We start from the raw sequence: 72,089 nt of genomic DNA, 5'->3' as shown, positions 1-72,089 counted from the left end.
AGAGTGAAATTGCTAGCCTTAGTCTTAAATTATTCTTGAAAGCAGGTAAGGAAATCAGGGTCATATCTTAAATTTTCAGCCTGATTTTATTTGGATTTGCTTACTCTTATTACTGCTGTTGTGGTCCAATTACTAATTTATACCCTGATAGACTATGCTGGTTATTCTAATTTAAACAAAGACAGAAAGATTTAAGGATTAAATCTTTAATCCAGAAAATGGAGCTAAATGGCTTTATTCATATATATTTACAAAAAATATTCATTGAAAGTTTACCATGGGCCAGGCATTGTTTGGGAGATTTGGGATATATCAGGGAACAAAACAGGTGAAACTTTCCTCCCTCTTGGAAATTAGCTATCAACTTTTTAGAACAGTAACAGCCTGATTGAACAAATATATACCTACAGGCTCAAATACTTCAAACCCGATTGATTCCCTTTTCCTCATTCAGTTCCATTCTGCTCTCAATTTTCTTTCTCCCCCAGATTTCCTGACCTTAATTTTCCATACCGTGGAACAGAAATGCAATAGGTGAGTCGAATATGGCTTTCTGTATGTAACTCCCAATCTTTTTCTGTCAGTTGCAGACTCTCAAAATGAAAGAGTCATCCTGTCTTGATCGAAAGACATGTTTGCTCCTGGGTTAAGAGCCTGATCATTATAGTATAGGCTCCAGAGTGCATGAATCTCTGTGACTCTCACAGTCATAGTTTTGAGGATTATAAATACTGGTGAACCGTCCCCCCTTCCCACCTGTGCCCATATGGGTGAGCCAGCCCTTGGTTTGTTTCCTATCCAAACTCTCTCTGCTCCAGCTACACTTTGGCCACATAAGAAAGTTTTAACAGAGCAAAAGATGAGACTTGTTAATGGGCCAAACTCCGAGGATAAGATTCCAGACATCTTGGCACATTGATCTCCAAGGAGTAGCATATATTCTTGTGGAGAATAGTTCAAGCTTTTGGATCAAAACTTGTCCACTTGTCTGTAGGCTGGGTATTCAATGTAAGTGAGAAGTCGATAAAAAAGATAATTATGAAACAGGCCTTAGACTGGAGTGTCATTACTAGACTTTCTGTCTGTGAGAACGATTCCTGTGGATCCATCATTGGTGTGTCAAGCAGTAACGGGCTGCATTTCAAAAGAAACTTAAAGGGAGGAGAAGTATTTGGACTCCAGGTTTAGGGATGGGAAGAAATGAGAGATGAAATCGGTGTTTGATTTTATGTTGAGTCCCAGTTTCTGCGCTTTTTACTTTGGCATTTATTTTCATGCTATTTACATACCACAGTCTTGAACGTACTATGGATAGAAACTTCCCTTTTAAAACTCATATAGAACACAAATTTAAAAGGTACTAATGAAGTTTTTCACTCCACATTGCCCTGACATACCAAACACAGTTCCCCTTTCAAAAGGGCTGTTAGCTGACTTGGAAAGATTTGTAAATAATACTGAGTACATAGATTTGTCAGAATCACTTTCTCTGGGACATCTTCATCTTTTTCATGTTCTCTAAGTCAGTTTAAAAACATTATTTGATCTTACAGTCTTAGCATCTAATAATTAACCATATGTGGTCATTCAAACAGCCATTGAAGTTGGTCCATGAATGTGCAATACTTGGGATTATCTCCTTCACACTTTAATTAAGGGAAAACAAGTTTAGACAGTCTGTATAGGAGGGAAAAGTGTATTTTTCTGAGCTTTTTTCTTTCTGTGACTCATTGCTTCTTCCTTCTCCTAAATCTTTTCGAAGTCAGGCTTTACTTAGCTCTTTGCTGCAAAGTAGAATCGTTCAGGCAGAGCTTACACAAGATGATAGGCCATTGTGAGTAAGAAGGGTATAAGGGGTTGTGTCCCCTGTGGGGAGAGGGCAAATCAGATTTTCCAGCTAAACAGAAATTTGCTGCAGTAATTACTCTTTATCATTAACGACAGGCAATTGCCATAGCAACTGGCTGCCACCTGTCTCTTACACACCAGCTCTGTACATTCTGAAACAGAATAAGAGACATTGCAAAGGCAGTTGTGGAGCCACAAGTCGGAAGCAGGAATGAAACTCTATGCTGATATTCAGAATTTAAAAGCTGGTGGCATGCGTGGTTCATCTTGTTCCTGAAAGCATTAGATAACAATAAAACTTAGGAGAATTTGATTTTTAAAAAACGAATGAACAGTGCTGACCTAGGACAGGGTAATGGTTAAGGGCACAGCTCTGGATTTGGAGGAAACTGGGGTTTTATCCAAGCTTCTCCACTTACCGGCTGAGTGACCCTGGGCAATGGCTTAACCTCCCTAAGCATAATAGGGTTAAACCCAGAGTTGAAAGGATTAAACTGGATAATGTTTGTAAAGCACTTAGCACAAGGTGAGCTCTCCATCAGTGGTGGCTGCAAATGACAGCTTCCTGGCAGCAGGTGAATTGAGCACATAGCAAGGGCACAATACAAGACTCTTGCTGACTTTGCAAATTAGATCACTGGTGGACCACTGCTCAGGGAATCCAGGTCTCCCAATTACATGCTCTACAATCTCTCTCTCCACTTTACTTTGTATGTGTGGAGGCATATGCACAGAGGCATGCAGACACAGCCTTTGAGTGAACATAATTTTGATCTCTGCATTTTAGAAATGTCTTCTCAATACCAGAGAGTTCAGCAGGTCACTTATTCTTTCTAATGACACTCCATATAGACAAATCTCTGTGACAACTGAAATTAGTTTTTCTTTTTAATCTCCTTGATTACATTTCTAACCTCTTTAGCACTCCTCTCACCCCGAGTCTTGGCACTGTTCTGAGGCCAGTTAGAGATGCTAACCACTCTGTACCTACAGCGGAGGGATTTTTAAAACATCATCGGGTGGTGAGGACATGCCAGATTTTCTTTTTCTTTGACCTATGTGCCAAAGAAAACTATTCAACAGCTAGAACCAGTCTTATAAGGTGTGTATACCTCTTTCTCTGCTATATATCATAGAGTGTTAAGATAAATTAGGATTTGTCTAATCCTAAACTATGTTGCAGTGCACAACCTACAAATCACAAACATTTCCCCCTGAACTACTAACTGTCTGAGTGCTGTTCTAGATATCAGTCACCTAAAGCAGAACTCAGGGTCATTCTTGGCATCGATATTTCCATCACCCAGCATAATTTAAATTCGATGGTTTGTCCCCTCCTATACAGTCTTCATCTCTCTGTTTTCTGTCAAAACTCACTGCTTTTTCTTGGTTCCGGCCTCACCATCTCCGTCCTGAATTGCTGTGACAGTCTACGAGCTGGTCTCCTTCTCTCCTATTCATTTTCCATGCTTCAGTCAGCATGATTTTATAAAATGCTAATGTAATCATGTTACTCTCCTTAAAAAAGAACTTTTAGTGGGTTTCCATAACCTCCGTGATAAAGATCCTTAGCCACCTGCTTCTGTTCACCTCTCTAGTCACATCTTCCATTTTTCTCCAGGGATACCCACTTACACCTGGCCATTCCATGCTTCTTGCCTTGGCCCAGGCTTTCTTCTATATAAAACACCCTTCATCCTTATTCATTTTTCAAAGTCCTGCACAGATGTCACCTCTTCTTTGAGGATTTTTCCATTTACTTTTCCCCGAAAGACTATAACTCCCTCTTTAGTTATAGTTCTCTATATTGACTACAATCTTATTATGTAAAAATACTTTATTCTTTCTTACTAGACTTTTTTTTTTTTCCCCTCACAGGTAAGGTCTGGATCTCATCCATTTTTGATACCCTTAGGGTCTGGTAATATAGTAAGTCCTTAATAAAATGTATTTGATGTAAACACATATTAGATATTTCTATGGATAGCATGGTCTTTTAAAAAACTCTGCTAATGAAAGAACTTTATTGGAATCATGTTTTTACATGATTCCTGGATCCTCAGATAGAATTTACAAAATTATAGGCTTGTAGTATCCTACTCCCAAAGTAGCTCTCTCCTTTTCATAATTAAAATAATTTTTATACTCGATGACATATAAAAAAATGCTCACAGAGTGTTAAAAAATTACGATATAAAACTATATTTGAAATATCAAAATTTGGTAAAAAACTATCAACAAAAATACATAATCCTGGAAGAAAAGTAATACAGTATCAATGGTGTTTACTGGTGGGTGAAAGGAGTATGGATAATTTTTTTCTTTTGTTATTCCAAATTCTTTACAAAGACCATGTATTCCATAATCAAAAAAAAAAAAAAAAGATAGTAATTGACATGGATGTCAAGTGATTTTCCCTCAGAAGGATTACCTAAACTTGCTTATTTACTCTTGTTACTTAGGACAGAAAGTGGTAGGTAAATGTCTTCAATTGTTTATCTGTGTTTTTGGTCCTAAACAATTCCATTTTGCTATAGGATTTGAACTATCTCAGTACTGTAGGCTTCAAATCACTATTTCCACTAGATGTCACCAAACTACTGACAAAAGTAGCTCAAATGCTCTGCACATATTGAAACAGCTTTTAAAAACATTTAAAACCCCATTATTCAGTATTCCTTGGTATAATACAAAGCATTCAGAATGTGAAGAATTAGTAAGAAAATGCATATTACATAAGGTTCTGGCCGCTTACATAACAAGTGAGGGCTTATATGGATCCTTTGGCTTTATTTAATCTATATTTTATTAGCTTCTTAATATAAACGTGAGGAGAAAATTGATCTCAGGAACCCTGTTAAAATTTTTTTGTTATTATTTCCAGGTGATTTCAAGCTCTCTTTTTATATAGTACATGGAGCAGAAGAAGGTCAGAATTCTGAAACTCCTTTCTGAACAATGCGTTTTAACCTAACACAGCTTCCATCACAGAATGACTAGCTCCTTGGTTAATGAACAGAAATACTGTTATCTTTTCCTATTGGGATGATTTTCATGACATCTTAATTTATTATAAAGCTGTTTATAGCTCACTTTATGTTTCAGAAAACAAAGTAGATAACTTTTCCTTGAGGAATGAAATAAGGCATGTCTTCTCTAATCCAACAAAGGGCAGCTAGAAAGCCATGTTTCTTTAAATGTATGAGCCTATTTACTTTTTAGGTTCAAAACTGGTCTTTTTTTTGATTGGCTCAGTTAACAACTAAAGTGGGGGGTTGGAGGAAGCTCTTTCCCAATCATTTTGGCCTGGGAATGAAAACGATTGGCCAAGCAAAAGACATTTAAATTAGACAGGGGGCTCTTGGAAAGAAATCCATGTACTGTCTCCTACATTATTGCTCTCTACTGTGGTGTTTGGTTTTTTAAGATGTGATACATTCTTTTTCTTATGCTTCACCATGGGACGACAAGGCATAACACAACAGTTTGTAAACAAAAGTCTGACTAAATTTCTCAGGTTCCTTCTTTCTCCAAATTTTTTTTCAGTTGTTACCCTTTTGAAATGGAACATGCTAATCTCTTTTCACAGTCTTAAGGATTTCTATTATTGTCTATTTTAAATTTCCTCTGTCCCTTTTATGACAATTGTAGCATATTTTCGGTGTAAAAATTTTAAAATAACAAAGAGAGCATTACTGATGATAACCATGGGTTTACTAATAGCAAAACAACTACTCTTGATTTCAAAAGGATAGAAACCAAACCAAACCACAACCTCCCATCATTGGCCGCATATTTCAGACCATTTCTGAAACATTTTTTTTTAACATCTTTATTGGAATATAATTGTTTTACAATGGTGTGTTAGTTTCTGCTGTATCACAAAGTGAATCAGCTATACATATACATATATCCCCATATCCCCTCCCTCTTGCGTCTCCCTCCCACCCTACCTATCCCACCCCTCTAGGTGGTCACAGAGCACCTAGCTGATCTCCCTGTGCTATGCAGCTGCTTCCCACTAGCTATCTATTTTACACTTGGTAGTGTATATATGTCCATGTCTGAAACATTTTTAAAGAAAAAAAGGATAAGTGACATTGATCATCACATTTCAAATGTTATCAACCCAAAGTAAATAAAGCTGCATTTCATCAGGGATCTTAGCTTCCACTACTGAGAATATTATGGTTAGCACAGCAAATTTTTTTTAGCAGGTTTTTTATTAGTTATCTATTTTATACATATTAGTGTATATATGCCAATCCCAAAGCACAGCAAATTTTATTTTACTTTGTTTTGTGTAAAAACTATGAATTGGACTTCCCTGGCGGTCCAGTGGTTAAGACCCGCGCTTCCACTGCAGGGGGCACAGGTTTGACCCCTGGTCAGGGAATTAAGATCCTGCATGCCGCATGATGCGGCCAAAATCTTAAAAAAATAAAAACTATGAATTATACACACTATGGATATAAATGTCATGGCAGGCAGGATAACCTCAGTGTTATGGGATTCTAGTTTCTGCAAGTGTTCATCAGTTATGACCTGAAACTTCCATGGTTTGCACCCTTAACACCGTTTTGCTGATACACATGTACGGTTTCATCATACAAAGAAGTCAGATCTGTGTTAGATCTTCCTGCAATATTGTAGCATGTAATTGCAATTTAGTTTTGCTGCCTTAGGCATTTCCTTCAAAATATTCTACATGTACCTTTCACATGAAATATTCATCTGAGTCCTTCTGATATGGTGGCAAGCCTCAGCTGTAAAGTGGAGAAGCTGTTTTTGGACGTCCCTCTCCAGATATCTGGATTTGCTTCTCTACAGCACTTGAAAAAATAGTTTCCATCAGCGATATACAAGGCCTGATAAGCTCACGCCCTTGACACGTTTTAAAATATTATTATTCAATGCCTTTCTTTTCTGTGGCCACCCAAACTCCTCTATTTCAGCTCCAAAGCATAGTGCATTTACTCTAATTATGTTATTTTTCATATACACTGTCTCCTTGCTGCAAATGATTACTGAAATGCAGGCAGAGATAGGAATTTGCTGGTGGGCTCGCATCCATGAAATTACTCTGGTTTCTCAGAGTCTGGGACTGCAACTTCACATCTTTTGAAATAGAAGTTCATTTTACGGTGGGTCAACTTCTTTATAAATATTTGTGGTAATTTGCTTCAGTTCTTTAACTTCCTATGTTTTAATGAATGCTCCAGGACAAACTTGCTCCAAGGGAGTCAGTTTTAAGCAATGCAAGGCACTGGTATCCACACAGTTTGGTGAAAAAGAAGTCCGGCACTAAATTTTTTATTGGCGTTTGCTTTGGGAGTCAGCCATGAAAATGTGCTCAGCTCATTACTGAAGGATACTGAAACACATTTCTTGCCGACATGGCGTCATCTGTGGTGTGGATGGAACCTTCATGCTGACAAATACTGCATAAATGGCTGTTACAGCCAGTAGGCACTCCTGATGATTAACTATAAAAATGTTTTTGACTCTGGTTGCTGACAAGAATGACAATGCTTTGGCCAGACTGGCCTCCTTCTGGACACCAAAGGATGTTCCAGTCTTGGTTTTACCATCTGGTTTCAATATAAGCCAGGAACGATGAAGAGAAGAGAGTCTTTTAAAGAGGCAGTGATCAGCTAATACTTCTGGCTGTATAATCTTTCTTTGAAAAATGAAAAAATGCACTTAGGCCCAGAGAAAAAAGCAACAGCTTCTGAAATTCTATTTTCTAGGATAGATAAAGGCGTTTTGAACATCCTCATAAGGCAAAGGGATCTGACTGTGTGAGTCACGCATATAAGCTTTATGCAGAAAAGACAGTTAAATGTGTGAGCTTGTCCTGTAGAGCTGAAGTTTAGTATGTGTGAAGAAAGGCCAAGCATATATTTAACAGGAATAATTTCCTTCTAAGTAAACTTAAATTTATTAATCTGATGTAGGAACATTGACTTATTCAAATGGTAATAAAAGGAGCAACAGCAATAATGTTTCTGTAATGCTTTATAATTTGCAAAAGGCATTCAAGGAGATTGTTTCCTTTGATCCTCACAAATACCCTGTACTACAAGTATTATTTTTATACCTTCAATTTACACACAGGGAAACCAACTCAGAGAGACTAAAAATTCATCCAAGGTCACATAGCAAGTGGCAGGGGTGGGGGAAGCGGAGGAATTCTAACTCTGGTGACCTGTTGTCAAAACCAGTCCGCTTTCCACTACCTCACGCTGCCTCATATCCTCCCAGCAAAAGTCCTATGGTCCAAGAAAAGTCAGGTTAATTCCATGACCATAACTTGAAGAATAAAATGTTGCCTTATTCCTCCTGTAACTCGCCATGATTTTGCATAGAATGCTTCTTAGACTCTAATGTCATGGACTATTTTGCTTTATCAATTAATGATGAGAACTTGAATTGTGTGGGTGGTGTGGTATAGACTATAATTGTCTTGGGTGGGAAAGCATGGTGAAAGCCTCATATGTTGCGCTCAAAAGGGCTTATTTGTAGAGTGAAGTTGCTTAAATAATGCATCAAACAAATCCCCACATGTCTTTTATCTCAGAGTTTCTTCTATCCCATTCTTGTCTCTTAGACGTTACAACTGTATGTCCTTGTCTCTGTGCAAACTGAATGGCACTTTCATAAAGAGGAAGGCAGTAATGATAAGGATAAAAGTAATTTATTATACTAAATACTATCTCTATTCAGTATAATAACTGACATATAGTAATATATAAAAGTTTTTATTTCAGAGCCAAAATGAAACCCTTGAGGCCTTCTCTGGAAATTCAGACCCATACATTCCTTTTTTCTCTGAATTGCTATAGTACTTACAGCTGATCCAGCAGATATATTTTAATAGACTAAATTTTAATTAATTAAATAATATATTGAATTACTTAATAAATAAAATTTTTAGTGTTCCCTAGTTGTTACATGTGTGTTAGTTTTCTTTTTCCTATCAGGCTATAAATTCATTGAGGTTATGAATTATGATTTATATTTCTTCGTAAACTCCATAATAAATATGCTGGTAGGTAATTATGTTTTCAACAAATTCTTGTTGGTTATGTAAAAGGTAATACATAGAAATATGTGAACTAGTAGTCCTATTCAGATATAGAAAGATTGATATTGGGAGTAAGGAAGGGGTGAGGGTACACAGAGAGGAAAAGAGAAGGAAAATGAAGGACCTTTGTACTATGCAACAGGTATTCTGCTAAGTCATCTAATGTAATCTTCCTAATAACCCTATCATTATTTTACATAAGAAGAAAAAAGTGATGTAAGATAGCATTTGTTTTCTTACCTGAAGCTTGGGTAGCTGGGTAATTGGGAACCATTCTGAGAAGAGTTGGATGTAGGTGTGCCAAGAACTACACAAGCCAAAACTATATCGACTGGCAATCAAGCTTAAGAGTGGCTCTTTACATTTAAGGGGTTAATACCAAAAATATACAAACAGCTCAGACAACTCAATATTTTAAAAAACCCAAACAACCCGATTAACAAATGGGCAGAAGACCTGAATAGACATTTTTCCAAAGAAGACATACAGCTGGCCTATAGGCACATGAAAAGATGATCAATATTGCTAATCATCAGAGAAATGCAAATCAAAACCACAGTGAGGTATCACCTCACACCTGTCAGAATGGCCATCATCAAAAAGTTTACAAACAACAAATGTTGGAGATGATGTGGAGAAAAGAGAATCCTAGTACACTGCTGGTGGGAACGTAAATTGGTGCATCCACTGTAGAAAACAGTATTGAGGTTCCTCAAAAAACTAAAAATAGAGCTTCCATACAATCCAGCTATTCCACTCCCATATATTAGAAGAAAACGAAAACACTAATTCAAAAAGATACATGCCCCCAATGTTCATAGTAGAATTATTTACAATAACCAAGATATGGAAGCAACTTAAGTGTCCATCAATAGATGAATAGATAAAGAAGATTGTGTGTGTATATATATATACACACACAATAGGATATTACTCATTCATAAAAAAGAATGAAATTCTGCCACTTGCAACAATGTGGATGGACCTAGAGGGTATTATGCTTAGTGAAATAAGTCAGACAGAGAAAGACAAATACTCTATATTTTCACTTATATGTGGAATCTAAAAAGTAAAATAAATGAATGAATATGACAAAACAGAAACAGGCTCATAGGTATAGAACAAACTAATAGTTACCAGTGGGGACAGGGAAGCGGGGAGGGGCAAGATAGGGGTAGGGGATTAAGAAAAAGAAACTACTATTTATAAACAAGCAACAAGGATATATTGTACAGCACAGGGAAATACAGCCATTATTTTGTAATAACTTTAAGTGGGCTGTAATGTGTAAAGATACTGAATCACTATGTTGTACACCTGAAATGAATATCATATTGTAAATCAGTTATACTTCAATAAAAAAAAAGAGTGGCTCTTCACTAGTATCATTTGTCTTTTCACTTTGCATGCCCCTTTCTCAGAAGCAATGGCATCCAGGTCTCAGTTGCTAAGTTTGCAGTGACCCTTGAGGTTTCCCTGCTGATCTTGAAGAACTTTCTGAGGGCCACCTTCTTCACCTCTACCTGGGTCTGTTGGTTTTGGGCTGACCATTAAGGAACAGCAAGAGATAGGGAAGCTGCTTGGCTTTGCCTTCACAGGCTTTGATGTTGGCCCCCTCTGTAGAGGCCACTCCCAGCCCATCTGTAGGTATTCTGGATCAAAAAGAATGAGACTGAGTGATAACATTGTTTTTACTTTTTGTCAAAATCAAGCCCACCAACTCAGTTCCTACCATGCTGTGAATAGATACCTGGATGAAACTTGGCTTTTTTTGGGCAAGTACCAGGATGAACTTTTTATCCTTGTTTCACCTGTTCTTCCTCCAAATCAATAGAAAGCCTGGCTAGTTGAGCAACAATGCATCTTCTACTGATCATCAAATATTATGGAATAATTATAAGGGGTCTGAGTTTGTTCTGACTGGTTATTATTTTTTTTTTTAATGCATTATAGAGTCACAGGGTTGGAAAGAACCTAAAGAGTTCTGGTATTATAAGGCAAAGACTCCAGAGACCAGTGCCTACCACAACGGAATGTATATACTATCTGTGTCGGAAAAGATGGTGGTTAGAAGTGATAGATAAAAATTCAAATTCCTGGGCTCCTACTGAAACTTCCTGAATCTACTCTGCAAGTGGAACACAGGAATCTGCATTTTAAAATATGATCCCCAGGTGAGAGCTACTGCCATTAACTGTGCAACCCACTTGATTCTATTTACCAACAGTGGCCTCCAGAATTCATGAGAAGCTGGTCTTTTGCTGAAACTCTGAAAAGGTGGTTTTGTTTAAAAAAACAGATGTGCTTATTCATGTCAGAAGGAAAGATATAGATATTTACTAAATAAACACTGATTATGCATGTGTTACAGCTCTGTCCCTGTGGTAGGCACCCAGAGAACAGAGATGAAATAAGACCTAGAACTCCGCTTGAGGACTCGCAGGTTAGTTCTAGATACAAACCAATGCACACCTAATTACAATATAATGTGATAGTGCCACTGGGAATTGTGTAATTTAAGGGCATTTAGGCAGTATGTATCAAGAACCTTAAGAACGTGCACAGACAAAATAATTCCACGTCTGTAAACTTATCTTAAGGAAATAAGTGTAACTAGCTCACCAAGAGCAAACTAACATTTATTTACTATGAACTTACATGTACTTTCTCACTGGTCCATGAAATCCCTAGGAATTAGGTGAAATTATCTTCCTTTTACAGATGAAGGAACTAAAGCTTTGAGATGTTAAGAGATTTATCCAAGATCACAACCACTAGAAAGTGACAGGACCCAAACCTCAGTCTGATGGGGACAAAAGATTATGCTGTTAACCACTGAGCTTTACTTCTCAAGAGTACCGCTGCATGAACAGTCATGGAAGAGCTGCATATTATTGTAAAAATGGGAAATATCCTAATATCCAGCATTGGGGACTTGGTTAAACAAATTATGCTATAGCTATATGATGGGATAATACATTCAGATACTGAAAATTATACTAGAGATAATATGATGCGGCAGGAATTTAAACATAAGGTACTTTCAAATGGTCTATTATATCTTATGTGTCTGTTTCAATGTAGTCATATTAAGTTACAACCACAAAATTGGAAATCTGATTATTTGGCTGGAATTAACCAAATCCTCCTAGTCTCCCACAATGTAGAACCTCTTGATCACTTGAATTCCAACTGTTTCCATTGGAGGCCCAGAACAGCATGGTGGCACAGAGAGGTTATCATAAAGAACTGGGTTCTTGTCTAACCTAACTAGATTCCCAACATTCTCCAAGGGCCTCATTTAACAGGATGACTCTGACTTTGAACCCCTGTTTGACTATATGAAGAATGGGGGAGGGTATCCCCAAAGCCCAGGACAAATCAGTGGTCACTCTGACCATTAGAGTTCGAGCTATTTCTGACTACCTGAGACAAGAGCTGACTGGGTAATGGAGTGTCAGGTTACCATACCCCAGGCCTTGCTGTCTTACTTTACATATGATTTTGACATAAATGTTGGGAATACGCCGTAATAAGTTCTCCAGTGGACCAGGAAAAAGATATTAACATTTAAAAACACAAAATACTACACTTGTAAAATATAAAATTAAATGTAAAGCTGAGATACTTATAGTATATTCTCAACCTGCTGGAGTTTACTTAAGAGTCCGCTATTAATTGGGGTGTGTGTGTGTGTGTGTGTGTGTGTGTGTGTGTGTGTGTACCTGTGGGCACTCTCACCAATATTATGAGAAAGAAGTGATTGACAATCAGTAAACTTGTGTCAGAACTATAAATTTTTTTAATAGGAAGACTAAGGCATATTCCAAGTTCAGTTTATTTTTACCAAGGATGGAAATTATTCTATACATTTAGTTGAATTACTCATATTTTTAATTTCATGGGTTAAAACAAAGTATATACTGGTTAATGCGTAATTAATCAGACTTTTAAATAAACTAGGACATTTCAATTCTGTAACTGTTCTAGATACTAGAAGTTTTATTATCCTAGACAAATTAATTGCCCCACCCACATCTGTTTTTAAGAAATAAAAGAGGGGGCTTTCCTGGTGGCGCAGTGGTTGAGAATCCGCCTGCCAATGCAGGGGACATGGGTTCGAACCCTCGTCCGGGAAGATCCCACATGCCTTGGAGCAACTAAGCCCGTGCAGTACAACTACTGAGCCTGCACTCTAGAGCCTGTGAGCCACGATTACTGAAGCCCGTGTGCCTAAAGCCCGTGCTCCACAAGAAGAGAAGCCGCCGCAGTGAGATGCCCGCACACCACAAGGAAGAGTAGCCCCCGCTCACTGCAACTAAAGCCCATGCACAGCAACGAAGACCCAATGCAGCCCAAAATAAATAAATTTATTAAAAGAAAAAAAAGAAATAAAAGAGGGATATTAGGGATTTATGTCCCAGGTATTATCAACTCCCACTAACTCTACCAGGTAATGTCTCAGCCTTTTACTTTCTTTTGCCTGTGAAGACTATATATACACATATGTGTGTATACATAAATAACACGCATATCCTTGTTTTCCAGAGATAAACATCTTTAAATAAGGACATACAGAGTTTTCCCTCTAATTGTAAACTGTAACAGCACTGAACTTTCTGTGACTTAAGATGAAGTATCAATACTTCATTATCCAAGTCACATTATCATCTGGGAAGAGCTGGCTGTGTTTAAACTGCTCTTAACTGTATTTAAATGAAATACAACATATTTACCTTTTCTCCCCTAGTTTATTATAAAGTTTACACTTAAAAATTTTTAAATAGAAAATGTTTCCCAGAACTAGGATTTGTATGTGTTCCTTTGACTTAGCTGCAGGAATCAATCAGATCATGCTAAGGTGCACAATAGGCTCTTCTTGAAGACTGTTATTAAATATACATAAGAATAGACACTTTTTTGTGTTCAGAAATAAAGAGAAAGAAAGTGTTCCATGTTTTTGAAGATTGAAATCCTTCAAAGCTCTTTTCGTTTGCAAGAAAACAAAAGGCTATTATAAACTGAAGCGCTGAAACAGCCACAGCAGCAAAGTAATTAATTGCTCATTCATGAAAGAAAAAGTGTGAGAGGCCAAAGTTAACCCCTCAAAATAAAGTGTATGGCTAACAAACCAGCTATCGGCTTCTCTGTTTTTAAACATGATGGTTCTTTTTGTGCCGTTGGTTGTTTTGTTTTGAGGACTGGTGGCAACAGTTGATGTTGCCGCACCTATCTTGGAAAAAAGACACAAACTGCTTGTAAAGATTTAATATTTTTTCTCAGAGGAAGAGCCTGCTGCTTATGGTACTATAATGTGAAAGCCAAGCTGAGGAATATTCTATAACTAGTGTTTAGCACTTTTAATGTAGCATATTTATGATTATCTCTGTGATTAGGTTATCTAATTAAAATATACATAAATATATATACACACATATATGGCAGAAGTGATTATTAAGCTTCCAGGGAGTTTGAACAAATACTAGATATTGAAAACTTATGTAGGATTTTCCCTAAAACAGTCAAATTAAGTGATCAATCCTACCTAGAATGGTTTTTCAATATATTTCATATCCCAGGGAATCTTACTCTAACCAAGAGCTATGGCTGGTAGCCACTCTTGTCTACATTAGCAACAGCTTGAGCTATGCCATCTCACAGGGTTTAGGGAAATTGCTACCAGCATAAAGCAAATAATTTCCTCCCTCCGGTCCTCAAGAATTGCAGGAAACTGTGATTTCTCATTATCAAACCTTCTGCTCTGTACCATCCTGCTGTACCTTTGAACTGTAAGCCTTATTCACAATCACCTTTCTGTCTTAAGCACAGGTGTATATGTATTTTGATGTGACAAAATCACACCTGGTTGTCAGCAGTATAACATCTTCCTAAGGTGATGGGGAGAAATCTGAAGCAGATTGAAGGGTGGCTAAAAAGTTCTCATCATTTTAATATTAAAACCTTGGCTGACTTCACCTTAGAAAGAAAGGCTCACACATTTAAGTCAGTTGGAAAATGAAGCATCCATTTGGGTTTCACCCAAAATATTTGTTCACTTTACCCAAAAGAACCTAAGGCACAGCTTCCCAAATTTCATCTCTAAAAGTTAATTTAACTGGAGGGATCTTTCCTGGATTGAATTGATTTAATCTCTTGAGCTACTGATAGCAACAAAACAAAGACCAGAGTTTAGGATTAATAATTAAAATAAAAACAATGATAACTTTCTATTAAAGGTTAAATGCAGTTCCCAATATACAAATAGCTAGTTCTACAATTAATTTCATTTGTAAATTCATGTTTAAAACTCAGAAGCCATTTTTCCCATGAAAACATTGTAATAAATTGTTATTGAGTTTCTTGGTTCACCTGTGAAATGTATTTGAAATGCAGAAAGTAATTGTTATTTAAAATATTATTTCTATGGGAAAATGTATTCAGAGTGCCCTAGAATGTCAGGGAAGGTCATTCCCCAGATCCCAAGTAGGGGCAGGAACATGTGACCAAAGGATTTGAAGTGCTGAGGATTGAAAGCACCAGTGGTGGCTCCTGTGGCTGGAGAAGAATTTTCAGCAGGACAGGGGGATGAATGAGCACAGCTGAGGGACTGGAACGGGAGGCATGGAACTGAGATGCTCAGGGACAGAGGGATGGAAGGGGATGGTGAAGGAGATAATGATCCCCAGGGGCCTAAAGTTCTGACTTCAATCTGACCAAGTCCCTGCCGTGGCAGGAAGGAGGAGGCAGCAGCAGTGGTTTTCTCCCTCTTGAAGGTTAAGGACGTCGTGGTAAAGGAAGCAGCAGAGGGACGGAGAATTCCTATCTTAGTTCAGATGAGGTGTTATCCGCACGTATGGGATACAAGTAAGTTGGGAGCCTGTTTGTGCTGAGTATTCTCTTTTTGGGATCTTCTGAATTCTGCCTGCAAATTATCAGCAATGCTTAAGAGAGAAGTTCTTGCTAAAAAATAAAGATCATGTAAACATTTGTTTATTGAGGGCTTACTTTGTATAAGGCACTAGCTATCCTAAATTCTTTTAGGAGCTAGTTGGGTACAAAGCAATGCAGTAGAAAATGTAAATTACAAAGTGTATTCTAGTAGTTATTTTTCTTGACTTCAGGAGCTTCCAGCAGTGGAGAAGATAGTATTCTCCACCTTATTTTATGGGGATTCTTGTAACTGTGAGGGTGTGGAAAGAGTATAGTAAGCCTTCAGAGGAGGGAGAGATCACTTCCAGACAGAGAAGTTGGAGAAGACATCATGGAGAGAGTGGTGTTTTAAACTGAAGGTACTGAAGGATGGCTGAGACACATGGATATAGGGTAGGATATTCCAGTCAAGCTGTTGTGAGCACTTGAATTAGGCTGTTTTCCGTAGGAATAGAGAATAGGGCATAGGAGTGAGAGAGATGAATGCAGAATCAATAGGTGATTAGCAAGTGATTTGATAAAAAGAGTAAGAAAGTGTTATGATTTCTGAGCTGGAGTAATTGTGAAGATACTGAGCTCATTATGGATAGAGAAAAATCTGTATGTTTAGTTTAGGTCACGGTGAGACTGAGCAGGCTTTTTGTCTGTTCAGGTGGACAGGTGCAGCCCGCAGTAAGAAATGAGGGACTGGAGCTGTGGAAAGGTGCTGGGGCGAAGAGTCCAAGTCCTATAGAAGTCATGGGCTGGCTAAGATCATCAAGGTCTTCAGAAGATAAAATGGTCAAGAATACATCTTTAGGGGGATATCTCTCACTTAGGATGCAAGAGGAGGAAAAAAGGTGTTCAGAGAGGTGGGGAGCAGAGAGAATTGCAAGAAAAAGGTGGTTATCGTTATCACAAAATAAAAAGATTTACTTTCTTGAGCACAAATAAGCATCCACCTGCTAGATTAGTAGCCAAGAACTTTTTGGTAACTTTAAGAGAAGAATTTTAATAATGTGATGAAGCTGGATGCCAGATGGCAAGGCCCAGGGAGCAAGACAGGGTAAAACCAAGTGGAGGTTGTGTAGAGAAAGAAGGAGAAAACAATTTCACTGTGAGAAATGCTGTTGCAGATCAAGGGACAAGAGAAAGCAAAGGGAGAGATCAAAATGCAAAGCTGAACAGGTCATTCTCTTACTCAGAAATATGTGGTAGCTCTTAGGGCCTAGAAGATACAGCTCATATTTCTTTTTTCTTCTTATTGATGTATAACTTATATACCATAAAATTCTCCATTTTAAAATGTACAATTCAGTAGTTATTAGTATATTCTCAGAGTTGTGCAACCATCAACACCATCTAATTCCAGAACATTTTCATCACCCCCCCACAAAAAAAACTCATACCTGTGAACAGTCATTCTCCATTCACCCCACCTCCCAGCCCCTAGCAACCACTAATCTATCTTCTGCATCTACGGATTTGCCTATTCTGGACATTTTGAATACAAATGGAATAATAAAATATATGTGCCTTTTGTGTTATGTCTTCTTTCACTTAGTATAATGTTTGAAAGCTTTACTCATATTGTAGCATGTATCAGTACCTCATTCTTTTTTATGGATGAATAATATTCCATTGCATGGATATACCACATTTTGTTTATCCTATCTTTCTTTACCTGATGGGTATTTAGGTTGTTCCCACCTTTTGGCAATTATGAATAATGCTGCTATGAGCATTTGTGTACAAGTTTTTATTTTGTGGACATGTTTTTTTTATTTTGTGTGAACATATTTTTATTTCTCTTAGGTGTGGTATTGGTGGGCCATATGGTAACATAAACATATGTTTAACATTTTGAGGAACTGCCAAACTGTTTTCCACAGCAAATGTACCATTTTACATTTCTATCGCCCAATGTATCAGGGTTTTGATTTCTTCATATCCTCGCTAACATTTGTTATTATTTATCTTTTTTTTTGCGGTACATGGGCCTCTCACTTTTGTGGCCCCTCCCGTTGCAGAGCACAGGCTCCGGACACGCAGGCTCAGGGGCCATGGCTCACAGGCCCAGCTGCTCGGCGGCATGTGGGATCTTCCTGGACCGGGGCACGAACCCGTGTCCCCTGCATCGGCAGGCAGACTCTCAACCACTGCGTCACCAGGGAAGCCCCTTATTTATCTTCTTGATCATAGAGATCCTAGTGTGTGTGAAGTGGTATCTCATTGTGGTTTTGATTTGCATTTCCCTAATGCCTAATGATATTGAGCATCTTTTCATGTGCTTATTGGCCACTTGTGTGTCTTATTTGGAGAAATGTCTGTTCAAATACCTTCCTCATTTTAAAAAAACATTTATTTATTTATTTATATGGCTGCATCGGGTCTTAGTTGCAGCACGTGGGATCTCATTACAGCATGAGGGATCTTTCATTGCAGCGCATGGGCTCTTCGTTGTGGCGCACAGGCTCTCTAGTTGTGGCACACAGGCTCCAAAGCACGCAGGCTCAGTAGTTGCGGTGCACATGCTTAGTTGCCCTGTGGCATGTGGGGTCTTAGCTCCCCGACCAGGGATCAAACCCGCATCCCCTGCATTGGAAGGTGGATTCTTAATCACTGGACCACCAGGGAAGTCCCCTCCTCATTTTAAAACAGAGCTATTTGTCTTTTTGTTGTTGAGTTGTATGAGTTCTTTGTATATTGTTAATATTTGACACTCATCACATATATGATTTGCAAATATTTTCTCCCATTATGCCGGTTGTCTTTTCATTTTCTGGATATTATCCTTTGAAGTTCACATTTCTGGGCCATACAAAGTCCTCCAGGATCTGCTGCCAATCTATCTTCTAGTCTTACCTTTCTTGATCTCTCATTCTACTCATTCTAACTAGACGCATTCACTTTTCTATTTTTTAAAAACAGCTAAGTATACTCACCATGCTAATGCCAGTCTCTCCGCTGAGATATGTTTCCTATTTCCTCTACAACTATCTAAGTCCTACCTGTCTTAAAAAGCCCACCTCAAATTCTGCCTCCTTTTTAAAACCTTCACTGACAGTCTTAGCCTAGAGTGGCCCCTTCTTCCTTTAAACTCCTGTAGTCTGTCTACACTTTCTGTTGTTGCTACCAAATATCTGGCACTTAGCATAGGATATACAGACTCTTATTCTTAATAATTTTTTTCAGCATTTTTACCCGAGGAAAGTGGATCCCTTGCTTTGCATATTTACATTTAAGTGTTTGTCTAAGAAAGAGAGAGGCAGGTTTTTATTTTATTTGTTTTGGGAAAAGCTCTCTATTTTACCTTCAAAACAATGACACATGATTGGCACTAAATCAATTCTCTCTCTCACAAATTCATATTTATTCCTGATATTAAATATATTTAGCAAACTACCTATCTTTCTTTATAAAAATAAACATTTGCAGTTTGTAAGTTCTGAATGTGATTCTCAAAGACGAATACTGGTAGGAAAACTGATTCCACTAATTTGAATACTCAAAATAAATGCACTGTAATTTATTATTATTCTTTTAATTATATTTATTATTACATGTAAGACAATTAGAGAAATCTGAAAACATAGTTATTTCCAATATTATGACGAGGCTGTCTTTTTAAAAGGAATATTATAGAAACTAACCATTAATATGGAGCCTGGAAAAACTATCTGAATATGTGTTAGCTCCCAGCGGGAATAATAAGACAGGAGTGAAGATTAAAACTGGGCTATAGTTCTGGAGGAACAGGTTAGCCAGGGTTACAGCCATGACTGACATTGTCTAAAACAGAGGAACATGCCACTAATAAATGACACTTAATCCATGGACAAATATAGAGAATAGAATAGAGAATAAAACCTGAAGTGGTCAAGAATCATGTGAGAGAAAGATTAGAAAAAAATATCACTCCTCCCCTTCATATTTCTTTAACTAGGAAGATAAATGTTCATGTTGTATTTTGACGCTGGTGATGGATGAAATAACATTGACTTATTTTTTCCTTCCTGAAAAATTGATATGTTTATGTTGAGTTTTTAAGGTAGAAGAAAGAAATGGGGATGGATATCCAATTTCTCGCTATTCCTTCTTCACCAAATTAAGCAGGGGTTATACACATAACTGAAGAGGCCATGTACAAGCCAAGTGAACTCAAGGCCAAGATCTTGGTATAAATGACAGATATGGAAAAATATTTATCAAGCTAGGTTCTCTGCTTCTTCCCCCTGCCCCCTATGCAAGGGGGAAAATCAAACATTTCTTTGGGCTGGGGAAGAGAGAGTGAGGGTTAGAGAGAAAGCCAGAGAACTCTAGATCACTGAGAAGGGATGCTGCCCCATGCTGCCTCCTCAGGCAAAGTCCCAGGGCAGAGGACTCAAATCCTCTGACATACTTGGCAATCTGAGCAATGGAGATGCATGCGGAAGATACCGGGAAGTGGCTCAAGAAATGACAAGGTCCAGAGTTCCTCCACACCCCTGACATGATATAGCAGCAAGAGAGTGGCTATGGTGACAAGTTATGTTTGGCTTGAAAGAGTCTAAGATAGCCCATCAAAACTTGTACTTCCATTACCAAGAGTAAATGCTGAAATTGCCACATTGTCCTGTTCTCTGAGAGAGCTGTGCAGAAGTTAGCTGAGGGTCAGTAGGTGAACCTAAATGGACCTCACAATTGTGACACAGGGATGCTATAATGGAAGGCAGACTGCACCACACAATTTAGGAGTAGGGGTGGTTGGAGATATCTTGGTGGTTTCCACCACAGAAGATGTCAGTTGAGGACTAAGTGGGATCGTATGAGCATGTCAGAGGATGTCATGGTGGACTAGGTCTCTTCCCCAGAGGCATGGACAATACAGGAGGACCTTAGAATGTAAATGTTTCTCTAGGGAGAAGGAGACGGAGGGAAAGTTTATCCATAATTGACTAGGATCACATATCTGTCATAGGGGAGAGCAGCAGCATGCCGGTAAATGTTTAACAGCTGGCTCTCTCCGGCAAGGAAACAAAACAAAACAAAACCAAACCCAGATTTGTAACATTTGCTGATTTCCACGGTGTAAATACTCCCACCTCAGCCAATTTCAAACTAGCAACCTGATGTCACTGAGTTTGGACCTGGGAAGAAATGAACACAATCAGCTTTTGAGCCAGTACCAGACCATCCTGTCATACCACTGGGGGAGGGTATCTGAACACAAAGTGAGATGTTATAGGAAAAAAAAAAAGGAAGTTAAAATTTTTATACATCTGAGTACAGGGCTTAAAAACTTGTTTCTGCTGTAATTGGATTAGACTACATTTTGATCATTGTTTTCCTGGTCAATCATTTCACATGATGCTTTTAAAATTCATTAGCATTTGGGTTAATTTTCCCAGATCATTTGCAAAGGGAGAGCAAGGGCGGGTAGTCATCCTTGCTTGTTTTCCCCTCCTACTGGCTTGATTGTACAATATGATTATTGCGTCTTTAATCATTCTTACATCTTCAAAGGGAACAAGGGTTTCTAAATATTTCCGAGCCTAAGAATAGGTAAAAGTAAATCCTAGGTGGAATGAAGTGGAGAGGGCCTAAGATAGGAGTGTTCAATTAGAAAAAAGCAGTGCACCATTACTTTTTGAGGGATTATGGGGCTGCCATCAATTGCCAGTTTATAATATTCTAGCCTTTCAAGTCCGTAGGAAAGAGACCACTTATGTCCCAGGTTATTCTTTGTTGTAGAACCATATGACTCCTTATACATTTAACAGTGTGTTTCAAAAGTTTTTAAGAGCTAAAGTGAGATGCAATAACTCTTCAGCTCTTTATGATATTCATAATATTTAGCTAACGACAGGGCTCCTTAAAGAGCGAGTCTCCTATTCCATGATGATGTTTTTCTATTGACATATTACTGGACATGAAAAAATTAGGAAAAGAAGACACTAAGCTAAGTAATGAAAGTGAGTAATGAGTTTTATACACACCCTCTAGGAAATCAGCATTACTTCCCAGTCATACGTCACAGTATTAACAAGAATAAAAGCCTAATATGTGATAATAAAAGGGTAATAAAAGGCAACTGCAGGGACTTCCCTGGTGGTTCAGTGGGTAAGACTCCATGCTCCCAATGCAGGCGGCCCAGCTTTGATCCCTGGTCGGGGAACTAGATCTCTCATGCGTGCAGCAACTAAGAGTTCACATGCCAAAACTAAGAAGTCCGCATGCCACAACTAAAGACCCCGTATGTGGCAACAAAGATCCCACGTGCTACAACAAAGATCCAGCACAACCAAAATAAATAAATAAATAAATTTAAAAAGTCAATTGCATATTTATCAGGAAACTAGCTGTGATTATTCATCTGTCTTCTTGGTTATAACATTAAAAATACAACCAGAATTCCTTACAAGAGTACTATAAAAGCTGAATGAGTTAAATTTCTCTAGGCAATTTTCAACACTAAGAAAAAAGATGCCTTTTCAAACTAATGACTATTTCATAGACGCAGTGGAGAGATACTCAGCATCTGTAATTCTCTTTGGCCCAAGAGTGAAGAGATAAGTAGTAATCATGCCTTCAAGGTAGAATTCATAATCAAATCCTTAATTAAACTCAATATGGAAAGTTCTTAATAAATATCAAAATCTGACTATCAGATTTTCTGGCAAATATTTAATGCTGTGTTCAGTATCTGCTATCTGAACATCACTGTGGAAAGAATTAAGCCTTTCTTTTTATTTACTGGGTGCTTGGGACTATCACTGTCATATTTAAATTGAGAAGTACACTATATATATATATATATATATATATATTTTTTTTTTTTTTTTGCGGTACACGGGCCTCTCACTGTAGTGGCTTCTCCCGTTGCAGAGCACAGGCTCCGGACGCGCAGGCCCAGTGGCCATGGCTCATGGGCCCAGCCGCTCTGCGGCACGTGGGACCCTCCCGGACCGGGGCACGAACCCATGTCCCCTGCATCGGCAGGCGGACTCTCAACCACTGTGCCACCAGGGAAGCCCAAGAAGTACACTGTATTTTAATAACACACCTTCATAGTGTCCTATTTTTGCTTTACACATACTTAACACTTTCCAGAGGAATTTCAACTCATTTTACTATTTTAAAATTTATATTAATTATGTATTAAGTGAATACGTGTGGCTGATTCTTTCTTCAGGGAGTTTTTAATCAGCCCTCTTATATTCATCCAGACCAAAAATCTCATTGTCTTTCTTGACTCCTGTTTTTCTCATACCACACATCTTTACATTCTCTTTAGTACTTGTCATTCTTTAACATACAAGTTATATATCTATCTTGCTTATCATGTCTCCCTGGCAAGAATGTAAGTTCCATGAGGGCAGAGATTTTTGTCTGTGTTATTCATTATTGTGTCATCAGTGCCTAGAATAGTTGAGTAAACATTTGTTAAATGAATGAATGAAATATTTCATTCATGTGGATTAACCATTATAAAACATGTAAAAGTATTTAAATGGTACAAGATTACGTGCTGTATTTTTATTGTACTGAGAACGAGAACAAGCAAAGGACACGTGCTTTTATCCTATGAAGGCAGTTGTTCAAATTTCTCAATTAGGACAAAATGTCATCTTCTTGATACCAAGTACACATAGGCTTCTAGAAAGAGGTAGGGTTTCAGATCCTGCTTGAAACTTGGAAGGAATACATTACAACCACCTTCTTTGAGTTTGAGAACACCTGAATTTCAGCAAAATGTTGGAAATTAGAGTAGACTGGCTAGACAGGCAGTACTATAGCATAGTTGTTAAGAGAGGGGTTCCAAAGTGAGAAAACCTGAATTTGTACTGGGGGTCTAGGGTGCTATAACTATGAGAATTTGGGCAAATTGTTAAATTTATTTGCCTCATTTCCTCATCTCCAAAATGAGGATAATTATAGTACCTGCTTCATAGGGTTGTTGTGACTATTAAATGAATTAATTCATGTAAACCACTTAAAGCAATGTTTGAACACAATAAGTGCTCATTAAATTGGAATTAGTATTTTCATCATTATTATTTTGACCGTAAACACTGTGAAGACAGAGACCATTAGCCAAATCAAGGGAGCTGATGCCCTGAAAACTGGGGTCAGAGAAGATACTGAATTGGAAATGGATCACTGGTATCCAAGGTAGAACAATACTGGGGGTGGTGGGGATGGCGGGGGGTAGTTCGAGGAACATTTCACAGTGGAGGGTTCTGAAATCAGATTGGTTGGATTTTCTGACCATATTACAGGCTGTAAAGGGGAGGACAGAGGGAGGGAATGTATTTCAAAAGCCCCTATCATAATTTTTCCCAAATTTCTGATATTCCAGTAGACAGTGAAGTGAAGGGGTAAGGTCAGAGTAGAGACAGCTGGCAGGGAAGGAGAAACAGTGTTTTAGCTGTGACTGGAAAATGCTATTCAGTAGGAGGAGTATGTAAAATATTCCCATTAAAAAATAGAAAACTGAGAAACTAAGAAGTAATTTGAAATAAAGTCAAAGATAGAGTCAAATAACCAGATGACATGCCAAAATTCTATCAGCCATTTGATGTTTCTGAATATCTTGGTGTCTAGCATTGTGTAGGTAAAATATCCAGCTGCTTGTCTAAATTTTTCATTTTTCATCCAGATGTTTCCATTCCTTATTGTACATGGATATATTTAATAATATTTATAGTTTAATTAGGCATTTATGAAAGCAATTATGAAGTTTGATTGGATATTCATAGTTTTGAAACTATAAAGAATGGCATAAAATGTTTGTACTGCTATAATAAAATTCTATTTTTATTTTGCAAAGATGTACTTGATTTTTCAATAGAAGAAAGAATATAAAAAATTCAGTGTAATAAATTTGACACATCTGTTCTTCCTGTACAGAATCCTAGAACTGTGGGGCTGAAATGCACTTTAGGTCACAGACTGGCTCTAACAGAGGCCACCTTCATGAGAAAAGAGTTTGGGCAAGGGATATCTAAGATTCATATGGAGACGACAGATGCCTTTCTGAAGTTTTTGTCAATTAACCCTCTTTCAGGATTTTGTAGTTGTTGCTCAAAATCCATCTTCGTCCTTTTCCCTCAGGCCAATCTTATAAATATTTAAAGGCCACTCGCACGTCTCTCCTAACTTCTTGCTACCTTAGACTATATATGTCTTTTTTCCCCATCATTCGTCATATGATTGTGTTGAACCGCTTCTCTACCCTAATCACAAGCCCCTGTATATAGATTTCTGTATTTTAATTTTCTTTGAAAACTATGACACTGATAATAATCAGGATACTCTCCCTGGAGTCTGACTAGAACAGAGGGCAAGGGGATGATAACTTTTCTTATTTTGGACTCTACAGATATGCATGCAGCCCAATACATAAGTTTTCACCAGTGCTTTTGGAGTTACACTTCATTGTTGATTTCTATTACCTGATGTTAACCAAAACAACTGGATTCTTTTCATGTGAGCTGCTCTCATTCTGTATATCCACCACCCTGTTAGGGAGCTTTGGTTGTATGCCACCAGTGAGAACATGGCATTACTTTTCTCCCTACTAAGTTTTATCTTGTAAGCTTCTGTACATCATTCAGCCTGTTTAGAAGTTTGAGTGTGTGTCTAGTATGGTACCTATCCCTTTTCATTGTTAGGTCAGCTGAAGATTTAAAAAAGTATGGTTTCGATGTGTTTATTTAAGCATTTGATTAAAATCTCAATAAAACAGAGCTAGACCCGAAGTACGTCCTCGGAGATATCTCTCCTGGCTGGTAGCAGCGAGGAGGGCCTTCCAACCATTCATTGCATGTAATCTCTGGAGAAGATCTGTGTTTACTCAGAGTCTGAGGAAAATCTTTGGGAATAAACACGTTTTGTTGTGGAGTTTACAATTTAAGCACCTTAAGGGTTTCACTTATCGCTAAGAATTAACATCTAATTAATTTGTTAAAATGTTTCAACAACAGCAGAGGAGGTAAAGGGAAAAAAAGCAAAGCAGAAAAAAAAAAAGATTGGTTGATGCCATGTGCAAGAAGTGAAGCTGAATTGTGCCCTGATTAATTGATTAAGGATGGTTCCTGTGGTGAATAATTATGTTCAATAACTGTCAATATAATTTGCAATCAATTATCACTTACAAAACCAGCCTATAGCAAACTCAGTTTTACATGCATCCTAATGTAACTGCCACATTAGGAAGCATTACTTTCCAGTTTTTAAATCATGTCCTTTATTCAATGAATCATATTTGAACATTCTCACTTTTTATACAAGGTACCTTCCTTCCACTTTCAGAAACTGCCTTAAAGTTTGTTTTTTCTTTTTTTTCTAGGAAGTCCATTGTGATTAGTGGCTGCATCAGAAGTCACCCAGCCTGTAGTAGATTGAATTTCTTAAAAGTCATCACTCTCCTGTACGGGCATTATACATCCACAGGTTCGATATAACCTCATGGTAGGTGAAGAAAATTTCCTGTCTTTGACTCTGGGACTTTGTCATGTGACTTGCTTTGACCAATGGGTGTTAACAGATGTGCCATAAGCAGAGGTTTGAAATGTGCTTATTATAGATGGGCCTGCCCTCTTGTGTGTCACCATGAGAAGAGCTTCCCCTGGTAGCTGCTTGCACTTTCAGCCTGGATCCCAGAATGAATACACATGGAACAGAACTGAGCCCAGCCTGCAGCAAGGAGTCATATCCAGTCAGACCTACAACCTGAAGCAGTTTCCCACTGAACCCAGCTTAGATGAGCTGAATCCTAACTGACCTAGAGCCTGTAAGCATAAGAATAAATGTCTATTGTTACATGCTTCTGCATTTTGGGGTTGACTTTTTAATGTTGCAATAGATAACAACACAGCTTTTACTACCAAGCACTATTTCTTAATATAAGTAGGATATTTATTGTCCACTCTATCACTTAAGATTAGTAGCAATTCATCTAGTCAGAATTTGGCTGCCAGAAACCTCATTCATCTGTAACGCAGCCAAGAACACAGAAGAGAGAGAAAGAGATCTCCCAGTGGCCAAAAGAGATAAAATGTCCACATACTAACACTCACACATTTATTCATAGGAGAATTCTTCACACACTCACTTAGATATATTTAATCTAACTTTTATATTCAATATAAAGTCTTTGCTAATCTGCTGTCCTAGGTATGAGAAAGTATAAGAAGTAATATAAATGTGAGATAAAGGCTTTTACATTAGGCACCTGAAAGGAAATACGTAGCTAACATATGGTTTGATAGGAAGTGAGAAAACATGGAAAGTACAGTAGTCTGGAATATTCAGTGTGGAGCCAGAAATCAACCTACTTCTGCAGGCCCTGAGAGCATCACTGCTTTCCTACAAGGCTCCAAAACAGAGGTTCACAAAGATGCATACTTTTGGGGCATAATGTAGCATGCTAGGATAGGTAAACATGGGTCATCTTTTTGAAATTTTAAACTTTCTTTTTAGACTTTATGGTAAATTAAAATAGTAGGTCCAGGCTTTTGAATTTTATGGACAAGTAAAAGAGGAGGGGCTCTGTGTTTTCTTCCCAATTAAATACATTTATCAATATCATTTCATAAAGGAAGGTTATTTTAACATTAACCAAATAGGAGCGACATAAACCTATCCAAAAGAGGTCATTTGGCCAAGTGGACACTTTGTCAAATCTATGAACCAGTGTTAGGAAACCACTGATTTAAATAACTAACTTCATTTTTAAACAAAGATATATTATGAAATGCAAAATTTAGATAATAATTTAAGATAAAAATAGGGGATTTCATGCCTATTCTCTTGGAAACAAATGTTCAATCTGTTAGGCTGATAAAAGTTGTGTAGACAAATTTGAGAGATGATGCTCTCATTGTTAAATCAAGTCCATGTTGGCCTATTTGAGAAAACAGAGAAGTATATTCTGCATTCTAGGACAAAGCACAGATTTCCAACAAATGGTTGAAATATAAAAGATTATGATGCTTTAAATTTAAGAGTATATTTTTGTTTACCTAGAAATATAACTCTGGAGTCATTTGTTACCCATGTATTCTAGATAACTGAGTCATTATTGTGTATCAATCAAGCAAATCTCACCTCTTCCAGGAAATTTCCAGTGAGATGTAGCACCGAGTTAATTCATGGTGATTCTTAGAACCACAGAAATGTCAGTTCGTGTCCAGGGCTGACTTCTATAGGAAAGAAGAGGACATGGCCTGCATGAATGGAGTTGAAGGTCAAGTTGTCGTTCCCCCAAGCATTCCCTACCTGCCTGCAATTTCCTCCATTGGTGTAGTTACTATGACTTTTATAATGAATTACCAGACCAGGCAAACCACATAGGTCATCAACATTTCCAACCATGTGCTAAGAGGGATGTGAGACACATACATGTATTACTCCTGTCTCAAAGAGTTTACAATGTAACTGGAGAGATAAGGTGGATATGAGACAGTGAAACAAAACAATAAAGACAAAGTAGTAGTTAACTGAGAATGAAACTATGTGTTGTTGTTTCCAGGATTTGTAGGAAGTTTGAGGAGGAGAAGTGTAGCAGGACTGGAGTAGCAGGAAGGTTTCAGGGCCTGAGGAGTAGTCCTTGAGTGAGACTATGATTGAAGGGAGTGGCCAGAAGCAGAGAGGTCATCCCAGGAGACTGCCATGTTGGCGTGTGGTGACTTGAATGGCAGGAACCCATCAGCAGCAGTGAAAAGTACTTTTGGATGGTTAGGAGTAATGCCAGGAGATCAAGGGCATTAGAATTAGAATTAAAGTAAAAGGAAATGAAAGGCTTTTGAGTAGATAAGTAATTCGATGATAAGTAAGTTTGACCTGAAGACAAGAATAACAAGAGGACAACAGTTAAATGTGTAAGTGAACCACTTTTTAAATTGATGGATTCTTCATAAATTTAGGCAACATAAGGGTACCCTGAAGAGATGAGATAAACGATAGGTGTGTTCCCCTGTGTGTATGTGTGTGGGAGAAGGAAGGGGAGATTTGAGGATGGGCAAATGTCAGAAGGACGATGTGATACTTGGGTGATCAATGCCAGTTCACAGTTTGACTTCTGCAGTCTTGGGAGGTGCATTTGGTTCACAAGTTTTGGGGTTGTGAACAGCTCTGAGTTCTCAGGAAAACCAGCCTCTCCAGGAAATCAGGGGAGGGATAATGCTATGCCTCTTATCTCTTAAAAGATAAATCAGTTGGTGGTGGTAGAAACAATGGTTGTGGGGCATGCTCCTGCATCTTTTATTATGGCTGCGAAGTTCTCCAACTCTATAATCACTGTGGAAAGCAGAAATGCACTTTGACTGAGGACTTTCTATGTGTTTAATTTAATCAAATCCAAACATCAACCCTGTGATTTGCATACTGCTTTTCATTAACACATGAGGAGGTGAACACTCAGTAAAGGTCACATGATGATAAGGGTGACGCCAGGATTCCATGCTGGTCTTTCGAACACATATAACTTTGTCTTGCTGTGTTCTTTTTCTCTCATGACCTGGAAAGAAATGAGCATCTCAGAAGATCGAGTTGCTGGACAAAGTGAAACTATGCATAAAGAGAAACAGCATTTTGTTTAAGAACCCAGATAATGGAAAATAAAAGCAGCACATATGTGTATACTGTATATCCATTTATGCACTCCTCTTTCTCTCTAGATAAGAAGTGCTGTTTGAAATGGAAGTTTTTTGTACTTAAATATAGAGAACCTGAAACAAGATGTTTCAATTCTCAATCAAGAACTTACAGACACAATAAAAGTGTTTTGTGTACAGTGTTCAGGGGAGGCCCAGGAGTAGGGGAAGGGATAAGGTGGGACCTACATGTTGTTTGGAGCCTCTTGACTCCTTCTTCCGTCCTAGATGCTCTTCTCCTTAAAAAAAGTACTTATTTTCATACGTGTAAAATTTCCTTTGGACGAAGGGTTATAAGGCTTAAAAAATGAGGGCCAATTTCTTTCTTTCTTTTTTTTTTTTTAAGTACTTGTTCCCTTCATTCTTTTTTTTTTAAATTAAATTAATTAATTAATTAATTAATTTTTGTCTGCGTTGGGTCTTCACTGCTGCTTGCAGGCTTTCTCTAGTTGTGGCGAGCGGGGGCTACTCTTCGTTGTGGTGCGCGGGCTTCTCACTGCCGTGGCTTCTCTTGTTGCAGAGCATGGGCTCTAGGCGTGTGGCTTCAGTAGTTGTGGCAGTGGGCTCAGTAGTTGTGGCTCGCGGGCTCTAGAGCACAGGCTCAGTAGTTGTGGTGCGTGGGCTTAGTTGCTCTGTGGCATGTGGGATCTTCCCAGACCAGGGCTTGAACCCGTGTCCCCTGCATTGGCAGGTGGATTCTTAACCACTGCACCACCAGGGAAGTCCGAGGGCCAATTTCTAAGTCCAGTTCCTTTCTTTTTTCCCAAACACCATCAGCTGAACAACTCAACTGGATTTACTCTGAAATCAAACCTTGTTTTATGTTTAGTGCTACAAATGACACAATGTAGAATACATTATTCTAAACATGTAAGAAAATATGATCAAGATATTCAAATAATGACTAAATATACCTGCATAACCATTCAAGTGAGAGAAAAACTGACTCCCGAGGAAAAGCAGCTGGGCCAGCCACATAAATAACAGGCCCTGTTTCAAGATCCTTTGGGTAAATGGAGGATGAACTTACTCTTGGGAAAGCAAGTGGCATAAAGAGTCTAAGTGTTATACAGAGCAACAACTCAGATATCAACTAGAAACATCATCATTTAGGTCTTTACAGGAGAGTTTTAGGGATGAAATAGGAGACCAAAGAAATAGGAGCTCCTGATATATATTCTTGGCTTTGCTCTCCAGACTAGTTTTAGTATTTTATGTTACCAAAGCTCATCAAAATATTATAGGAATGTTAGTTACCCCACAACTTCATTAATTGGGTATTATCATTTTAAAGATCTTTGCTGGCTTCAGGCCTTTCAAAAAATCCCAGCTGGAGGAGGTACAGCCTTCCTCATCAAGTGGTGTCCCGAGTTGCTGCCCATTACTATGGGAGCTTGGAGCTGTAGAGAGCAGCACCTAGGGAAATTGTCCTAATTTGTGCCATCTTGGGGGAAGCCTACAGCCAATCCATTGGAACTAAAGCTTTCCATAGAGCACAGGTTCATCTGAATGAACATATAGTTAGCAATCTATGGTGGTGAACAATCTGAGATAATTTGAACTTTTGAATAACCAACTGCAGTACAATGTTTGAAAAGCTGTAAAAAAGACTTCTTCACAATTCACAATTGAAGACGGAGAGTTTTATAATTCTGCCCCAAAGTGTTCCATTTTAAACATTTTATAGGTAAATACAAGTAAATGACATGAATTTAAATTGAATTTGTTCTCAAACCTGTTTCAACTTGAGCAATTGCTGCAATAAAATTTTCTTTAATATCTTTGTTTAACTGCCATTGGTAAAAAACCCTAAATCTGAAGCTATTTCTAAAATTGAAGATTGAACATAATTGATATTAAGTACCATTAAGCTCATTATTGGTCTTGTGAAGATATTTCTATATTCTCTGGGACAGATATCATCTCAGGGAAAAGAAAGTTCATCTCTCATGTGTTTCTTCTATTAAATTCTGTTCAACAGACTATGCTGTGTAATGTGCTAGCCTCTGAATACCAGAAAAATGAGGAAAAAACCCAATCTTCAAGAAACTCTGTCTAGAGGTGAGTGGCATATGTACATGTACACAAATAATGCATTGTGATGGGTGCTGTAATAGAGAGACACATATAAGTGCTTTGGAAACAAATGTGAAGTTAATAATTATGAAGTCACAGTAGGGGGAATGGGATGAGAAAGGTCAGGGAAACGAATAAGAGATGGCATTTCATCTGGGACTTAATTGATGAACAGGAGTTTGTCAGGTTGATGAGGAGGCAAGGAGATTCCAGATACTGGGAAGAAAATTCAGGGAACAGTGGGAAATTTAGCGTGCTTAGAGATATGGCCACATGAAGAGGAAGAGGGTAGACAGGAGCTTGGAAATCCCAACCAGGTAAGCTGTGGGCAGGCTGTGAACTACATGTTTATTTGTCCATTGAATACTGAGCTAGAATGCACTTTTACTCAAAATCCTAGAGTTGTGGGACAAGCTCTCACTTCATTGCCTCTGTAAAGGATTGCATTTCCTTTCTTCTAAGATGTATACAAAAGGAAAAAAAAAAAGATTTTGAGAATGAATTCCAATATAACTCTTTCTAACAACATTTATTTGTATTTGATTTTTCTAAAAGAAACAGACATCCAGTGTATGGATCTTTAGAAACGTGTGTGATTTTGCTGAAATATATATTTCTACAGAACCATAATACTTTCTATCATATCTTTCCTATTCCACAAAAAAAGTTCTTAAAATGAATGACAAGCCAATGGTATAGCATTGTCTCTACTAGGAATTCTTAGAGATAGTGTTTGTCAGTGTTTGAATAGTGCTTTTTTGCATGGGGACAAGCAAATTGTGGGCGCTTAATAAAAAGCATCTCAGAGGATTCCTTTGATGATGATGAATTTTATCTTTGTATGTGGGGTTATGCTGGGTGATTTCTAATGCCCCTTTCACTCTCTCTGTCTTTCTGCCCCCACCTACCCCATCTTTTTCTACCTATCTACTTGTCTACAGAGGGGCCATAACACCTGGAAACATGCTAATATTATTTTATTATGTATTACATCGAAAAGTCCTTTATTAATCTATACCTACAGACTTGATGGCTGGAGTGTAGTTCCAAACTGGCTGATATTGAGATCAGTCAAATATATTTTCATATTAAATAAGATGAGATGCTTAAAGATAATTGATCCTATTTAAGTAGGGTTTACTTTGGTAGAGTGCCTTGTCACTTTGGGGAGGTATTTTAGGTATAAGCTGATATTTTAATATCTCTGTCAGAAAGCAGCTGTATACCTAATCAATGTATATTGATTGATAAGGGAACCACTGAGCTAAAATAAACAGTTCATGGTAGACCTGGCTGAAAATGGCTATAGAATGGCAGGGTAAAAGGTAAGGTGGAGGCCATGACAGATTGATATATACATATGGAGAGTATGCCAGTGCTTGACTCTGTCCTGGTCACATTCTATCTGTACAGAATATTTCAGCTGGACATTTAGGGGTAGGTGTTATTTATATTGGCTGTTCCAGACTCTTCCACCAGTGAACTAGAATACTCTGGATAGCATGTGATTAACTTCTGTCAGTGTCATTGGTATGTATGATGAATTGTGACCCAGTAGTAAGCCCCCTCTGAATGCCCTCCAGGTCAGGCCACAACTAGCTCATATGACACCTCTGTAAAATGAGAAAAAAAGTGCCTCTTCTTCTAGATGGACATAGTCTGGGGAGCATGGATTGGTGATAGAGCACAAGATTGATTTGGGGTACCTTGTGCTGAAAATAAACTATGCGATTACTTAGTTACTTATATAAGTATGTGATTAATTAGCACACTTACTAATATGTATACTTAATATACATACAGTGTACATACTAATGCTAATACTTAATATGGAGGTAGCATTTCAAGTTTGCTAGATTTTTCTAAGTTCCTTTGCTAAAGTTATGACAAAACTTTCAAAGATTTCACCCTATATGTTTCTGAAATCAATTATTTTAACCAGAAAAAATAGTGTAATTCATGAAATATCTTGGTCAGTAAAGTAGGTGGTCATAAGAATCTACAGAAACTCAGTTAGCATCCCGAAGTCCAGAGGATGAAGAGTTATCACAGGGCTTGGCTAGGATGAGGGGGAGAAAATGTGTTCAGAAAGTCATATAACAACACTGATTCCAGGTTTTCTTATGTTTCACATTTTTTTTCACTCTTTTTGAAAGGCAGAGTAATGGGCCCCCCCAAAGATCTCTAATCTCTGGAACCTGTTACTATGTTACCTTACATGGCAAAAGGAACTTTGAAGATTAAGTTTAAGGACCTTGGGATGGGCAGATTATCCTGGATTATCTGAGTGGGCCCAACCTAATCAAATGAATCTTTAAAAGAAACTTTCTTGACTGAGATGAGAGTCAGAGGGTGATGTGGTTATGAAGGAATGGTCAGAGAGAAATGCAGTGTTGCTGGCTTTGAAAATGGTAAAAGGGAGCCGTGAGCCAAGGAATGTGGCTGGCCTCTAGGAGCTAGAAAAGGCAAGGAAATATATTCTCCTCTAGACCCTCCAGAAGGAATGCAGCCTTGCTGACACCTTGATTTTAGCCCTGTAAGACCCATTTCAGAACTCTGACCTACAGAACTATAGGATAATAAATTTGTATTGTGTTAAACCACTAAATTTGTGGTACTTTGTTACAGTAGCAATAGAAAACGAATACATTTTATGTGTATAGTACTAAATTACATATTGCAGGTTTCTATTTGTTTTGGGATGCCTCTTTTTAAGATTTCATAGCACTTAATTTTTTTCACTGGAAGTTAATATACTTTGAACTTAGTACATTAAATGACACTATCGACAGAGTGAAAAAGCAACCCACAGGATGGGGCAAAATACTTGCAAATCATATATCTGATAAGGGATTAATATCCAAAATATATAAAGAACTCTATAATTCAACAAAACAACAACAAAAAAACCCACTAAAAATGGGCAAAGGACTTGAATAGATACTTCTCCAAAGAAGATATACAAATGACCAATAAGCACATGAAAAGATGCTCAATATCACTAAGCACTAGGGAAATGCAAGTCAAAATCACAATTAGATATTACTTCACACTATTAGGATATCTATTATCAAAAAAACAGAAAATAGCAAGCATTGGTGAGGATGTGAAGAAACTGGAACCCTTGTGCATTGCTGGTAGAAATATAAAATGGTGCAGTTTCTGTGGAAAACAGCTTCCTCGAAAAAGTAAACACATAATTACCATATGGTCCAGAATATCCACTTCTGAGTATATACCCCAAGGAACTAAAAGTAGGGACTTGAACAGGCATCTGTATACCCACTTTCATAGCAGCATTATTCAGTATAGTCAAAAGGTACAAACAACATGTGGTATATATATACAATGGAATATTATTCAGCCTTAAAAAGGAAGGAAATTCTGACACATGCTACAACATGGATGAACCCTGAAGACATTATGCCAAGTGAAATAAGCCAGATATAAAAGGACAAATATTCTATGATTCCACTTCTATGAGGTACTTAGAGTAGTCAAATTCATAAAGTCAGAAAGTAGAATTGTTCTTTCTAGGGGGTGGGGGGAGGAAAGAATGGGAGTAGTTATTTAACAAGTACAGAGTTTCAGGTTAGGAAAATGAAAAAGTTATGGAGATGGATGGTGGTGATGGTTTCACAGCAATGTGAATGTGCTTAATGCTACTGAACTGTACACTTAAAATGGTAAATATTGTTACATATATTTTACACAATAAAAAAATTAATAACTTCGAGTAAAAGAATCAGTGAGATTGGTCTAGGCATATTTGAGAAATGGCTAGGAAAGCACAGCAAGAGAAAAGGGGTCTCAAATAGGAGAGATTTTTATCCCCTAGGGGACATTTTTGGTTGCCACAATTGAAAGGTTGCTACTGGCATCTACTGGGTAAAGGACAGGGTTGCTGCAAAACATCTTACAATGTAGAGGACAGCCTCCCACAACAAAGAATTATCCAGCCCAAAAGGTCTGTAGTGCTGTAGGCAAGAAACCAGGCAGAGTTGGAGGGAACTGACGAGAAGTGTCTTAAATCCTAAGCCAAATTTAGAGTTTGTACAATAGGGAGATTTCCAGACAAGATGGTGGAGTAGGACCCTGAGCTCACCTCTTCTCATGAGCACACCAAAATCACAACTAACTGCTCAACAACCATCAGTAAAAAAGACTGGAACTTACCAAAAAAGATATTCTACATGCAAAGACATAAAGAAGAAGCCACAAGGAGATGGCAGCAGGGGTGCACTCATGATATAATCAAATCCCATACCCACCCGGTTGGGCAACCCACAAACTGGAGAATAATTATATCATAGAAGTTCTTCCACAGGAGAGTTCTGAGCCCCACATCAGGCTCCCTAGCTTGGGGGTCTGGCATCGGGAGGAGTCATCCTCCAAAGAATTTGGCTTTGAAGGCCAGAGGGGCTTGATTTGCAGGAGCTCCACAGGACTGGGGGAAACAGAGACTCCACTCTTGTTTTTGTTTTTTTTTTTGCGGTACGCGGGCCTCTCACCGTTGTGGCCGCTCCCGTTGTGGAGCACAGGCTCCGGACGCGCAGGCTCAGCGGCCATGGCTCACGGGCCCAGCCCCTCCGCGGAATGTGGGATCCTCCCGGACCGGGTCACGAACCCATGTCCCCTGCATCGGGAGGCGGACTCTCAACCACTGCGCCACCAGAGAAGCCCTGAGACTCCACTCTTGAAGGGTACACACAAGGTCTCAAATGCACTGGAACCCGGGGCAAAAGCAGTGACTTCACAGGAGCCTGGGCCAGATCTACCTGCTGGTCTTGGAGGGTCCCCTGGACCTTGGGTGACGAGAGGTGAGTGTACTTCTGGGACACGTATGACATCTCCTACAGAGGGCCACTTCTTCTAGGCCGAGAAAGGTAACTAACCTACCACATACATAAAAATACAAACAGAAATTTAGATAAAATGAGATGACCAGAGGAATATGTTACAGAAGAAAGAACAAGACAGAGTTTGTGCAATGGGTAAAATATTTTTTAAGGTGGGAGAAGGGGGACTTGACAATGTTGAGAAAGGTTAATGATGGGAGGATGGATTAAATGCAAGGAAAGATTAAGGGTAGATAGATGGCTGTGATAATCTATAGATTTTGTGGCAAAATCTATAATGTTTTATGTAGTTGCATGTGCCAGGCACTATTCTAGCACTTTACAGGTATTAACTCATGTAGCCCTCATAATACCTATGTGTTATATACATTATTCTCATTTCACAGAAGAGGAAATGAGGAACAGAGGAAGTGTTTACGGTCAGTAAGGGATGGAGCTGGCCTTTGAATGTGGGAAGTCTGTGCTACTTCTTTTTACAGGCTGAACTACTTTTTAAATACCTAGATACACCTCCTTTTTTTTTTTCTATCAACTTGGTTGGAAAATTGGGTTTATGGTTAAGTAGGATAAGGGGATTATTTAGACTTTACTACCTCCTTTCTACATTAGATTGAGTTTGAGGAAGACTGAGAAAGCCGATAAAACAGCATTTGGCTTCTTGAATTTTAGAAAGTTGCTTGGAGCAAAGATTAGAATTAAGAGTGGGTGAATTAAAAATATAGGTTGGAGGAGGTGAATAATCAGGGAGAGATCGCAATTTCTCACCCACCAGCTCTCAAATTCTGACTCTCCAAAAGCTTCAGCAGCCTGTAGATGCCATTCCATTGACATGCATCAAACTTGAAAAACACAATCTAGGCCAGGACTGTCACTCCACCTCCCACTCCCTGGTAACACTCACTCATCCTGAACACTTCCCACTCAATAATCCTTTCCCATGAAAAGGAAGGAAGACGGCCATGCCCTGCTGCTAGGGCCTTGTGTGAGCTTGTTTAGGGAATGGAGGGGTCTATGCCACTGAGGAAGGAGAAAGGAGAGAGAACGGGCTCTTTGTTTCATTGAAAGCACATCACACTCCACTGTTTGCCTGTTTTTCTGTAAACAGTATTGCAGTTTGCCATAGCTCTGAAGACCTGGAAAAGGCTGAAAAGCTGCTGGCCCAATTAGCGTTTGTCCCTGAAGAGGTTTAAGACCAGGAACCCAGCTCTTTTAGTCTTGATTCTATCACTAATAAAGTCTGTGATCTTAGACAATATTACCATATTCATCATTATTTTACTGCCTGCTTTTCCATGCAACATCTTCTTTTTATATTCATAACAGGCTGCTGGAGTAGGCAAAGCAGATATTAGCATTTTTTTTCTGATGACAAAAACTGAAGTTCTAAAAGGATAAGTGATCTAGTCAGGATCACCCAGCTAGCATGTGACAAAACTGGGACAATAATGTGGTCTGACTCACTTCAAATCCATGTGTTCTAATGCCACTACTTCTCCGAAACTCTAGGGTGCATAAGCATCACCTGGAGACTTTATTAAAACATATTCCTGGGACCTACTCTAAGGTATAGAATGTGTATTACTATAGAATAATACTAATGGTATCTATTACTATAATATCTCTATTATTTAGATAGTATCTCTATGCTAATTTAGTAGGTCTGGGGTGGTATCTGAGAATCTGCAATTTTAACAGCTGCCCAGGTGGTGCAGGTCTATGACCCATTTTAAAAGTAGCACTGTTTTATACTATACCTATGTACCTCTTTGTACCACAGTTTCTTTATCTATAAAAGACAGTTGATAATAACTGGCTCTCTTTATCTCTAAGAGTTCCAGTTAAGATTGTAGTGAATTAAGGATGGCTATGAACACTTTGCAGGTCCTCCCGTAAAGAAAAACAGTCTATTTCCTTGCCTCTTGAATCTGGACTGGTTTGGTGACTTGCTCTGACAAACAACATACGGTAAAATTGACATGTGACTTTCAAGCAAGACCTTAAGTGGACTTGAAGTTTTCATTCTTGCCCTCATGGAACCCTGAAGCCACCATGTGAAGAAGTCCAGGCTCGATGTGGTGGTGACAAAGACCTAGCTGATGACCCAGACTAGAGTGAGGCCATCCAGGATCATCCTTTCAGCTAAATGAAGCCACATGAGACAGCCAAAGAGACACTAGCAGAAGAACTGTTCCATTAACCCATAGGATTATAAAAAATGATAAATTGTTGTGTTTGGGGTGGTTATTTTACATCAATAGATAACTCAAATGGGGATAAAATGATTATAAAAATATTTTGAAATTATAGTAATATCTCTGTAAATTCTGTAAGAATAAAGCTTTTCCATAATAAATAATAAAATCAGCTGTACTAAAAATTAACAAAGCAGATAAAAGATTTAAAATCAAGCTATTAGAATAAACATTAAATAAACAAGATATCTATGAAGACATACTAATAAAAACAGATACATGAGTAAATGAATGGGAAAAAAGAGGATTCTTCTGTCCACCAGTGAGTATAGAGGGAATGGTAGAGTTAGAAAATCAGCATTTTGCAACCACACGGTAAAGACTGATTAGAGCAAGAGTCATCGGTGGCTGCTAAATGTAGGGGGAAAGTTTGAAGATGAAATTGATACTTGAAGATGAAGATGATATTTGCTTCATCTCATAATGTCTTCACAGATTGTTATTCATTGCAAAAGGAAAATATTATTACACAGTAGGAAAATCATACAACACCGTGACTAATCAAAATTAAAATCATCAATGAGGGTCAATGGACACTGTTTGCATCTAGATGTGATACCACGAGAAGGACACACCCTCAGGGGTGCATAACCTTAATCTACTCATGAGGAAACATTAAATAAACTCAAATTGAGGGATATTCTGTAAAATAAATAGCTTGTATTTTTGAAAAATTAAAATGTCAGACTGAGAAATGAGATACTGAGAAACTGCTACAGATTAAATGGAACTAAAGACAGGAATATGCTATTAGGGACATTATTGGGACATTTAAAAAGACTAGAGTATAGACTGCAGATTAAAGTCTTCTAACAATGTTAAATTCCCGGGACTCCATCATTGTACTGTGGTACTGTAAACCAATTATTCTTGGTATTAGGAAACGCATGTTGAAATATTAAGGAGTTAAGGGCCATGATTATATATATATATATATATATATATATATATATATACACACACACATAGATATATATATATAGTCTATCCTCAAATAGTTTAGGGAAACTAAATTACACACAGGCATACATAAGAGACAGAGACAGAGAGAGTGAGTCTGGGAGCATGCAAGAGGGATAAAGCAAAAGAAGCAAATGTGGCAAAATGTTAAAAATGGATGAATCTTGGTAGAGGGTATATGAGAGTTCTTTAAGTTATTCATGCAACTTTTCTGAGTTTGAAATTATTTCAAAACAAAAAGTTACAAATAGTATATAAGTGAATATATTTTTGATTTCCAAGTGAAGATGAACTTTGTGAGCTTAATAAAGGAAAGAAATCATAACACAAATAATTGATAGATTTGACCACATTAAAAAGAAAGCTTCTGTAAAATCATTATCAAATTAAAAGACAAAATACAGGCTAGGGGACTATTTGCAATAAAAGCAACATAAGGCAAATATACCTAAAATTATAAATATGAAGAGCTCATACAAATTGCAGTAGGTAAGCAAAGGATACTGGTGCACGTGAGGGCATGGCGGTGGCCAGGTGAGCATGGAGCGCCTGAGAGGGGCTGAGCACCCACAGTCCCCTGTGCCTCGAGAGGGCTGCGGTGCACCCTGAAACCTGGGAGCCTCAAATTGTGGCACTGCATATGTGATGATGGATGAGCCGTGGTGGGAAAAGTGTGTCGCCTCATTCCTCCAATCCAGTGCTCCTGTGTTGGAAGGTACAGGCCTTCCGTGTTTACTCCCTGCTCCTGAAGAGCCACGGGTTTCCTGACCCTGCTGAGTAACCACTGCCAATTTTGCCACACGTCCCAGCACCTAGTAGTCTACCTGCCAGACCATTCCTGGACCGCCATAGCATCACCACCTCCAAGCAGTGTACACCGTGGCAGTCTCCTACCTCCTGCTAGCAAAGGTTGGAACAAAGGATCCGGGACCCCGATGTCCAAGCCTTCAGGGGCACCACAGTCCAGAAGGATTTACTCTGTACATCCTAAAGCAGCAGCCCCATCAGGCCTGGTCTGGGGAAGCACAGGCCTGAAAGGTAGAGATTTGCCCCAGACCATTCAGCCAGTAAGTGGCTGAGCTCCTGTAGAACCTAGGATGGTCATCTTCAGAGTGTGTGATCAGTCCCATCCATGCTTCATCTCTAAGTAAAACAGCTTTTCAGTGGGTGCTTACTCTGAGTTTTCAGCTTCTCCATCAAACTGTCAAATTTGTCTATCCTGGTTCCCATATGGGAAAAGCCTGGGACCCCGCATTCCCCTCTGCCTCCCTCTCTGTGAACCTTGAAACCACCAGCAGGAGGGTCAGAGTTCAAGATCAGTGTCTGGAGGAAGGGTGCTGGAGCCACTCTAGTGTCCAAAGTGTCCAATATGGGCTTCATATACAGCTTGGACAGTGGGATCTGATGGGGGTGGGTGAGCCTTTGTTAGAGTTATTTCTACTCCTTTCTCAAAACATGTAAGAAAATGTCTTGTAGTATCTGCCATCAACTCTAACAGTTCATCTCTACCCAACTAGGTCTGGGGTACAAAGGGTAAATACCATGCTCATTAAGTAACTCAGAAGCAGCTGCTGCTGCCTTTATGGAGTGCTTTCTACCTGATAGGTCCTGTCTGTGCCAGTCATTTTACCAATGCTATCTTCTTGAACCCTCTCTACTACCCTTTGAGGTGTGGGTTTCCAAATGATTGCTCAATATCACACAAGTTAGTCATGTTGACAATACTGATTCTTCCAATCCAAGAACATGGTATATCTTTCCATCTGTTTGTGTCAGCTTCTATTTCTCTCATCAGTGTCTTTTTTTTTTTTTTTTTGCGGTACACAGGCCTCTCACTGTTGTGGCCTCTCCCGTCGCGGAGCACAGGCTCCGGACGCGCAGGCTCAGCGGCCATGGCTCACGAGCCCAGCCGTTCCGCGGCATGTGGGATCTTCCTGGACCGGGGCATGAACCCGTGTCCCCTGCATCGGCAGGCGGACTCTCAACCACTGCGCCACCAGGGAAGCCCTCATCAGTGTCTTATAGTTTTCAAAGTATAGGTCTTTCGCCTCCTTAGGTAGGTTTATTCCTAGGTATCTTATTCTTTTTGATGTGATGGTAAATGGGATGTTTCCTTAATTCCTCTTTCTGATCTTTCATTGTTAGTGTATAGGAATGCAAAGGTTTCTGTGTATTAGTTTCGTATCCTGCAACTTTACTGAATTCATTGATGAGCTCTAGTAGTTTCCTGGTAGGATCTTCAGGATTCTCTATGTATAGTATCATGTCATCTGCAAACAGTGACGGTTTTACTTCTTCTTTCCCAATTTAGATTCCTTTTATTTCTTTTTCTTCTCTGATTGCCATGGCTAGGACTTCCATAGGAGAGTGGATATCCTTGTCTTGTTCCTGATTTTGGAGAGAATGCTTTCAGCTTTTCACTGTTGAGAATGATGGGTTTGTCATATATGCAAGCCCTATCAAATTACTAATGACATTTTTCACAGAACTAGAACAAAAAATTTTTAAATTTGTATGGAGACACAAAAGACCCCAAATAGCCAAAGCAATTCTGAGAAAGAAAAACAGAGCTGGAGGAATCAGGCTCCCTGACTTCAGGCTATACTCCAAAGATACAGTCATCAAAACAATATGGTACTGGAGCAGGGACAGAAATATAGATCAATAGAACAGGATAGAAAGCCCAGAAATAAAGCCACGCACCTATGGTCAATTAATCTATGACAAAGGAGGCAAGAATATGCAACGGAGAAAAGACAGTCTTTTCAATATGTGGTGCTGGGAAAACTGGACAGCTACCAGTAAAAGAATGAAATTAGAACACTTCCTAACACCATACACAAAAATAAAATCAAAATGGATCAAAAAGCTAAATGTAAGGCTGGACACTATAAAGCTCTTAGAGAAAAACGAAGGCAGAACACTCTTTGACATAAATCGCAGCAATATCTCCTTTGATCCACATCCTAGAATAATGAAAACGAAAACAAAAATAAACAATGAGACCTAGTTAAACTTAAAAGCCTCTGCACAGTAAAGGAAACCATAAACAAAATGAAAAGACAACCCACAGGATGGGAGAAATTATTTGCAAACAAAGTGACTGACAAGGGATTACTCTCCAAAATATACAAACAGCTCACGCAGCTCTGTAACAAAAAAACAAACAACCCAAGAGACTTCCCTGGTGGTCTAGTGGTTAGGATTTGGCGCTTTCACTGCCATGGCCTGGGTTCCATCCTTGGTCAGGGAACTGAGATCCCGCAAGCTATACGGTGCGCCAAACAAACAGACAAACAACCCAATCAAAAGCTGGGCAGAAGATCTAAACAGGCAATTATCCAAAGAAGACATACAGATGGCTGAAAAGCACATGAAAAGATGCTCAACATCACTAATTATTAGAGAAATGCAAATCAAAACTACAATGATGTATCACCTCACACTGGTCAGAATGGCCATTATCAAAAAGTCTACAAACAGCTATACGTATACATAGTAGAAGCTAGCACAACATTGTAAAGCAACTATACTCCAATAAAAATTAATTTAAAAAAGTCTACAAACAATAAATGCTGGAGAGGGTGTGGAGAAAAGGGAATCCCCTTACACTGTTGGTGGGAATGTAAATTGGTACAACCAATATGGGGAACAGTATGGAGGTTCCTTAAAAAAGTAGAAATAGAACTACCATATGATACAGCAATCCCACTCCTGGGCATCTGGAGAAAACCATAATTCAAAAAGATACATGCACCCTGATGTTCACTGCAGCACTATTTACAACAGTCAAGACATGGAAGCACCCTAAATGTCCACTGACAGATGAATGGATAAAGAAGATGTGGTAAATATATACAATGGAATATTACTCAGCTATAAAAAGAATAAAATAATGCCATTTGTAGCAACATGGGTGGACCTAGAGATTATCATACTAAGTGAAGTAAGTCGGACAGAGAGACAAATATCATATGATATCACTCATGTGAAATCCAATTAAAAAATGATACAAATGAACTTATTTACAAAACAGAAACAGATCTACAGATATTGAAAACAAACTTATGGTTACCAAAGGGGAAATGTTGGGGTGAGGGATAAACCAGGAGCTTTGGATTAACATATATACAGTAATATATATAAGATAGATAACCAAAAAGGACCTACTGTACAGCACAAGGAAGTCTACTCAATATCCTGCGATAACCTATCTGAGAAAAGAATCCGAGGGTGCAGCAGAGGGTGGTATCAGCCCTAGTCCTCAGGCAAGCAAGGGCAAGGAATTATGACCAGAGACTGGAGAGAGCTGAAGCTGTGCAAGATCCCAACCTAGTTCTTTTCCTACCCAGTGATCTCCTGATCTCCCATTGGGCACAATACATGTGAAGCCCGGTAATGTAGTCCCTAGAGATCAGTCTGCTGGCCCATAGAACAGGGCAGAGAACTGTGGAAAGTGGATCTAGACATGCAAACAGAAACTAACCAGCAAAATATTATCTCTGATTGGAGGATTATGCGTGCTTATTATTTTCTTTTTAAATTTTTAAAATTGAAGTATAGTTGATTTACAATGTTGTGGTAATCTCTGTTGTACAGCACAGTGACTCAGTTATACACAAATACACATTCTTCAATATTTTCTTTTTATCTGTTAGCCTATAAAACTACTGGGCCTGGTGTGAACACCCCTGCCAATGAGGAGTTTAGTAACAAAAGCCATACAGTTTATATACTATGTTTCCTTTCTCAAGCCATCATAGTTAAAACAATTTAAAATTTATATTAAGAAGCATATGCTTATATTTTTCTAAGCTATGTTTTATGATGTTCTTTAGAAATTAATCCTTCCTTTAACTTTTCTTTCCTGGTTTTCTATTCTGTGCTTCTTTTTCCCATATTATTTGGGTATTTAATAAGTAAACTTACAACAACAAAACTCATAGGACTGTCTGCTTTATGAATAGTTGTGACTGCATAAAGCATTGTACTGTTATACCAGCAGCAGGAGTAACAGCTTTGATTTGGTCAAGACCAATCAGGACAAGGGCAGGCCGCTTCCTTTGACCCCATACCTGGGGAAATACAGTTCTTAGAATGTCCACAGCTACTGTACAGGTAGAGAAAGATTCAATATTGGTGGAAACACAGCTTTCTTATTTTTAGAACCACTGTGACTATATAATGGATGTTTTATTTTAGGACCGCCCTCCAAGCTGGCCAAATGATCATGTACGTATAATTTGGGAGCACAACTTTAACATAAAAAATCCAAATTCATTTCAGTTGAGTTTAGGAACATAATACTTGAATACTTTTATTTAAAATGTGTTGATTTTATAGAAAGTGTCTGATGTAAAACAAGCGACTATATTTTAAAATAAGTTTTTTATTTAAAAAAATTTCTTCGCAAAGGCCTAGTATTAATTCAAACAGGTGAATCTGATTTTTGTTACAGACATTTTGTGTTTGAAAAGCGGTCATACTGGAGGTGTGTAATGATATATCATTTTGGCCTTGACAAGCTAATTTGAAAAAAAAAAGATTATGAAAGAAAAAAGGTATTTTATTCACTCAGAACTTTGGATAACTTTTCAAAGTATAATTTGAAATGATTAAAACTCATTACTTGCTAAAGGCTTGGGTCATGTGTATTTTGACTTAAATTATTTTGTACATTGACATTGATTTTGATCATTTGCTCACTATCAAGGCTTCTCTGTGATTATTATGCAGTTAAACCGTTAACAACACAGATTTCAATTCAGAATGCTAAAATTCACTGAAACATTGTATGTGCATTTGGTGTACTGAGAAACTCAGTCATGATCAACCTGTCGTGGCTTATCCCCTTGGAGAGGCAGTAATTTTCTCAAATGCTTTGGCCCATTTGAGTGTCAGAAGCCTGGACCCTGAACTCCATTTGTACTCATCTTTCTAGGTTATAGTTCTATTTAATCAGATACAGTTTTAAAATATTATTTTGGAGTAAACTAGATAAAATAGATGCTGATTTCCTCCCTTTTCGTTTTTTCGTGTTATCACATGTATTGCTTCTGACTTTGTTATTCGTCTAACTTGAATCATTAACTTAAGTAAACGTGCTGCCATTGTATGTTTATCAGTTAACTCAGTCAATTGATAAAATACTTTTTTCTTTACAAAATATGAAATTAATGGCCATAACTTTAGTGTTAGCTGATAAAAGGCATGCAAACAAAATCAGAGTAAATCAAATGACTCATCTGGCTTCCATAAAAGCTAAGTAAAATTGCTTAGTTATCAACATATTAAAAGGGTAAAAATTTAGCATTGAGTTTTTAAAAATAAGTGAAAATACAGACCTATAGCAAGAATTAAGCTGCTGATTTATGACAATGGCTTGAGCTAAGGATAAACCAGATGAAGAATGAGCCCATTTATATGTAATATAAATCAGTGCCATTTTTCCTTTACTAAATATTTAAGAACACAAGACTTCCACCCTTGGAAAAGGCGACCAGTGCTAGGGCCTGCACTTGAGGATGTGCATATATCATACACATGCACAAAATAAATTTATTAAAGAACATACCATGGGAAACACTGCCACTAGAGTCCAGTGCTTGACAATAGCATAGCAAATTCCATTAGGTTGCAAGGCCTGAGTAATCATCTGTGGCTTGATGCCTGGATCTGGAGCCTCAGGATGCCCTCTGCATCTGTGGCTTTACCCTTGGATTCATTCTTCCTTTATTTCCTCCCAGCTATGATGTTCAATCCAGGCTGGCAGTATTTCTACTGGTATAACACTTTCAAAAACCTTGTTGGTCTTCTGTATAATTTATGGGGATCTAAGACATCACACAAGAAGGTCTTCCAAAGATCTTTCCTGGATAACCCCATCTTTATTCCTGACTTCTGCTGAGATGGTTGCTGGGATCCATGAGATACATGCCTAGTCTCTTTAGGAAAAGTCTGTCCAGCCACACCCCTGGTGTTCTCTCCAGAGAACTCTTTCTCATCTTTTGCTATCTGCATAAGTTAAGAATTTTCCAAATTAGGTACTGGTTCCTTTTTGCTTAACAGTTCCTTCTTCAATATGTCTCTTTTCCCTTGCATTTTACGATAAGCAGTAGGAGAAACCAGGCTGTACCTTCCACACTTTGTTTGGAAATCTCCTTCACTAAATATCCAAGTTCATCGCTTACAAGCACTACTTTCCACTCCACACTAGAACACAAATCAGCCAAGTTTTCTGCCACTTTATAACAATAACTGTCTTTACTACAGTGCCCAATAATATGTTCTTCATTTCCTTCTATGATCTAATCAAATCACCTTTAATGTCCATGTTTCTACCAACCATCTCTTTAAGGCAATCTAGGCTTTTCTTACCATGCATCTCAAAATTATTCCAGTCTTCTACCCATTACCCACTTCCAAAGTCATTTCCACATTTTTAGGTATTTGTTACAGCAATACCCACTCCTCAGTATCAAAATCTGTATTAGTTTCCTAGGTTTCTGTAACACAGTACCATAAACTAGATAGCTTAAAACAACAGAACTGTATTGTCTCACAAGTATGGAGGCTAGAAGTCCAAAATTAAGGTGTTTGAAAGGAGCCTCCACCTTGCCTCTTTTTAGCTTCTGGTGTTTGCTGGCAATCTTTGGCACTTCTGGCTTAGAGCTATATCACTCCAATCTCTGCCTCTGTCATCATATGTCTTTCTTCCTTCTGTCTCTCCACATGGCCTTATTATAAAAATACTAGTTATTGGCTTTAGGACTCTAACCCAGTATGACTTTATCTTAATTAATTACACCTGCAAAGGTTATATTTCCAAATAAGATCATGTTCTGAGATTCTGGGTGGACATGAATTTTGAGGGGACACTCTTCAACTCAGAGAACTTCAAACATGTTAAACTGCCTAACTATTCACAAAATCAAAACTGTTCATAATAGTCTAATTAGCAGTAAAGTGTATTGAGTCATTAGTCATTGAGTATCATAGATGTTTATGAAGAAAATTAATTCAATGTTCCTAAGGAAAAGTGAATTTCATGTGTGGTTCAGTTCACTTTTTTATCTTTAGGATTATATTTTTTACATCTTAGTTGGGTCCATTTTCTTAATCTACTGTAGAAAGACCCAATCTGGAAAAAAAATTAAAGGACAAAGGATGGTGTTTTTAAAAATTTTTATTGAGGTATGGTTGATTTATAATATTATATTAGTTTCAGGTGTATGACAAAGATGTTTTTATTTTTGTTTTTTGTTTTTTACTTCTTTCACTTTCCTCTTACTGTCCCTGCCCAACTCTCCTCTCTCCCAAAGTGGATGTCATATTTGTGATTCTCCATTCCCCTTTAAGTAAACTTTTTATATTTGGGAAAATTCCCAACTTGTAAGTTCTGCCTACCTAAATTAAAATTCCCAGCTCCCTTATCAGTTCTCTTTAACTCTGAACCAGAAATTCTAGCCAGGCAAAGGATAAAAAGGCATGCAAATTGGAAAGGGAGAAATAAAACTCTGTATTCACAGATTACATGATCATTTGTATTGAAAATCCTATGGAGTTAACCAATTAAAAAAAAAAGCTACTAGAACTAATAAATAAGCTTTGAAAAGTTACAGGATATAAAGTCAATGTAAAAAAATATTTGTATTTCTATATACTAGCAGTAAACAATCAGAAAATGAAATAAAAATAATACCATGCATCATAGCATCAAAGACATGAAATTCTTAGGGATAAATATGACAAAATTTGTACAAGACATGAACACAAAAAACATCAAAACATTGTTGAGAGAAACTACAGAAAGCCTAAATCGATAGAGAGGTGTATTATATTCATGGATCAGAAGACTCAATATTATTAAGATGTCATTTATCCCCAAGTTGATCCATATTTTTAAATGGTTAAAATTAATAAGACTGATCATGTCAGGTGTTGATGAGAATCTGAAGTTACTGGGACTCTCAAAGACTGCTTGTGTTAATGTAAAATGATATAGCCATTTTGGAAAAAAATTTGACAATATATTAAAAAGTAAAATGTATACTTACCATTTGACTCAGCCATTCCACTCCTAGGTATTTACACAAAAGAAATGAACACATATATGCTGGCATAATGACTTGGAAATGAATATCCATAGGAGCTTTATTTGTAATAGCCCCATACTGGAAAAAACCCAAATATCCATCAACAGATGAATGAATAAATGTAATATGCTATATCCATGTAATGGAATATTATTGAGAAATGAAAAGGAATGAACTATTGATACATACAATCATGTGGATTAATCTTAAAATTATTATGCTGAGTAAAGGAAGCCAGACAAAAAAGAATACATACTGTATGATTCCATTTATATAAAACTCTGGAAAATGAAAATTAATCTAAAGCAAGAGAAAACAGATCCATGATTGCTTGGGACAGGGGAGTGTGAGGGAAGTGGTGATTACATAGGGTATAAAGAAACTTTCAGGGACTACATACAGACTCATGATCTTTTATGGTAAAGGTTTCACAGGTGTATACATGTGTCAAAACTTATCAAATATGTGCAGTTTATTGTATTATCATTTATAACTTACTTAAGCTGAAAAATTACAGAAGTCAAAAAAAAAGGAAGAAATTTTTAAAAATTTCAACTTTTTGTTAAAATTGTTTTCTATGTCTGTGAGCCTGTTTCTGTTTTGTAAATAAGTTCATTTGTACCATTTTTTAAGATTACATATAAGCAGTATCATATGCTATTTATCTTTCTCTGTCTGACTTACTTCACCTAGTATGATAATCTCTAGGTCCATCCATGTTGCTGCAAATGGCATTATTTCATTCTTTTTTATGGCTCAGTAATATTCCATTGTACATATGTACCACCTCTTCTTTTTCAAAACTACAATTTGAAAAGATATATGTACTCCAATGTTTATAGCAGCACTATTTACAATAGCCAGTACATGGAAGCAACCTAAGTGTCCATCAGCAGATGAATGGATAAAGAATATGTGGCATATATAGAGTGGAATACTACTCAGCCATAAAAAGAATGAAATTTTTCCATTTGCAACAACATGGAGGGTACTGCACTAAGTAAAATAAGTCTGACAGAGAAAGACAAATACTATATGATATCACTTACATGTGGAATCTAAAAAATACAACAAACTAGTGAATATAATAAAAAAAGAAATAGACTCACAGATATAGAGAACAAACTAGTGGTGACCAGTGGGAAGAGGGAAGGGGGAGTAATATAAGGGTAGGGGGGATTAAGAGGTACAAACAATTATGTATAAAATAAGCTACAATGATATATTGCACAACACAGGAAATATAGCCAATATTTTAAAATAACTATAAATGGAGTATAACCTTTAGAAATTCTGAATCACTATAATACACACTTGTAACTTATATAATATTTATGTCAACTATACTTCAATCAAAAAAAGAAAAGGAAAAGAAGACAAGAAAAGTAAGGCCTATGCCAATATGTTCACATCTTGAAAAATAATTAAAACAGCAAGAAAAAAGGAAGTTTTTCCAAATTTAAGTCTAAAGATGGGAAATTGCCTCTGAATGTCCAGCAAAGTGAACAACAACAGCAAAAAGATTCACATGGAAAGACATCATCCTAAAATTTCAGGACACAAGGAATAAAGGAAAGATCTTAAGTGCTTCTAATGAGAAAAAACATATCGTAGAAAAGGGTCAGGAGTGAGAGGAGTATCATCAGATATGTAATATCGTCAGGGCAGCAACACCAGAAGGTAGAAGATGATGGAGAAATGAATTAAAAATTCTGAGGAAATACTATTTCAACCCAGAATTATTCACCTAACCAAACTATCAGTTAAGTGCAAAGAGGGAAAAAAAATTTTATGTATGCAAATTCTCAAAAACTTATTTTCTATGTACCCTTTCCCATGAAGCTAATGGTGTATAAGAGAAAAGTAAACCAGAGGAATATCTAGGATACAGGAAAGAGGGGAGCCAATGTGTGAGAGAGAGCTGAAGAAGATCCCTCAGATGACACTTAAGAGGAAATTTCGTATGAATGCTGAGAGCCTCTGGTACAGATCAAAGCAGGAGGATGGAAAGTTCCAGCAGGTGTGTCTTCAATAAACAAAAAGAATTTCATCACTTGATTATGTGGAAAATGTTGATTAAAGGATTTTACATCTGTTTAAAGAGTTTGGAGCGTATTAGAGAAATGTACATAGAAAATCAAGCAAACAAACAAAAAAATCACGTGAATATAAGCTCCAGGAAAAAGAACAACAAGAAAACTATTACAAAAAATGTAATTGCGATTTTTCTACTTGGCTAATCATGGCATCTGACTGAAGAGACGACACAGATCTACCAGAAAGTTTGCTTTGCATCAGCCCAAGGGTTACTACTGCCACAGATCCCTACCCATGCAACCTCCTGTCCTTTCTCAGTAGCTGGTAGTCAAGTGTCTTGATTAACTAGACACCATTGCGAGTCATTACTACGTGAAAGTTGAGGATGGTTTGTGATAATAATACTAACATTTACTGATCCCTTACTGCATGCCAAATGCTTTCCTTGGTTTAGCTTCACGGATTCTTATTTATCATCAGCTCCATTTTTACAGATGAAGAAACTGTGATTTAAAGAGGTTAGGCAACTTTCCCAGAGTGATAGGGCTTGGATTAGAAAGTAGGCAGTGTACTTCCAGAGGCTGTACTCTTTTTTCTTTTAAATGAAGTATAGCTGATTTACAATATTGTGTTAGTTTCAGGTGTACAGCAAAGTGATTAGGCTATACATACATATATGCATATTTTCAGATTCTTTTCCATTATAGGTTATTATAAGATACTGAACATAGTTCCCTGTGCTATATAGCAAATCCTTGTTGTTCAGAGGCTGTACTCTTGACTACTGCTCTCTTCTGCCTCAATACATACTTTCTAGGAAATGCTGAAGGGATATATACTCAGGAAATCAAGGAGAAAAGAAGGTTCCTCTGGTAGAATGAAGAGAACTAAGGCCAGACAGGAGGAGTCAGACAGATAGTAGGCTGACCTGTCAGTCCACTCATAAGAATTGAGAATTGATGTGATTTTGTTAATGATTCATTTAACTTAGAGAAAGATGCTGAAAAACTCCTTTACTCTACTGAAGAGGGCAAGAACATTGGCATCAAAATGGATCTTTCTCCTGAGACTCTCACTTCATTCGTTGCACGTCTTTTGACAACCATTTCTTTCATTTCTCATTCCCTTTAATCACCAGTCTTCAAATTACAAGCAGAGAAACCCAGCTCTGGCTTCTCTTGTTTGAACTTCCCTTCACTTATATTTGACCCCAGGAGTCTTGGCAACTAGGCAAGGTGACGGCAACCTGGAGGCAAAGAGGACCTGGTTCCCCCTCCCACCACCAGCCTCATTAAATACGGTGCAGTTCCTACCAAGAGGGCTGGGGGTGGAGGCTGTGTGGGCAAAAGACACAGCTTCCAAATGTTCTTGTAAATATTCATAAAAACATGTCAGTGTTGCTAAACCCACAACAAACGATAATCATCCATCCCCCTACGCCCTCATCCTTTTGCTGTTAATCCTTTTGTCCGCTTTGAATTTCTTCCCACAATTGCTTCTCCCTTATCCTTGTGTTTCTGAATTGCTGCCAGCCGCCCTAGCCTCTGCAGTCCTTCACGCAAGTCTGTGGTACCCTTTAAAAAGCAGTGGTGCTCTGCTGCCAGCAAGGGATGTGAATAACACACCATCCTCGGGATGTTGTTGCTTCTCATCTCCATTCCTTACTCTTGGGGAACACAACAATTATTCTGCCCAGGAACTGATGGGGATTTCGGAACAACCTGGCACATCTGAAACATTTTTCTGACTCACTGAGCTGGCATATACTGCTAGATCAGCACTGGCCCTGTTCCACACAGCCTGTCACCAACAGTGGGTGTTGTTGTAAGCCCTAGTTCTGATTGTGGCAAGATGGGCTCTGTGACTCTCCTCTTGCTCTGTTGAGTTCAGAAAAGGCATCTGGTCTCCATTCACATTGCATTTGACAAGAGTCCAAAACCTAAATGAATGTTGCTAATAAAGAACTGTAAGGAAAAAAACATGTTGAGAACTACTGAGTGTATTCAACACATATCAAGCTTTGGAGGAGAGGGAGGGGGAGGAGGGCGAATACGCTGGGTTAGGATCACGGATTGGAGGGTGAGATCTCTGGGCTCTGTTCCTGGCTCTGTCCATGGACTGCGCCTAAGACTGCCTTCTTTAAATTCAGAGTGCTCAGAAAGTGCTTCTGGTACAGAAGATACTGCATGTGACCTTGCATATGCTTAACTCTGCTGTTGGTCAACTAAGTTTCAAATGAGCTACTATTAATTCAACAACCACTTTGTGCTTAAGTCAATGGCTGCCAAGGGGTGGCTTTGGCCCCTGTATATCGTCACTGGCTCCCCCTCTCCAAATTCTCTGATCTGGATAATTGGCATGTCCTCCACCTTTTGCAAAGCACATTCAAACTGGGCCTACTATCTCCCCTTTATTTTTCACAGGCATATCTCTTGCATTTCAAACTCTGTCTTGATCCTAGAGGACCTAACCAGCACAGAAGGAGAGTTTATTTCTAAATGAAATTGGTCAGAATAGGCTGAAAAATGTTAATACATGTGACCCTAAATTAAACTTAGTATCAATGAAGCCCCCTTTGAACAATGATTATTTCCTGGGGTAGCTTCTAAAAATGAACTATCTGCAAAATATACATACAGTGGAGGTAACTGAATGAGGAAACTTTTTTTTTTTAACTATAGTTGATTTACAATGTTGTATTAGTTTCAGGTGTACAGCAAAGTGATTCAGTTATACATGTATCTATTCTTTTTCAAATTCTTTTTCCATTTAGGTTATTACAGAATATTGAGTATAGTTCCCTGTGCTATACAGTAGGTCCTTGTTGGTTATCTATTTTATATATAGTAGTGTGTATATGTTAATCCCAGACTCCTAATTTATCTCCCCTACCCTTCCCCTTTGGTAACCTTAAGTTTGTTTTCTAAGTCTGTGAGTCTGTTTCCATTTTGTAAATAAGTTCATTTGTATCATTTTTAAAAATTCCACATATAAGCGATATCTTATGATATTTGTCTTTTCTTTTCAAAATACTTTCTTCCTTTGGCTTTCCAAGGCAACACGTTCTCTTTTACCTTATTTGACCAGTCATCTGAACAGCCTTCTTCCTCTACCCAGACCCTTAAATGTTAGGGTCCCTGGAGCTCTCTCTTCTTATTGTCTGTACCCAAGTTAGTTCCTCACATTCATCACATGTCATTGTTATTTCACTGTTTTTCCTGCCACTGTAAACTTTATGAGGCCAGGATTATATCACCACTCTACTTCCAGTATTAGCACCATGCATAACATGAAGTGTGTGCTTAATAAATATTTGTTGAGTGAATGAATAGTTGATTGAATCCTTTATAGAAAGGTTACATTTGAGTTGAGGTTTAAAAGAAGAGTAGGAGTATCAAGGAAGAAAAAGTAGAGATTTTTAACATGACAGGTGATTGAGAGACATTTGTGGATGTTTGAGCAGATGAGTGATATACTGAGATCTGAAGTTAGATCACTCCAGTGACAGCATGGGGGACAGACTGGAGCAGGGGATCAGGGCAACTGATGTTGCAATATTCTTAGCAAATAGTGTGATGGCTATAGAGATGAAGGAAAAGGAAGTGAATGGTTCAGGCATAATTAGGAGATTGAACCAACAAGCCTTGGATGGATTGGTTACAGGTGATTAAGGGAGAGAGAGGAATCTTGGATGCCTCAGTCCTTTACCAGCATAAGAGCCACAGAAGAAAAAGAAATCTGGGAGAAAAGGTTAGTTTTGGACCCAATGAGTTTCGGGTTCTTAAGTGTTCGATTATGGGTACAGAAGTTAGATTACATTATAAATTCTAGGTGTTCAGAAACCATGTCAGTTTAATCACATAGTTCATCCTAATGTTGGTGCTTGATAAATTCTTTTGATGGCATTGACAGAATGCCACAATGACAATATTGCATTGCCAATCCATCTAAGGGAACCCCTTTATACGAAGCCCGTGTGTTTATTTACTCACCCCTGTGGGGCTTTATGACTAGGTTGCCCTTTAGATGAACATTATCTATTTTTGCAGATGCTGCTCCAAAATTGATTAGTTCTCCGACCTGCCCACCGAAATCATCCAACCTACTGAAGAAGCAGAATGGGATGTGGATTATAGGGTTTCAGATAACACCAAGTCCCTAGTGAAAGGTATGTTATTTCATTGCTTTGTTCTGCTTTTGGAAAAAGTGTAGCTGTGTTTTCTTTTCTCCAACTGTATAGGTCACAGCGATTTTTTTTTCCACTGGGAATTACAAGCTATATGGAAGGCTTCCAGGGTAGAATCAGTCTCACACAAATGCTAAATACAACTAATCAGGGCCTGGAAGGTACACAGAGTGTAATTAGTAGGTTATATTTGGGTCAGTGCTAAGGTCATTTATGAGATACAAGAAAAACAGACCTTTTGCCCTTCTGTAGGGAAAAAATGAAAATATATTCATTTTGTGCACTGTAGTATATGCATTACAATGGGTTAAAAGCATTTTTGGTAATTTCATGTGTATATGTAAGATAATTTTAAAGAGTAAACCAAAACAATGTACTCTATTCATAATAAGAATATTAAAATTGATAGCAAGAAATTGCATAACTTTATCTAATATGCTTATAACTAATGTCAGAACTGACAAAATGGGATTCTCACTCTTAGTATGCATTCTGCTTCTAAGAAGTCATTCACCTGTAAAGCCTTCACTGTGCAACTATAACTAATGAATTCGTGATAACAGAACATGACTATAGTGGATCTTAGTTCCTATAGCCTGTGTGGACTTTTCAGGGCTTCCCTGACTACTATGAACACCAAATGAGAGGAAATAATATTCACTCAAAGTGCAAATGTAGGACAGATATTTAAAAATCACTGAAGATAGTGAAGGTTATCAAATTGGTGAATTACAGGAATGGATTAAAAACGCAGCAAAAAAAATCTCTTCTTCATACATCCGTAATAGTTGATCTCATATACATCTATTGTTTCAACCACTCTTCTTATAGGAGCCGATTTCTCCCCACTTTCTCTCTCTAGGCAGACCTTTTCTCCTGAATTCAGATCCACAAATCCAATTGCTTTCTACATCTGCATCAATTTCTGTCTAAATCCATAATGTTATGAATCAATGTTTATTTATATTTCAATGTGTTCAAAGTTAAGATCATTATCTTCTTCCATAAACTTCTCCTTCCTGCTGAGGTTTCTAATAAACCAAACGTTCAGTCCTGGATTATCATCTTCCTTTCCTCTCTCTCTCTTATTGCTGGTATCTAAATAGCCACTTCTTAGAAGGATTTGCCTTATAAATACCTATGGAAACCATTCCTTTTACCCCCTTCTTGTCACTGTTTAATTCAGGCCTTCATGATTTTCCCCCTGAATGACTCCAGTAATCTTTTAATGGGTCTCCCAGTTTCTAGTCTTTTCTGATCTTCTCTCTTTAAACCAATCCTTGAATCTCTACCAGAGAAAGTATTTTAAAATACAAATCTGGCCATGTGACTCTCCTCCATAAAACCCTGGTCTGCCTCTCTTACCTTAAAAAAAGACCATTAACTCTACTCCCCACATAAAATAGAGGCCATCAAGCATGAAGTTTCTTAACTTCACTTAACTCTCACTGTTTGAATTTGTATTTGCACTCTTCCCATGCTTGCCTCCTCAATTTCCTTAATTCTGCCAAGGCCAAACTCTGAGCCCACGACCTGAGTCCCCTTGCTTTCTGCCTCCTCAGGGCCCTCAGGCCATCATTGGTAGCCATTCTTCTCATCCTCTGCTTCTCTACTGTCTCACTCCCCTTAACATATAGACATGTCCAAGTTTCCCTGATCTGAGACAAACAAAATCACTCCTTAGATGCAACAGGCCAGAACAGAACTCACCATTTCCCCACATCTGTGGTAAACGTTTTTTTGTCCTTCAAAACTCAGCTGAAGTTGTACTCCCTACTCCTACTCTCACACTCTGCTATGTCACCTTGAATATTTATCAAATATTTCCCATATCACAGCTAACTATCTGCTTACCTATCTTCTCTATTAGACTGTGAACTTCTGTAGGAACTTGTATTAAATCATTATTACCAGCAATTAATTAATTAGTGAGTATAACTGTCAAAATATAATCTTAGGTCTAGACACTCTTATTTTTCTAAAATTTCAATTTTTAGCTCTCGCTTTGTCAGAAACTAAACTTAATCTATCAGGTTTCTTACTCCACTGTGCCCTCCCCCTACCCCACCCCCCCCGAAAGGCTGTGTGTAGATTCAAAGCAGGTTATGAACTACTGATGCTGGTGGGGAGGGGAGACATGGGATATGTTTGGTCTCAAGTTGCCCAGGCTGCATCGCTAAGACTCCTCATTCCTGCCTGGTCTCTATTTACTGTGCATTCAAATGGTTATACCCTCCTGACCCAGACCCCAGGCTACTCTGACTTGGCTTTCTCCGGACTACTTCTATCTCTTCTCAGGAACCATTTAACTGGAATTTCTCTTGTTCCCTCTCCTCCCTGAGATTAAGCCAGTGGTTGAGCAGAAGAGTGGGACCTCTTCTCAGGAAACATCAATGTCTTAGTTTTCTTACTTTCTTGCTCTCTCTCTTTCACTACCCCAAGGGATCAGTTTTTAGATCAAACTGACTTTGACCTTTGCTTCCAAATCTGTTGGCATAAACTTTATGCTCTGAGTCTTTCAGAGATTAGGGTTTTGAAACTGCAAATCCTAGTGTATCAGTTCTGATGCTTTCTACTGCAAAAAATAGAATACCTAATTAAAAATTAGCCTCCACAACAAAACGTTTTAATGATCTCACATAAGAGAAGGTTCAGGGGTAGGGGACAATTCTTGGGTTGGTTTATAGCACAGCAATGCCAATGATAATTCAGGTTCTTTCCTTCTCTCTGCCCCCTCCCCCTGTCCTTTGTACACTGGCTTAGTTCGCAAACTTGTTTGCTCATGGTCTCAAGATGGCTGCCTCTCTCTCTTACCATTAGGGAGGAATATATATTATACTTCTAGAATAAGAATATATTGCAGGATCAAGTCATCCACAGTGTGGTAGTATATAAAATGTTTCTAACCCTAGCAAACAAGGAAATTAAATGATCAGGGCAACTTCGATATACCAAATAACATTAACATAAACAACACTTCTAGATTTGTCTTAAATTTGGAAGTCACATATGAAGGATGTTATTTAGTTGGTTTACATAAAACATCTCTGCAAAATACACATGTTAATCAATTGCTAGAAATGCTATGTGTATATACTGGTAGCACATAATAATCAACAAAATCACCAAAGAAAAATAAAAAAGGAGGGTATGAACTTGTCTAATATATAACCTGAAAGCCTAATGCATTAGAAACTCATGCTTCTACGTGAAGGTTCAAATGTCATGCTTTAGTTTAAATGATAGTACACTGGTTTTCCGGAGAAACTTTTTTCTGCACCCTCATCAGCTTACTTTGCTTATGATAAGCGTGCCCCCACTTTTGCTTACTTACAAAGCACTTTATTTCTGTCTTTTAAGTCTCTTACACTCATCTTTACTTCTCTGATGATCAACCTATAGGTTGTCAAGCCAGGTCCCGTAGTAGCCAAGAATCAAAGCATCTGATCCCTTTTCATAATCACATCGAATCCCTGGGTAGCTCTACATTTTACTCCAGAAGGAGGAAATTGTTTATATCTGGCTCTCATTCTCCCTTAGTTTGCATTATAACCAGAAAAATTATGCACTCTTGAGTTGAACCAGCTCACGAAATAACAAATGAGTAATGATACTTGGCTCTTGTTTTCCTTTTTTAATTTTAAAGGACATAATGTGTGTTATCTCAGAGAATGTCAGTTTGCTGATTCAAATTTGGCCATGTGGTTGAATCCAGCTGCCCTTTACAACTCTACTTTTTATATATTTTCAATTTCTTTCACATTCCAAATAGCATAAGTGAATGCATTTTCAAGGCCAGAATTGGGATTCCTGCTTGAATTCTTGCTGAGAACTATTCCAATCTCAGAATGAGTTTCTGCAGGCCATGATCTTTTTCTTCATATACTCCAGAATCTTAAAATCTGTGGCTTATGGGATCCCTACATACCACCTGCCAAGGAGACGGCCTAGCTGAGAATGAACTCGAATGCATGTATTTTTATAAAGTTTCAAAAATGAGTTCTTAATATTATCCTTTGTCAATCATCTACTTATTATTTATTAGGTTTCTATAGCACCTTTTCTCCAAAGAGCTCAATGTATCTTAAACACATGTTACAATGCACTTTGAATAGGTGTTACCAAATTTGGCAGTATATATGAGAAATAGTACTAAAATTATTAATTCCAACTGTAAATCATTCAAAGAAGAAAAGGAAATTTCAGCATCACTTAAAAATTACATACATATATATATGATATATGTTTGTGGTTTTTTTCCGGTCCTGTTAGATCTGTCAGAACCTCTTTCCAAAAGAACTGCAGGGTTAACTTTGAAAACAGTGAACGTTACCTATAAATACAGGCACTCAACTGGTATTTGAAATGTTATGCAGTTTTCTTGTTTGCAAAGGTTCTGATGTTTCCTTTGATTTCTAGGAATAGAACAATAGCCATTTCTGTCTAAATGTCAAGTGACAGGCCCAACAGGCCTTGGATGTTTATTAGGTTGGACTTGTAGGGGTTCCCAACTCTTTTGCAGTTGATATGCTCTTTCTTTTCTTTTCTTTTTGCCATTAGTGTTGAAGCAAGACTGAATACAAGGGAGTTGTCATCAATGAGCTCTTGTCCCCTCGATAGCAGAGGGAGGAGAGTGTGAGGGTGAGGGAGGCAATTACTATCTCTCTTCTCAGAAGAGGGAAATAAACACATTATAATCTTTAAGTTAGAGGTAATTCAGAAAGTCAGAGGCAGGCGATGCCTTCTAATTTAGAGACATTTTCTCTTTCTTTGCCACTCCTTCCCCAAAGTACAACAGTAATAAAAGAAACCCCACAGTCAAAGAACTAACACCGACTTCCTCATCCTAGAAATCCCAAATTGGGGGCTTCAGTTGCATTCTGCCCTGTTCTTTTCTTTCCTCTCCTTTTCACTCAGGTGGATTGCTTTCAGTTGGGGCAGTCTTCATTCCACATGAGCTTTGAAATCATATCCTTGGATCTGTATAGAACGGCAGTAGTTCAAAGTATTAGTAGCAGCCTTTCATAGTAATGCTGCCATTAGATCATTATAACTATTCTAAGGTTCTGCCTGTGAGCATGGCATGAATTTTATATTTGGAAATAAAATCCTCCCGGGATACCACAAAGCTGCACGCCAGCCTTGCCCCTTCTCGCAGGCCGTTAGGATTGGCTGCCCTGCCTCCGTCTTGTGTTACGCAGGAATAAGTCCTGCCGTGTTTGTTTCACATAAGAACCCCTTCAATTTGTTTATAATGATCTGAATGATATTATTAGGTGAACAAAGCCACTCAATGGTGACATTTATTAACCAGTCATATCATCTGTGTTTAAATCTCGTATTACATTTCAGGGAAATTGTGTGAACCTAACTCCAGCATAACTCTTCTTTGGGGACCACTGCTTTGTATTGAGTTTGAAATAAAATAGAAGAACATAGAAAGGAGGTTTTATTTCCAGGAGAGCATTTCACTTAAGAGGTTTAGACTGAGCCAGATTATGTGTAGAGGCCCACAGAAAGGTGGATGTTGGGACTTTTCAACCTAGCACTGGCTATGTGTCTATGCATGAATTACGGGGAATGGTTTGTTTCTAAAGAGGGATATGGGAATTGGAATAAACAGTGCTGGGGAAGAAGAAGAGAGGTGTAATGCAATGGATGGAAGAAAACCATACCTATAAAAATGAAATCTTTGTGTGTGGGCTGGGAGAAGGATGGATTTGCTGTGACACCTCCATGAGGAAGAGTGTGCATGTGTGGGATAATGCCCATTGTCTGGGAAGAAGGTATGCAGATATTGGTGACTGTGGGTGAATTAAAATGTGGAGAAATTACAACATGATTGAAGAATGATAGCCTGTTAATATGAGAGCAAGGAAGGCTGGCATGTATGTGTATGATTTTGAATGATGATGAAATTACATACTTTAAAAATTATTTATTGTGGAAAATCCTAAACATTACTCAAGAGTAGAAAGAATACTGTAACAAAGCCTCATATACTCATCACTCAGCTTCAACAACGAACTCAGAGTCAATCGTGTTGCATCTTCACCTCCCCTCTCCCCCCATCACTACTGTATTAAACGCAACATATCTTGGCATCCATATCTACTTCTGTATGAATCTCTAAAAGATGAAGAATCTTTAAAAAACCATAATGATAGTACCCTTATCATACCTATAAAATTAATAATTTCTTACTCTCATCAAATATCCAGTTAGCTTCCAAATTTCTCTGATTGTCTCATTTTTTTTAATGGTTGGTTTGTTCAAATAAGAATTTCAACAAGGTCCACACATTACATTTGGTTATGTCTCTTAAGAATCTTTTAATCTTTGTTATCTCTGTTTTTTTCTTGTGATTTGTTTACAAAAATGAGTCATTTTCTCTATAGAGCTTCCCACATTTTGGATTTTGTTGATTGCATTTCTTTTTTATTTCCTACGAAATAGTAGTTAGATAAGAGGCTTGATCCGATTCAGGTTTGATTATTTGGCAAGAATACTTCATAGGTGGTATGGCGTACTTCCACCAAGAGGCACGTAATGTATGGTTATCTCTGTTTTGGGGAATGTTAGCAGCCACTGATGTTTATTTCCTAGATCCATTATTTCATTAAGGGTTTGCAACATGGGATTTTCTTCATTTATTTGCTGGAGTATGTCTATAGAGAGAAACATTTCCTTAACAACGATTGTTTCTCACTGAGGCACAGTTCACACAAGAAAGGCAAAATAAATGCTTGATTGTTTCTCTTTATTTAGGTGCTCTCCTAATATTCTCTAAGATCAGTGAGGTTTGTTTCCTCTAGCACTATTATGAATGCATGGATTTTAACATATTTGATTCATTTCAATCCAGAGCACTTATTACTATTATTATTATTATTATTTTTGATGCTCAAGCTGTCCCTTTTGGCATAACTGGATGTCCCAGGCTCAACTTTATTTATTTATCTATCTATCTATCTATCTATCTATTTATTTATTTATGGCTGCGTTGGGTCTTCATTGCTGTGCGTGGGCTTTCTCTAGTTGCGGTGAGTGGGGGCTACTCTTTGTTGTGGTGCCCGGGCTCTAGGCACACGGGCTTCGGTAGTTGTGGCTCGTGGGCTCTAGAGCGCAGGCTCAGTAGTTGTGGCGCACGGGCTTAGTTGCTCCGTGGCATGTGGGATCTTCCCGGACTGGGGCTTGAACCTGTGTCCCCTGCATTGGCAGGTGGATTCTTCACCACTGTGCCACCAGGGAAGTCCCTCCAGGCTCAACTTTTATATTTCCTATACAAGGCCTGGAATCAACCATTTCTTTAGGAAACACAGGTTCCTTTTAGCGGGAAGTGGAAATTAGGGTGGTCATCACTTTTAGTTTGTGGTTTGTCTGTGGAATGGTGTGCATTAGCGCTTGCCAATATTTCTGAAGTACACTGTGTTTGTTCAACTCACATTTGTTCCGTGGTGATATTTACAATTGTATCAGGATGTTTTGTGTTATAGGAAACAGAAAATCTGACCCAAGCAGACATGAAAGGGAATTTTCTTTTCTTCTTCTTTGTTTCTTTTTTTGGAGCTGAAAAGTCCAGAGATAAGACTGGTTCAAGGAGGGAGGCTTTCAGTTTCTTTCTGTCTCATATAGTTTTCTTAAGGTTGGCTCCATCCTAAAACTTGCTCTCCTATTGGTCCTGAGGTGGTGCCATCAGCTCCAGGACTGTATGTTTCCACATTTACACCCAGCAAAAGCCATCTTTGTCTCTTCTTTCCCAGAAATAATCCTGAACTTCATTCTGAATGGAAATAATTAGTTGGGACATGTGCTCAAGGCAGAGACAAAAACTTGCTAGTTGGATGCAAAGTGCTGATTGGTTTAACCTAGATTACATATTCTACTCCTGGAGTTGGAGATGGTAAGAGCTTTTCTAGAACCTCCTGAATCTTCAAAAAGAGATTAGGACTGTTGGAAAGGAAAGGAAAGAAAGGAAGGGAATAAATGGATGCTGGAAAGGGGCCAACAAATATCCACTATTATTATTATTATTTTTAAATATAAATTTATTTATTTATTTATTTATGGGTCTTTGTTGCTGCACGCGGGCTTTCTCTAGTTGCGGCGATCAGGGGCTACTCTTCGTTGCCGTGTGTGGGCTTCTCATTGCGGTGGCTCCTCTTGTTGCAGAGCACAGGCTCTAGGCGCACCGGCTTCAGTAGCTGTGGTACATGGGCTCAGTAGTTGTGGCTTGCGGGCTCTAGAGCGCAGGCTCAGTAGTTGTGGAGCATGGGCTTAGTTGCTCTGTGGCATGTGGGGTCTTCCTGGACCAGGGCCCGAACCCATTTACCCTGCATTGGCAGGTGGATTCTTAACCACTGTGCCTCCAGGGAAGTCCAAATAACCACTATAATATAGTATTTTTCCTTCGTATCCATCTATCAATTCAGCTATTCATACTATTCTAGGTACTACTGTAAGCATTAGGGAGGCAAAGTGGAGTAGAGTTTAATAGAGGTAGGCTTACTATCCTTGCAACAACTATGAGAAAATACTATATGGGGTACAGTGAGGTACAAGGGATGAAATAATCATTTCTATTGGGCTGGTCAAAAAGTTCCATAAGATCTTATTGAAAAACCCAAAGGAACTTTTTGGTCAACCCAATATTTGGGCAGAAGTCTTTTCAATTGCAAAGACTTTATGATTCTGTGATTATTTTATGGTAGATTTGTTATATTCCATGGAGCCTATATTGGAAGGTTCAAACATTAGAACATTATGAAAATAATATTCCTTCTCAATAGTGGATTCATCAAGAAAATTCTTTGCCATCTATGGCATGAAGGTATCAGCAGTATAAGAACAAATGTCTGGGATTCTTTTCTTATATGGCTGGGATAGAATATTAATGCTCTTCTAGAGATGAAAGAAACTCATGTTGTTAGTGCAAAGCTGTTTGATCTTTCTGAGCTGATTCAGATATCATCAGAATGTTATATATTTGTAATTTAAAAGAAAACAAGATGCCAGATCCAGATTGTTCCTTTGGGCTGACCATTTATTTAAGTGCACTGTTTTGGATTACGATACTAAACTTCTCTACCACACGAATTGCAATAGAGCAGAATTTGGTAAATGACACCTCTTAATCCCATCTAGGCAAGCCTCATTTCAAAGGGCAAAAGATGTCCTCTGTGGAGAAGTCCCATAGTAAAATCTCTGGGTATGAAGGTCACAATGATCAGAAGAACGTCAGTTGAAAAATAAATTTAAAATAGCCTGATCTAACTTTGTATAGAGGTATGACAAGTAGACCATTAACTAATTCAAAATCAAACATACCACCAATGTAACTAAATGCCATTACAAAAGGCTCTAATGATGGTTACCTTTTCCATTTTATCAGCTGGTGCGACAGTCTGGTAATAAATTACAATCACAACTTACTCTACAAATAACTACTTTAACTTTTAAACCCATGGCATGTCACCTAATTATTTGTTAATCATCAAAGTGATCCATGCATTCCTTTCTCAATCTACTTTTCATCATTAAAATGGTTGGTACTCAAAATGTTCATTGCAGCTCTATTTACAATAGCCCGGAGATGGAAACAACCTAAGTGCCCATCATCGGATGAATGGATAAAGAAGATGTGGCACATAGATACAATGGAATATTACTCAGCCATAAAAAGAAATGAAATTGAGCTATTTGTAATGAGGTGGATAGATCCAGAGTCTGTCATACAGAGTGAAGTAAGTCAGAAAGAGAAAGACAAATACCGTATGCTAACACATATTTATGGAATTTAAGAAAAAAAATGTCATGAAGAACATAGGGGTAAGACAGGAATAAAGACACAGACCTACTGGAGAACAGACTTGAGGATATGGGGAGGGGGAAGGGTGAGCTGTGACAAAGTGAGAGAGAGGCATGGACATATATACACTAGCAAACGTAAGGTAGATAGCTAGTGGGAAGCAGCCGCATAGCACAGGGAGATCAGCTCCGTGCTTTGTGACCGCCTGGAGGGGTGGGATAGGGAGGGTGGAAGGGAGGGAGATGCAAGAAGGAAGAGATATGGGAACATATGTATATGTATAACTGATTCACTTTGTTATAAAGCAGAAACTAACACACCATTGTAAAACAATTATACCCCAATAAAGGTGTTAAAAAAAAATGGTTGGTACTTGTTAACTGACCATATACTGCCTTAGTCTCCCATTATCATTCCCTTTTATGATTTATTAATACCTTAGAGACCTACCACATTGTATTGCAGAAGGCTTATTGTGGTCAAGTTTGCCCTGGAAAAATCCCTGGGGGAAAAAACCAAACAAACAAAGCCAACAGTCTTAAACCCAAACCCAACCATCTGTGCTGTTTGATGGGGCGTTCCTCATGTGGAGCATTAGTCCTGGCTGAGAGTTACCACAGAGTACAATTGTTTATGCTGTGCCACTGTGTAGAGCAGACAATACCACACAATCAAAGCCTTCACACTCAAACAGACATCACACTCTGTAATTATATTTGTCTGACAGATTATTATAATTGTACATGGCAGGTAGTATAAAGCAGCTCCTTTTTACAGCCTAAATAATGTGGCATATTCTGCATACTCTAAATCAACCTTGCAGAAGGTAAATTATGAAAGCTAAATGCACGCTGAGTGTTTTTATTTACTTTTTCAGTTAGCATCTTACGTGGTGCTAGACAGCAAAAGAGCATTACCTTATTTTGCCTGGTAGTATTTCACTTAACACTTTGTTATGCAAAGTTCCTCTCTGGATGACATTTTGGCATACTCCGGGCAGCTCCAGTGATGATTATATGTAATTCTTTTCCTCACACCCAAACTGACCAAATACCAGATCAGCCTGTGCTAAGTCAAAATGAGGATAAAATGTATTTCTTAAAAATTTTTTTAAAATTAATTACAAACTTAGTTCTATGGCTTCTTTAACCACGAGAATAAAAACAACTTGGGGAAACAGCCATCCAGTTGTTTGCAGAATTTAAAGACTTTGTGATGGTCTTCTAGACAAAGAGACATGTCTTATGGTAGAAGCTTTTAGTGCTTGCAATGTCTGATTGGGAGATATCCAAGTAAATGGGAGGATTACAGTTCTCTACCACCTTGCAGTTAGATGGGACCTTGTTGACTAGTTTTTGCAATTGGTTGTAGGTGGCAGTGGTGTATATCATTTCCTTTACCAGTACGTACTTAGCAATGTGAGACGCTCCAGGACCCTCTTACTCTGCTGGTGACAGAGGAGTCTGCATGTTCCAGAAGGAGCAGATATTAGAAGGTAGCATCTCTGTCAGCCCCAATCCCTGAGTAGCTGAAGCTGAGCTCCTGCAAGCTGGGGTTTTCATTTGTTACTTTAACATAATTTAGCCTATCCTGACTGATATATGACTCTTCAGTACTCGATTTGTCTAAATTGGTCACATTTTACACTAGATTTGTGATGATATATCAAGTTGTCATAGTTTCTACACTATGATTCTGTTCCAAAAATATACATGATAAAACCATAAAAGTTATTACACATTGAGTGTGTGACAAATGCTGTCACTACATACAGTATGCCTAATCCTCATAAAAATTTACAAAATGAGATCACTTAGATTAAAGCAGGTAACTGATTTCTAAAGTCCATGCAGGAGTAGTGTTCAAAATCAGTCCTGTCTAGCTCCAATATCTAGCTAGATTGTTCCATTTCACTGTACTGGTTCATGTTTTTATTTCCCGAAATAGTGAAATGAGTTAAAAAATAAAAGTATAAAAAGTAAATATGAAAAGTAAAGATATTTATATTTCCCAACATTTTATAGTGTTCTATTTACTTACTGCCTGGATTGATGTGTGGGGCTAGATGTGGCATAAGGCTAATCTTAAAAAGCATTGTCTTTAGACACTGTTATTCCAGGAAGAAGACACGAAACATACATAAATGCATTCAAGTAAAATGGCTGATATTTTAAATGATTAATCCAACTTTTGAATTTTGACACATTTGTCTATGAACTTCACGGATGTACTCTTAGGACTGAAGTCAATTTCAGTCCTATCTCATAGGACTGTTGTATTAAATATGTCAATATATTTAGCGCAGAAATTAACGTGCAATAAGGTTTGGGCTAGGGCTGAGACTAGGGTGAGGCCAGAGAGGCACCTACAGTGTGAAATTTAAGGAGGTGCTTACAAAACCCTGAGAGTGTCTTCTTTTTTTTTTTTTTAACATCTTTATTGGAGTATAGTTGCTTTACAATGTTATGTTAGTTTCTGCTATATAACAAAGTGAATCAGCTGTATATCCCCATATCCAGCTGTATATCCCCATACCCCCATATATATACATATATCCCCATATCCCCTCCTTCTTGCATTTCCCTCCCACCCTCCCTATCCCACCCCTTTAGGTGGTCACAAAGCACCGAGCTGATCTCCCTATGCAGCTACTTCCCACTAGCTATCTATTTTACATTTGGTAGTGTATATATGTCAATACTACTCTCTCACTTTGTGCCAGCTTACACTTCCCCTTCCCCGTGTCCTCAAGTCCATTCTCTACGTTTGTGTCTTTATTCCTCTCCTGCCCCTAGGTTCATCAGAACCACTTTTTTTTTTTTTTTTAGATTCCATATGTATATGTTAGCATATGGTATTTGTTTTTCTCTCTCTGACTTACTTCACACTGTATGACAGACTCTAGGTCCATTCACCTCACCCCAAATAACTCAATTTCGTTTCTTTTTATGGCTGAGTAATATTCCATTGTTTATATGTGCCACATCTTCTTTATCCATTCATCTGTCGATGGACACTTAGGTTGCTTCCATGTCCTGGCTATTGTAAATAGTGCTGCAATGAACATTTTGGTACATGACTCTTTTTGAATTATGGTTTTCTCAGGGTATATGCCCAGTAGTGGGATTGCTGGGTCATATGGTAGTTCTATTTTTAGTTTTTTAAGGAACCTCCATACAGTTCTCCATAGTGGCTGTATCAATTTACATTCCCACCTACAGTGCAAGAGGGTTCCCTTTTCTCCACACCCTCTCCAGCATATATTGTTTGTAGATTTTTTGATGGTGGCCATTCTGACTGGTGTGAGGTGACACCTCATTGTGGTTTTGATTTGCATTTCTCTAATGATTAGTGATGCTGAGTATCCTTTCATGTGTTTGTTGGCAATCTGTATATCTTCTTTGGAGAAATGTCTATTTAGTTCTTCTGCCCATTTTTGGATTGGGTTGTTTGTCTTTTTTGATATTGAGCTGCATGAGCTGTTTGTACATTTTGGAGATTAATCCTTTGTCAGTTGCTTTGTTTGCAAATATCTTCTCCCATTCTGAGGAATCTTGTTCCCCAGGTGCCTCTCCTGTCCTACTCTAGTACTGATCCTAGGTTCAGCTATTATTAATTCATTCATTTATGTATACTTTACTGTGGAAAGGCATAAGGAGGGTTTTGGTATGCACACAAAAATAGGGATATTTGGAGTTCCTACCCTATGAGTTTTCATGAGGATCACGTGAGATAATTCACTAGCATGTAGTAAACATCAAATAAATGTGAGCTTTAAAAACAGAAGGTGATGGACTAGGTAACCTCTAATGTTGCCTCCCACTCTAAAAAAATCTGTATTTAGACCTAGCCAGTTAAAATGTAATTACTGATAGCTGCCTTGAAGAAGGGTGGCACTAACATTTAGCAGTGTGACTCTGTGGGGGTGGGATCATTATAGAGTGGAGAAAAAACATGTTCTCAGTCTTTAGGGGCTCACAACCAGGCTGAAAAAAGGCAGGTGAATAAGTAAAACATATTCTCATACATATGTAACAACACTATCTATATCCAAATACACTTTCCATGGGGAATGGCATGCTGTTGAGATGGAACGCTTTGGAAAGCTGCTTTTCATTCTAATCAGTCAGGAATGATTTTGAGAAGGTGGCCAGCTTTGAGTTCTTTGAAGCATTTGCTGGGAGAGGGCCATTGTTTAGTCTAATGGGAGTTTGGAAGGGTGTTTGAAGGCTGGGAGATAGGATGGGTAGAATCTTAGGTTTAGAGCTGAATCAATGAAGAACTGAGAAGGTGAAGGTAGATATATTAAAAAGTGAAATGATGGGATAAAGGAACAGAGTTTAGCATGAGGATATGCAAGAGAGGTACTGGATGATCATGATGGACACGTCCTAGAACCTCATGCGGAGGTGGTGAGACCCTTAAAGTTTGTTAATGTAACTGCTCATTTGCCCATCTCATTTATCAAGGTGAGCCTCTTGGCCTAACTGATATCTATTAGCTGTTATCTAAGGGCCCAAAGAAATACAGAACTGCTGAAAATCCTTGAGATTTGGCCCAGATTGCTACAGACTATACTTCTGTCAAGAGAGATTTGTTAGAATTTCTTGTTATTAATTAATTGGTCAACAAGCTGAAAAAGGTCCACATGCCACTCAAAAGTAGAGTTACATCTTTATATAACATAAATTAAGTGCTGCTTCTGATATTTGAGGAAAATGCAGGAAAAACATAAACATTCCCTGGTGGCTTTGGCTTTGAAATAAAGACATACCCAGTGTGGATGCTTAAATATTTCTGCCATGGCATATGGCATAGTGCAAGTTATACAGCAGGTACTCAATAAATATCTGTTGAATGAGTCAATCAATAAATGAGAATTGTCTTTGGATTAAGCGGAAGTTATCGTGCAGTGTTTCTTAAGTGTGTATATTATGTCATATCTTTATTGTAAGGATGATGTTGCAGGAACAAATTACATGAAGTGCACATTATAGAATTATAGAAGTAAAATGTTAATTGATGTAGATGCAATTATTTTGAGGGGTTTTATTTTGAGGTAAAAGGGGTGTGTGTGTGTGTGTGTGTGTGTGTGTGTGTGTGTGTAATATAGCCTTAAAATTAAATGGAAGTTCAGCAGGCTGTCAGTCAAAGATGCCTCATTTCTCCTTCCTGTAGTCTTTGCAGCAGGCCAGCTTGGGCTTCTTTGTAGGGTGATCTTGAGATTTCCAACAGCAAGAGAGGGTAAGCCCTAATGTGCAAGCACTTTTCAAGTCTCTGCTTATATCATATTTTTGAATATCTCATTGGCCAAAGAAAGTCATATGGCCAAATCTAGATTTGAGGGGAAAAAAAATAAACTCCACCTCTTGAGGAGAAACATAGCAAAGTCACATTGCAAGAGATGGGAGGGATTACCAGGGCCATCTTTGCTGACAGTCTGCCACACTTACTATCTCAATAAACTGGTATGTCAAGTAATGGTTGATGAATTGAAGTTTATGAAGCTTTTACACCTTTTAAATATAAACTAGTGCAAATGCAAGTTTATCTTACAAATAAAAACCCTTCCACTGACTTATATCTCCAACTAGTTTTTTTTTTGAGTTATATATTGGTGGATTTATGTACAATGTGATGGGAATTGTCATAATTTTGGATAGACTCGTGGAATTTTGTAGTCCTTGCTAATGTCATCTTCCATGAAAAACTTGGAAGAAAAAAAAAGTACAATAGCTCCAGAGATCTGGGAAAAATTAGGTAAGGGGGACAGATGATAGTCTTTTGTTTCACTGCTTTTTTGTCGGGGGGAGTGGATAATATATAGTGGTAAAGATATAGGACCTTCCTGTCCAGGTCCCAATCTTGGCTCTGCCATTTTTGAGTTGTTTACCTTGGGAAACTAAATTAATTTGTCTTTCCATAAAAAAAAATTAACTGGAATAGAAGAGTCTGAGTTGCGAAATTCACAAAAGTCAGAGGTTTTAAGAGTTGCAAAATGTCTTGTGAGGAGTCCAGATAGTCAGGCTTAGGTATTCAAAAAGAATTTGCTATAAATTCTCAACATCATAATTGGGCTGTGGGGACAACCTAAATGGCCAACCATGGGCAACACAGTGTTTCTCAATGGAATATTATACAGCTATTAAAGGGTTCTTGTAGCTGAAGAATATGTGAACACAGGGAAAGATGTTAACAAGACACTAAGTGAAAGAAAGAAACTTAAAAATCAGTGTGTGCCAGATTAACTCATTCAAACACGCACAGAAGCAGCCTGGAATAATGAGATCTAAAATCAATACCAAAATCATTTCAGAGAGATATAATCACTGATATTTTTTTCTCTCATGCTTGTGTGTATTTTTGAATTTTTTTTACAATGGACCCAGAATTAAAAAAATTGTATTCAATTATTTCTTAAAATAAAGAAGAGGCCCAAAAGGACCTGCTAAAATTGGAGACACTACCCTCTTTTTATTTCCATGTTGAACCCAATGTCAACCTTCAAGTGCCTCTGACCTTAGCATCACCTATACCAATGATTCGCCCTCCTGCTTGTGCATGGATTTAATATCTCCTGCTATTTTAATACAGACCACATCCTACCCAGCCCTGAATTCTACTTCATAAAATAGATTTATGAACTAGATATGACCCATGCTTTTTGGTACATGAGCATATTTTTGGTTACCATGAATATTCATGAATATAGCTCATAGTAGCCCCACTCTGCTCCACAGCCTTCACTACAACAAGGGCAGTTTCTGGAATAATAAGGTCATAAGGTATGTGAGGACAGTACCTTTGTTGATGGATGGAATAAAAGACAGAAAGGTCAGAGAGAAGACTATTATAAGGGACCGTTTCAGAACTGACCGGGCCTGTAGAAAGGTCATATTAGGCTGCTTAGGGTTTTAAAGAAAATGATTTGATCTGTTTGCTTAAAACGGTGTAAGTACCACTGTCAACACATGTAGCGTTTTAACATTATGAGCTTATTAAAATAGTAAATCTGTGGAGAACATTCAAATCTTCACACAATTATGCTTGAACCTAATGTTCAAGTGAAAACAGGCGATGGTAATAACATCGTACGACACTGGAGACAACTTCTCAGCCTGCAGGTACAAAAAATTGTTACTTATTGCCCGAGCTTTGTGCCAGCTCCTTTTAATCTGTCTGCTTGCTGTTTTTCATTCAAATTATAACACCTTTTCCTGCAAGATAAATTAACAGTTTTCTTTTTTTTTTCTAGTTTTAAGTTTAGATCCTTCGAAAAGCTTAACGTAAAGTAGAGTCATTAGGCTTTGGTAAGAGGCCAAATTTAGGCAG

The sequence above is a fragment of the Delphinapterus leucas genome, chromosome 2 (assembly GCF_059928025.1).
Source record: "Delphinapterus leucas isolate spDelLeu-1000000601 "Yukka" chromosome 2, BTC_Dleu_Yukka2, whole genome shotgun sequence".
Classification (NCBI taxonomy): domain Eukaryota; kingdom Metazoa; phylum Chordata; class Mammalia; order Artiodactyla; family Monodontidae; genus Delphinapterus; species Delphinapterus leucas.
Note: the sequence above shows the minus strand (reverse complement) of the source record.